The following is a 60,948-nucleotide window of genomic DNA, read 5'->3' as shown; positions in this document are numbered from 1 at the left end:
ATGCTCAAAGTGCATAGCTCTGCACGTCCATCGTGCAACGTCTGCGTAAAAAAGAAGGCAAAAGTATTATTCCTATAACTCTCACTGGCAACAAATATGCTGAATTCAAATGTGCACTGTTTTTAAGACAGGAAGTACCTTCCCTGTTGTTCATATCTCAAGCATGTGCTCACAGTGTCACAAAAAAAATCTTGACTATCTGGCGTTTACAAAAAAGGCATGTCGTTTTACGCAGAAAAAGTGTTGGCCAATGGCCCTTGGAGGGTGTTTTTGGAAGCAGTGATCGCGCGCAACGCACAGCGCGAGCTGACACCACGCCTTTGTCGGCAACCACAAAAGAACGCGTATCTCGGTTTTCGACCTGTCAGCTTCGTGTCGATGATTTCGTGTGTAAGCTCCGTGGTCTCGTAAACACACTCTTATGAGGTTCACGAAAATTGTAGTGAAAGGAATGCTGACGAAAAGAACTCCTCTTCGAGGCAATATAGCAACATCACTGAAGCATGCCACAAGATGCACTTACCGTGTCATGTTGACTGAAGGAAACAAGTGGCAGAGCACACAACGTTGCCTCAATACACTCAAGTGAGGCAAGATCGGCCAAGAAAAGAATCCTAAAAAGTTACTATTAGGCTAATCGTTTTGAAGAGGTCTGTGCTAGGTAAATGGGCGGGAATTACTTGGTGACCATTGGGTTCTTCGGGGGCGTGAGGATGATAGTTGACGGGGTCATCATGGCTTGCGAAGGCGTGCTCATAGTCGTCTCTGCTGTGTTAAATTGCTCCTTCTGTATAAGAAGCGCAAATTGTCTCTGAAAAATCCCTTGTAGTTCTTTCTCAATGAAGGCTCAGAATTTTCTTTTAATGTTGCGTACTCAAAAGAAGCGACTATACAGAATATTGCAACTCATTCACACCAATGACACTCGGACTCCTTCAACAAACGTTGTAATTATTCTTCCCAGCTCAAGTATTGAGAAACCCATTCTCAAATGACCTTACGTGTTATTTTTCGTAATATTCGCCACTTCTGCCTCACTGTTGCAACTTGCAGTCACGCAACTTCAAACCTGGGCAAGGGAGTCCGACGCAGAATAGCCATTATTAGATTCATAAGTGGCTATTTCCGACTAATTGCAACCTCCTGCTTTGCTCGTGTAGAATGCTGGACTACACGGGACGACCAATATTTCAGGGAAGCTCAAAATCCGCTGGTATCTAGGGGCCCTAAACTCAAACTCTGACCACACATGCCACCAACTCCAAAATCAACGATTCACAAGTGGCTTGCTTTGAAAGCAACCGAAACGCCGTTTCTGCAGTTGCTCTTCGTGTGTTTCCGGTCATGCCACTGATAACGACGGCATCGGCCAAGACGTGCGCTTTTCTTTCGGCCGTGCACAAAGGTAGATGTTTATCAGTGCTGCCTACCGATGCCAGCGAGTTCGCAGGTGTTATAAGGTGCGACTTTTGGGATGGTCGCGCGTGTCACCCTTGGACGTCCGTGACGGCACCATGAAGACGTTCGTGTTCTTGGCCCTCTTCGGTGCGGCTGTCGGTGAGTTTCATGAGTGTCACCGCGGCGGCGAGCACATTCAGGCTTCCTACTCTAGCCCAGCTTTACTAGCCTATAGAGTACCCTTTATATGCTGCCCTTAGGTAGCAGAGTAGCGCAATTGTTTTCCAACGCCGCTAGCAACCATGCACTGCAGAGAAGCTGGCGCACGGGCCGCACCACTGAAAATTGTTGCCGTCCACCTGGAGTCTATCAAGTGACCGTCGTGCGCTCCATAGCTCGTTGGCTAGGAACCGGTGCTCTTCTTTGCTGTACATTGATATCCTCAAGCTTCGACAGCAGAGTATTTGCGTGGATTTCCACCATTCTCGAAAAACACACTAAAGTAATCCATGGTGTCGACTTAGCGGGGCACTCCTTAAATCTCAAAGGGCCTATATTTGTGTTTGGGAAATGTTGCAAAGCTTTCATAGATGGCGCCACATGACCATGCCGCAGGGGCAGTGAATGTTATTCGACATTATGCTAGGCCTTAGCGCTTTGCGTTACCAAACAAACTAAAGAATGGTTTTGAACTCCCGTCACACAGTTCCGAATGTAGGTGTTCCTTCCTTCTTCGCTTGTCGTTGACATGCCAGGCACGTCGGCTGGCGATCTGTGACACAGTTCGCCAACCGGCGACAGGCTTGGGGAAATCACCTGCAAAAACAGAGCACGGTTTCACCGCGTAACGTTGATTGCTTGTCAGGCAAAGTGGCAAACCTATGCGCTACTCTTCTCGCGTAAGTAGCATTTACGGAGACTCTACCAGCCCCTACTGGATCGATGGATCGATGGATATGGATGTACCCTGTAAATCGGGCGGTGGCTAGCGCCACCAAGCCGTAATACTTGATGAACGAAAAACTAGATTTATTTTTTTTCCTTTAAATTGTGAGGTTGAGGATTCGTACTTTGCAGTGAAGGGTTTAATTTTCACTCGTGCCTTGTCTTTAGCCACCAATCAGATAACCTCCTTCTACTCAATTCTACCTGCTTAAGGTCTATTTTGCCCTGCCTGTCCCTAAGCCCCAGTGCTTTGAAAAACTCTGTGCCATCATCCTGAACTATAGGGTGAAGCCCTTTACAGAACATTATCAAGTGTTCGGCAGTTTCTTTCTCCTCTCCACACGCCCTGCATACCGTGTCTCCCCCTTCGTATTTGGACCGATATGTCTTGGTTCGCAATACTCCTGTCCTGATTTCAAACAGTAGAGAACTACCCCGAATATTATCATAGATCCTTTCCTTGGCAATTTCCTGCTTGAAAGTTTGATAGATCTCTAGTGCGGACCAATGTCGTAGCGCGGCCGTGCATTCACGGCCTGGGTATGTACTATAGATGACCGGCTGCACACGTAGCGTCCGTAACGGTGCTGTGTACGTCAGAACAACATCGAGGCAACTGCAACGTTCGCCGCAAGTAGCGTTTTTCGGTCGCGTAAAAACGTGCTTAGTGTTTCCAGCTTTAGTTACTAACGTACACGGTACTTTAAAAAAGTGTAAGGACAAAAAAATATTGGCAGATCCCGCGTACTGTGGGAATCGATGATATGCGAAGCATGAATAAGAAAGGTAGATATGTCACTTTAAAATCGGCACAACATTATGAGGTGGAAGTAAATAATGCCGCACATGACTTCCGGGTCATGACTTTCATTTTAGCATGTGTTCTTCACCTTTGTCATCTATTAACGTCACGTGATACCAAATTTAGTATACGTGGAGCTATCGGAACGACTGCAAGCACGCTATTAGCGTGGCATGTTGTCATGTTCTTACATGACACACGTGTCAGGATTATTATGTTTGCACCAGTCATATATTTAGTCATCCTTTGACGTCACGTAGCACCAAATTCGGTATATGTGGAGCTAAGAAAACGGCCGCGAGCGCATCATGAAGGGCCCAATATACTCCAATGTAGCGTTGACGCACGCGCATGCTGGGCACCCGACGCTAGAAGTTATCAAAACGCCAGAACTCTATAGTCTCACGCCCGGCGCGACCAGCGTCCATCAGCGCGGCCCGATGGCAACCGGCGCGAAATGCTGATTGATTGATTTGATTGATTTTTGGGGTTTAACGTCCCAAAACCACCATATGATTATGAGAGACGCCGTAGTGGAGGGCTCCGGAAATTTTGACCACCTGGGGTTCTTTAACGTGCACCCAAATCTGAGTACACGGGCCTACAACCTTTCCGCCTCCGTCGTAAATGCAGCTGCCGCAGCCGCGAATTGAACCCGCGACCTGCGGGCCGGCGCGAAATGCAACATGCTGCATTTGGCGTCGACGACGTTACTTAGACAGCACCGCGTCTGCCTCTCTTCGTGACAGAGGGACGCTGGACGCGCCGAAACGCGCATGCGTCAAAGCAACGCAACGCGGCGCGCGCCTGCGAGTAAATGGCTAGGACTGGCGCCTTTCATGGCCACGCCGGCGTGACGCGACAAAACGAACGCCGGTGCGCCCGCGCGCCGTGTCACGTCGAAGTGTACTGGCGGATGGACTATGGCATGTAGTCATGTTGTCACATGACACGCATCTAATGATTATTATGTTTGCGCCAGTCACATACCTCCGTCATCCATTGACGTCACAAAATACCAAATTTGGCATATGCCAAGCTAGCGAAATGGCCGCGAGCGCATCATGAGTGTGGCATGTAGTTACATGACACGCATGTCACAATTATCATGTTTGGATGTGTCATCTACCTATGTCGCCCGTTCGCGTCACGTAATACCAAATTTGGTACATGGGAAGCTAGCGAAACGGCCGCGAGCGCATCATGAGCGTAGCATGTAGTCATGTTATTACATGACACGCATGTCGTAATTTTAATGTTACAGTCTGTAGCTTGTGTTTGCCATGCAATCAGGTCATACCATACCACTTTTGCAAGATGTAATGTGAACGAAACCACCGCAAGGCCAGCAAGACAATGAAATGTAAATCATGACAATAATGACATACGTGTCATGATTTTCATGTTATTACTAATCGAGTATGCCATCATGCAGTCATGTTATGCCATACCAAGTTTGGTGTCGGTACCTTTACCCAAACGGCCAGGAGAGCTAAGAGTCGTAGGCGGCTAGATAGATAGATAGATAGATAGATAGATAGATAGATAGATAGATAGATAGATAGATAGATAGATAGATAGATAGATAGATAGATAGATAGATAGATAGATAGATAGATAGATAGATAGATAGATAGATAGATAGATAGATAGATAGATAGATGGATAGATAGATAGATAGATAGATAGATAGATAGATAGATAGATAGATAGATAGATAGATAGATAGATAGATAGATAGATAGATAGATAGATAGATAGATAGATACGCTTGATGTCGCCGAAGTTCGCTGAGAAATGCTTCACATTTAATATAATTTCGAGGTACTTGTGCATTAAATGTCTTCGCCATGACATTTGCGGTCGATTCGTAAAGTTCAGAGCTCTCTACAGGCAGCAGCAATTCATTAAAAAGAAGAGAAAAACCCTCGCTCCCACAGCAGACGACTATTTATGGCAGTGGCTTCCCGGACACCAACGCCGTCTTTCGGTGGCTTCAACCGTGCGCTCAATGCGCCATCCAGCTCCCCTAGTGAAGATCAGTGGCGTGAGCCAGTCGGTCTGCGCCAAACCAGAACGTTTCGATTAAAAGCTACCACACACCGCACTCCTAAGTGTCACGAAGCTTATTTGCTGGCGTGATGTTGCGCAAAAGATCACGTGTTGAACCAACAGTGCTGCCTTCAAAACGACGTGGCTTGCCAAGACCGTCCTCGTGACGTCACGCTCCATTCTTTCTTTCTTTTTTCCTCCATACTCGGACCACTAAGTGTGATTTTCTTCCACGTTGATTTTGTATTGCTCTAAGCTCTCTTTGAAGTTAATACCGTTAGTACTAATGGCAACTTCATTTGATTTAACAAAACGTACGTGCTCGAAAACAAATGTAATAATACCGAGCCATGTGAGACAGCAAAAACGAGCGAACAACGCACAGCTTAAGAAAACTGTTACGCTCACTTTTAGATATGCCTTGCTCCGTCAAACGCATCTGACAAAAGCTTCATAATGCATTCGAGCATATTTAGTGTCATGAGGAATCGCGCATTGTTGAAGAAAAGTGTGTTGGAAGGTAACAAAGAGGTGATGCATCTCGTTGCAGCCGCCGTCGATTTCGACAAGCAATGCGTGCCCACAGCTGATCCCGGGCCATGCAAGGGTTTCATGCCTATGTGGTGGTACAACATATTCACGAGCCGGTGCGAGGAGTTCATCTACGGCGGTTGCCAAGGGAACGACAACAGATACCCGACCAAGGAAGAATGCGAGAAGACCTGCGCCGAAGCATCAGGTAAGTCGTCCACTAGGCAATGTGTGGCCACTATCGCGTCTTTCACCACCGCCTCGAGGCGCAACTGACGATGTGCGTCGCTTTTGCATTCACTGATATCCTCTGCTACACGAAATAAACCCTTATTGGTAACATTAATTGCTGCAGTATTACGTTCCGAAATGACAATAATAGGGAGTTTTAGAATAGCGCACGGCGAGCCCTTGCGGTGCGGTCGCTGCCACTGCGCATGCGTCGTAACGCGAGTCGGCGTTCGCGTTTGCGGACCGCACGCAGAAAATCCGAAATTGCGTGCGGTGATAGCGGCCCACATGTGGCCCGCAAGCGCTGGTTTCAAGTGTCACGGTGACCGTGCGTTGCGGTTTGCAGCAGGGCAAACGCTATTCTAAAACTCATACGGCGCCCGCTACGCCCGCAACGCCCGCAGCGCTTGCAAACGGTATTCTAAAACTCCCTAATATGGGGCACTGCGTAGTGGTAAACTTCGATTAATATTGACCGTCTGGAGTTGCTTGCCCTGCACAAGAATTTAAGTGATTTTTCTTAACATTACGGTCCCGCAGAAATGCCACCTCCGTCACTGGCAGTTGAACCCGTGTCCTGAAGTTTAGCTGCGAGACGTATATTACACCCTAAGCCACGCTGTAGGGTTGCGCTACACCCTTACGTTGTGATATGCGGCGCCGACAAGGCGTAATGTGCAACAATGAGACTCCCGAAATCCGAATAAATTCTGCAGAGGCCTTTCAGATGGAGGTATGTAACTGATAAAAATCATTCATCTGCGCTACCAGCACAAGTTTTGATATGTCTGCGCATAGATGAAGCTACAGTCGAAAGAAGAAAACCAGTTGTTCATCAATTATATATGCTCCCTCGCCGGTCAAACCGCGTGGATTTAGTGCGTGGTGCCTTAGAGTGCTATGGTGGCAGATGGATTCTCCTTTCTGTTCATCGATGTTGTTCTTTGGCGAAGACAGTATGCTTTGCAGTTGTCTACACGACAAGTCATTGTTAACCCCTCGGAGCCACCTATAAATGCCTGCACATAAGGTGCGCTTTTCGTTTTGTGGTTGTTGTGGTGAAAAAATATTTGGCACATAAGTGTGGCTTAGGGTATTACTCTTCTTTCACATGACGATTTTCACTGCAAAGTTGTCTATATTGACAAAAGAATACAAACTACCACATGAGTGGACGCTAACATACCTAGTCTGTGTTCTACTACCTAATTCACCGAGAGCAACTCTAAAGTTCGCACATCTTAAAAGTTTACACATGCGAAACGTCCATACGAGACAAAAGAGTGCATCAAAATGACATACAAGAGTGACCAGGCATTTGCTCAGGTTTGAAAACGCGACCGTTGTGTTCACAGAAAACAAATTCCGCATAGGATAAAACGAAAAACAAAAAGCAATATACTTACGAATTGTGAACTGAGTTTCGTCCTGCTTTTGTAATTCCATCGTATTTTGCCTTGACACGTAATTATAAGCCAATGAAATAACTTATATCTCAACTATGTCACCACGCATGCCTTAACAAGAGACAATAAAGCAACTTTTATTGAGTCTGCATAACGAAAAAACAGCGTTTGGTCTGAGGTACCTTTCTTACTTTATTTTCAGCGACGTGGGACGTGAACGCTGGGCGTAGGCTCCTTGAAGGTGAGACACCAATGCGTTTTTATTCAATCTTTTCAGACGGAAGTGAATTCGTGATTGAGCCTCAAATTGCGTGCGACAGTGCAACATTCAGGGCGTCGACGGAGCTTGAAATTTGGTCTTGTACTCAGAAAAATAGATAAACTGTGCAGCTTTTTCATTTTAGGTACCGGTTTGAGAGAGGTTTCTGCGACCGATCATCTCCTGTGTGAGCCTAATCAGCCATAATATGATCTAGAGGCTGCACATCTGGGCGAGCTTGAGGGGGAGGGGGCGCGCGTCAAGAAAAAGCATGGATAGAAAACGAGGGCAAGATTGTGAGAACACGTATGATAAGCGTGCTCGAGGCCACCTAGTTTTCTTAATATTGCCTAGAGCGAACTCTGGCGCTAGTGTCTATGAGAGCTGCAACGCATGGCGCTTTGGCGGGCATGGGAATTATGGGTAGTACACAGATTTGTCTAATCTTCTTACTTCTGGCTGTAGGTTAATTCGTGTGGCGTGAAGCCATTTTCTCAAGACACAAAAATCAGTGAACGTTCAGCGGTAGCGCATCACTACCTTATTCTTTTAGGCTTATAATTTTTAACCTGGTCGCGAAGTTCAAAAGGGTTCGTTCTTTCCTTCAAAACAAAACCGAAACGCAGCAATAAACGAAGCCACAAGTGCGAATCGCTGCCCGCAAGTACGAAGACTATATAGGCAAAGTCCTTCATTCTCATGGTCGCTGAACGACCACAGCGCCAGAGTCCCCTGTAGTTAATTTTAGGAAACTCTATGCCTGAGGGTAACCCAATCTACGGGCTAACTGCATGAAACGCTTCTTATTTGGTCACATTTTTGAAACGCCAAGGGGTGTAAATGAATCGATACTACTCAAAGAGCGAAGTATCGCCCACTGAAATATATATTACTATCATCAATGTCGTAACTAGGGAGGCGGGGACACTTCCCCCGAATTTTTTTTTACTTTCGTATCCCAATATATACACCCACGAACGTACATGTAAAGGGTGCTTGCCTTCCCTCCCCGGCTTCCCCAACAAAAAGAACTTCTAGGTGTGCCCCTCACTATCGCTACTTCATATTGTATTTATTACCACCCACATATTCAGGCCAAAGATTGTTTTATTTTGTTGTAATTTTGTCACCTGAATTTAGCATTAATATTCGTAACATTTTCATCTCACCGCACAGAATACCCCAGCACCTTTGTAATTGCGAAACATTTCTTATTGAACCAAAGGCACTTTGAGCATTTCTATCAACGCATTTGTCAGTCTAGATATCTAGGCGACTACGTCTCACTGCGCTGGTGATCGCAGCCTTGACTTGAAGAACACAAACATGGGAAGTACATGGCAAGTGGATTTGCTCAATACGACTATACCTCAACCATGACATGAATAACCTAAAAATCTTGTCGCGTACTTCGTGAAACGCTTTTTTCCAGAGACGTGTTGCACATAACCATGTACTAAGGGCCGCGATATGCGGGCATGCGCCACTGGAGAACCGCAGTTTATGTGTGCCCATGAATATCGAACACAGACGTTGGTCAATCAAATGACAGAGCCTTAATACATTTTCGCATCGGCAGCGTTGACCCGAAAAATGCAAATACAAAAATGAGAATCCCTACAGGAATGAAAACTAAGTGTTCTTCGAGGTGGTCAGGCATTCTATACCACTAAACATGCCTCGTTTTTAAACAGCTCTGTAAAAAGAGCCTATGCAACGGTAATGTCGGTGCAACGTCGATTGTGGTTGCAGTGTAGACTATTTATTTTATAAGAAAGCAATAAACATTATATATGTACTCATGTGACACAGGCCTCAAAACGGGTTAACGTGAATGGTGGCTCCAGTTCTGGCTCCGCTTGTCTAGCGGTCTGCTAAACATTACATTTCAATATTTATGATTCCGCAAGCTTGAGTCAAGCGTTGTTCGACTGCGGTGGAATGCGCTAATAAAATTGAAATGAAATGAACAGATTTCATTTCTGTAGAGAATACAGAATTACGTATCAACATTACGCGATCGCGCCTCGAAGTGCACTTAATTTAGATAATACTGGTGTCTGTACAGCAACGTGAGTGCCTAGGTTACGTCAGGCGCCTCACCGCAGTGGTCCAATGGCTAAGGTACTCGGGTGCCGATCTGCAGGTCGCGGGATCGATTCCCGGTTCTGGTGGCTGCATTAGAAGAGAAAATGCTGTAGGCCCGTGAGTGCATATTTGGATGCAATATAAAGAACTCCAAGTTGGTCGAAATTTCCAGAGCCCTCCACTACGGCGTCTCTCATAATCATATGGTGGTTTTAGACAGTTAAACCCCACCTATTTTTTGAGGTTACGTCAGGCACATTTTACCTCTAAAAACGCTATCCTAGTCACCGTTCCAGGTGGGGCCATGATTTACACACCACTACTACGCTCACAAAAACACATCTACTTACCTCAAAACGCTTTTCTCACTGCAAAAAAAAAAAAAAAAGAATACGGCATTGGCAATTGTTCGACCACTGCTTGGCATGAAGCCGATTCCCACAAGACATGGGATCTGCCGAATTTTTTTGCCTTCTCGGCGGTACTATAGCACGTGACAAGCTCTTTTTCGTTCAACGCAGTGCACAACTTCGCCTGCCTCGGGAAGCCTGACCCCGGACCATGCCATGCATCCATTACGCGCTACTACTACGACAACGTTACCAGTACCTGCAAGGAGTTCACCTACGGAGGCTGCCAGGGCAACTACAACAACTACGAGACGGTCGAACAATGCAAGGCCAGCTGCAATCGTGAGTATAGCGAAGTGTCACATCTCAGCAAGCCACAATTGGTGTCACAGTTTCTCGATGCGCTCGTGCAGTGCTTTCTTGACTAACAGGCACAGACCCTGCTTGCGCGAAGTAAGTGGCCAGTGCGGCTGTCTCAACACATAATTAGCCCAGCCACGTCTTCTTCGCGATCAAAGTCCCAGCAAACAATGCTAACTCCCGTCTTGTTCCACCTTATTTGAACTTCATTCCCGCAAGTGTTCCCAATTTCGTCGAACTAGTTAACACTGTGGTGTATTCGGAAACGGTGTCATTTTGACTGCAATTCATCATCTTGTTGTACCTATAATCTTCATCTTCGTATTCTCTATCATCACCTTACTTCCCCTTTGAAGGCTTCTATGGGAGTATTCCTCATGGGTAGGGAAACTAGAAAAAGCAGCTTAAGAGCATGGCTAAAAGTATGCTTTGCACTATGTAGATGTAGGGCTATACCAGGAAGCGCGTAAGACACTGCGCTAGACTGCGACTCAAGTTTGCCTTTGTGAAGGCATAGCAATTGTGGGAAGCGGAGTACCATACTTACAAAAATAAATGATGCCACTGAATATAAAGCAAGTGCATGCGCACCCGCTTTATGTTCTCACTTGAAGGAGAGAAGTCTAGAGGAGCAGAATAGCCCGTGCGCCGCGAGAGCAGAGGCGAGAACGCAGGAGTAGAGTACTGTATGGTACTTTATATGCTAGAGTTACTGTATTTACATATACGGTAACTCTACGCAGGAGAGGCGTAAGCAGGTGGTAGGAGAGACGTGGACAAAGTATTGCGCAGCTGTTCGAGAGAGGGAAGGAGGAGAGTTGCGCATGCGTAGTGTGAGTGCGGACGCCGACGCCGCGAGACATACACCCGAGCAAAAGAGGCTCCGCATCTAAAACTTCGATCGTCCAGTTTATAAAAGGCATAGCAAAGCACCTGTTTCTGTAAACAGTATTGTGGGTACTAAGACTGATTGCTCGTATGTTGAATAGTTTCAACGCTGCCGCAGCGGCCACACGCAGCGGTGTCGGCCATTCCTCAGTGTAGTGCATACGCGCGCGTAAATGCGACACCCAACCATGACCTACACAAGAGGGTAGTGTCACTTCGGCGAAGTCCTGGAGGAATTCGAAGGCTGGAAGTTGAGACCGGTGAATAGAACTGTTCGTGCTTGAAATGCGGCTCGTTCAATGGCGACCTGGCACACTGGCGACCAAGCACGTGGAGCTTCCATGTAGCGTTAAGTCCTATAGAGAGTGGCATTAATATCAGGCTGCTTTCTGTATAGGCTGATTTGCTGATTTTGTTTTTCAAACAGCCTTTGTGGCAGTGCAGGTGGAAGGAGGAATGATGAGTGGTAAATGTATGACGAGATAATTTAAGATATTCTAAACGACATTCTAGTTTTGTAAGCTCTCTCGTTCCGCCAGAGTTCTGCGCATCCCACGAGCTATTCATTTGACGTATGAAATATTCAGCTGAAGATTCTTGCTGCGTCAGCACGAGTGATACTCGTGCAAGAAATCGCCATCATCACATGACGTGAAAGATTATTAACGTTGAGACATCATGGCGTTACCATAACGTCGTGTTGCCGTCGCACGATGACGTCATCAACCACATAATAAGTCGGACGAAGGTGGGCTGATGAAGCAGGCATTGTTAGACCACGCGAGGTGCAGAAAGCTTGCAATGCACCCGATCTCGGAGGCATTGTGAAACTACGCAACGCGGAGAAAGCTTTAGGAAAAGGGTGTAAAAGACAAATATATTAAATGAGAAAAAAAATAAGAAGGAAGGAGTTGACTTTCATTTTCCAGTCGTCTCCAGTGAATTCATGAGGAACCCTGTGAGTTTTCTGTGACTGTAGTCTCGTGCGGCGCTCGCTTTGACTAAGTTGCCTATAAAACGTACCATAGGGCCGAGATTTCTTCCTAAAGCGTTTACATAACCCTGAAGGTTTTTTAAATAGGTTGCGATGTGCCATCTCTAAAAACTTGGATGCACAAAATCTACAAGCACAGGAAAAAACACAGAAGCACAGGACAGGCCGCTTCATTGTTGCTTCCTGTCCTCATCAGTTTTGCGCATCGAAGTTTCAATATTACGAACTAACTAGCCTAGCAACGCATTCTTTTGTTTCGTTTCTTACCCGTCATACTCGCGAAACAACCTGCCAAGCTTCATTTCTCCTGTAATTATATAATAACGCCAAAGAGTGCACTTACCTACCCTCCCGCTTCTGAATTCTGCTGGTGCTATAAAATCAACACGCCCGCAAGCGTTCAGCGGAAAATAGAAAAGACTTCGAGTGACGAGAAATCGTTAAAAATCAAGATAAGTCCCCTAATCAAAACGTCAGCGCCAGCATCAGTTCTTGTTCTACCGCTTCTCACTGGGGCAGTACGTACAGTATCGTGGCTTAGAATATGTAACTGTCACTCTAAGTACAGTTGAACAATGCTCACTCGATCACTTTTAATTGACCCCCAAAACATCAGCGAAGTGAGCGTAGCTCGAGGATGTCACGACAAAGCACGTTAATGCAATGCAGCTTGCCACGCACGTTTACCTAGTGCAGCATATGCATTGATGCAATTGTGGGAACCAATTGAATTGGGCTCAAACGCTGCAAAAGCTCCCTAATTTTTAAATTTATTTGTTCATTGCACTACAGTTCATTTACCCCGACAATCCAATTACATAACTGCGTTTTATTGTACGGACGCTGTTATACACACGAAAACGAGAAACTCCACATAGACAAGCCACTGACACTACAACAGCGTACACTGACCAGCCGGTATACACAGCCACAATACCTTCATTTTCTGTTCCATGCTAGTAAATTTAATACTGGTATTTGTATCAAACAAACAACAAACGGTACCCAAAATACATTTTTGTGGCACGCGTTTAGGTGGCACGAAAAAGCGAACCTGTCAATCTGAAGCGCCTAATATGCAACGCTTTTAGAAGCCAAATGTTGATCAGCCGGCACTCCTGTCATACGAGCAACAGGTGCTTTCACAAGATATAACTACCTGAGAGCCTAGAAAAAGTCAAACATTACTTCTTACGCAGATAAAAGGACGTCTGGGGAGGTGAAAAAACCTTCATGCCTCATTCTAACTGATAAATATTTGAACAACGACGCTTGGGGCGCTTTGCAAACGATGCTGTAGCCCTTTACAAAATGTTTTCAGCGTATAAGGCGTCATCTCAAGCCTGGGAAAAAAAGACAAGCAAGGGAAGGGCACGGAAGTCAAAAATATTGTACCTGATTTGCTGCCCTACACGGGGCAGGTGAGAAAAGAGAGAAAAAAATAAATAAAGCAAGGAGAAAAGCGAAAACAAGCGATACGCGCACATGCGTGCGAGCGTTGACCACGCAGACTTCCGACATAGTCACACTTGGGAAGTCTAGGAGAACAATTCCTGCGCAATTGCCTGAAAGTACAGTGGAATCCGAGATTCAGTTCACGATTCTTTTCTTAAGCGACAGCTACCGCCGCTGCCACCACCACCACCATCCCATGCATCACAGTCAGAGAGCCAGAATGATGCGGAGGCTGCGAAAGTGGTGGTGTATGTCGTGTGGCTCTAACTGCCACCAATGTGCCACCAGAGCCACTGGTGGCATAACTCTGGTGGCGCAATGGCTCTGGTGGCATAACTTCCACCAGAGCCGGGGCAGAATGCCCCGAAGTGTTCATTATCGTACACAGAGGACTTCCACGCGAAAACCGACAAGTCCTCGATTTGTTGAGGTCTCTCATGGCCATGATGCTCGCTTCCTTAATGCAATCGGCACTCCATCAGCGGAATGCGCACGGCAAGTTCTGGATTCGTTGAAGCCAGTCCTTCAAGCCTTTGTTGAACGTCTCACTAAGACGGAAAATGATAAGCAACCAGTAGGCGATGGCAGCACGGGAATGCAGTGATGTTTCAAACCTATTAGCAGAAGATTAAGTATGGCAAGTAGCAGCCTTTTCCCTGTATTTTATTGGTAGCCGCCTAAACGCAGAAAAAAAAAATCAGCAGAGCTCGCGTGCCTTGGGAATCAGTGTTTTGCGAACCACGCGAAGAAAAGGTGATTGTGTTGTAATTTTGTATTGAGCGAAACGTTACGAAATGACCATAAATATGCGCAAATCTTGTACGCTCAGGCATATATTAAAGAGACTCATGCTTAGTCTTGTGTACCTATGCCAACAGTAACCTAGGTGTAAGCAACACCAGAAGTGGTAGGCTGATGCGTAGCTATGTAGCGCTTGTGCCAGCGAAGATAGCGGCTCTCGACACTGCTAGATAAGCGAGCTTAAGTGGATGGCGCATCACTACAATTGTCGTTAACACGACGTGACGGATGCATGATAGCAGTGCGTATGTCCTCTTTATAAGATTAGATAGCCAGAACTGCAACCACAAATTACGTTTAACGAACATTACGGTCTACTTGAAAAGTAGTTCTGATACTTGTGGTGGTGTGGTAGAATACTTTATTACCATACAGAATGCTGAGGTTGAATTCCTGCTGGGACCATGACATATCTTCGATGTGTTCGTTCAGTGAAAGCTGCCGATGCCATCCTTAAGGGGCGAAGCGCCTTAGGGCTGACCTAGTTTGCAACCATCACGCCCCACAAAACGTAAACTGAAACTGAACACCTGCATAAAAAAAAACAATATCTCTTAACAACCGACTGTATGTGTAATCAACTATAAGGCAGCCCGATGCATGCTCACCCGCGCCCGTCTGTCCATCCATCCATGTATCCATCCACGCGTCCATCCATCCATCCGTACATCCATCCGTTCGTGCGTCCGTCCGTCCATGCGTCCTACTGTTCATACATCGGTGAACGTCGACCTTTCCGTCTGCGCGGGCATGTGTCCACATGTCTGTCCAAGCGTCCGTCCGTATATCTGTGCATCTTTTACACTAGTCGGCCACTTCAACATTGACATTATGCGCCTTAAGACTTATAGCTCCACACACTCATCACCATTCACTTCGTGAGATGCCCTGTTTTTTTTTCTTAGAGCTCTCGAACTAAAATTATCAATGTCTGTTTGCACCCTGCCTTAACTGGTTAAATTGCCAGTCGCCTTCAGTACACTGTGCTTGATTACTGTTGATCTTCACCCGACGGGGCGATTGTATCATAGGAGTACATATGAAACGTTTATAAAATTGGACAACCATTACTGCATCCCCAGTCGACGCTTCACGAACACAACAGTTCATTTAAAAAACAATTGCAGGACCTGGCGTGGCTGCATGGTAGAATACTTGCTTGCACGCAGAATGCTGGGGTTCGATTCCTGCTGGGACATGTCGATTTCGCTTTAAATTCGTCGGGACAACGCAGCCAATGTCCGCTTTGTCTCAACATTCACGCGTTAAAATTATACATGTATGTTCTCATCATTCGTGGGTATATATGAAGTGTCAATCACCTGTCGCACATACCCGCTTATCAGTAGCTAGTTTCTGGCGAAAAACCTTTCGCGACATACGGGACGGGGTTGTGACATTGTGCACGTCATGACCAGCGAGTGGTATTCAAGTCATGTTACCTCACCATACTAGTTTAGATTTACCCAAAGTAAAGTGGGTGATCACGAGGTCACTCAGCCGTACACGGCTAGATAGATAGATAGATATATAGATAGATAGATAGATAGATAGATAGATAGATAGATAGATAGATAGATAGATAGATAGATAGATAGATAGATAGATAGATAGATAGATAGATAGATAGATAGATAGATAGATAGATAGATGCCAAAAGTGCTTGCAGTACGCAAATTTAAAAAGGGCTGCATATTGCACTTTTGGCGACTCCGCAATGAAACAAATTACACCTCCCGTTAAATGGAACCATGTTGGGATCTGAACCAGCACTGTTGATCACTTCTGTTCCCATTAGTTTCCATTTGTATACTTCCGTGTATGTTTCATACCACTGTAGAGTTGCGTATATGTTGTTGACCGCTTCTGTTAACCCCCCCCCCCCTCCTATCATTGTGTGTAACAATGGTGTTGCCGCTAAGCGAACACTCAGCGCTGCTAGGAGAGCACACCGGCGCGAGCGAGCGCAGAATTATATACTAGCGCACAGCTGTGGCGGAGAGATAAACGGGGGAGGGAAAACGAAGCGGGGGTGGCGCTCTGCCACCTCCTCCAACCTCCTCGCGTTCACGCGAGAAGAGAAGGGTGAGTTGACGCATGCGCCGTGAGGGTGGTGATGCCGCACACCGGAATCAACTACACCATAAGTTGCTTCGCTTGTAAAAGGCGCTGAGCCACGTAAAAGTTGGTGCACATTCATAATGGTTTATTGTGAGTACACGAGCATTGAAGCATGGCTCATATGCAATGCGTAGCTTGGACCTTTTTGGCGCGTTCACGGTGTTTTAACGTAGGTGATTTTTTTTTCTCAGCTGCAACTGAGTACGAAGCCAAGTGCCTCGCCAGGGCTGAGACCGGGCCATGCAGGGCACACGCAATCCTCTGGGCCTACGACCCCAAGGTTGGCGAGTGCAAGACATTCACGTACGGTGGCTGTGACGGCAATGACAACAAGTACCTCACCAAGAAAGACTGCGAAGAGACTTGCAAGCGCGTACGAGCAGGTAATGTGTTCGCACCAGATTACCATGAGGCTGTTTTAATGATAACGTAAGTGACAGGTGGGCTAATTCGTCTTGATTAATCTAGAACTGACTTCTCTATAGGGGAAACTGACTTGTACAAGGCGAAGACTAACACAAGGCACGCTCTATGGACATGTGCTTCATAATTCCGAAGAGTCCACTTTCTATGAAGGCTTTGTGAATGGGCTTATGACATATACAATTGTAAAACAGTGCACACATACGGCGCCTTGAAGTGCGGAGCAATTAAGTAGTCTGGGCTGTCGTATTGTGTCTGATGTCATCTGCTATCATCTGGTATTGGATGCCGTCGCTTGGCGACACGCAAGCAAAATATTGCGTACGATTACCTTGCATAGGATAGTATAGTAAGGGGGCGGAAAAGGGAAGTGAGGCTGAGGAAAAGGAAAAGAATGGCAAGAGATGGTAAAGGATGTAAAGTAGAACCTTGTACGGCATCACGCAGGCAGAAGCATGCATAGCACAGCCATGTATGTATTTATTTATTTATTTATTCAAAATACCTTACAGACCCAACAGGGCATTGTGTAAGGGGAGTATAAAAGGAATACAAACATCAATTGGTACAACTTCCATACTAACAATAACATGCACTAAATGTCAATTATTATACAAGTCCTAGCAGGAACAACAATGAGAAAATATTAATAATAATTTTAATAGGAATAGAACGGCAACGAACATCATATGAGTATACGCGTGAGATAATGACGTAAAACAAGCTAAAATAACAAGCACAAATTGTGAAAAGACTTTCCATTATTCAAAAGAAAACATCACTGAATAAAACACAACAGAACTGAATGGCATGTTAGTATTCAAACCATCAAACAAAATAAGATTAAAGTAATAGCCTATAACAGGTGACATGAATGAAAAGAAGGACGAGGAGGGAGAGGATGGTGAGAAGGAGAGAAAAAAGGAAGGAAAAGGGTAAACATCAGCATAGCATAGCCTGATATAGTATGACGTATCCATAGGTAGTAATGTATAGCAAGGACTGACTAGGAGAGATGTAAAATGAGGAGGAGGGGAAATTGAAGCATAGCATATGCGTGTAAACTACGGTAGTACAAAGCGAGGGGGGAGATGGATAGCCATAGTGAGAAGAAGACACGTGATTATGAGGAGGAGAGGAAAAGGAGGGCGAGGGTAAATCGAGGTATAGCCATGTCTTGCACAGTACAGCAAGGATTGGGAAAAGGAGTAAGAGCCTCTGTCAGGCCATATGGCCTTTATCTTTTGCTCTTGTTTCTGTAAAACGAAATAAATAATAAACGAAAGAAAGAAAGGAGTGAAGGAGAACAGATACGAAGAGGATTGGGCAAAACGCACCATAGCAGTGTGGGAAAGGAAGGTGAGGGTGGGGAAGGCGAGTAAGTAGGAAGAAAAAGAGTGGAAAGACTGACACTGCCCCCCCCCCTCCAAGGAGCAAGAAAATACTTCTGTCTCCGTGGCCCCCTCACACGTCGGTTTCCATTTCTGCCATGGAAACCGAGGAGGTTGTAGGTTTGTAACGCCAGCCCGCACTTGCCATGAATGCCAGCGTCGCCGAATGACAGGCTAATCGCCGCTGCGCGCTTCCTACAGCTTTCTGGTTGAGTGCAACTGCCTGGGCTGCATTTATTGCAAGTAAGACAGCTACTCTACAGAACGTAGCATTGTACATGCAGCGAAGGACAATGGGGCAGTTAATAAGTGAGTGGTAATAAAGACAGAGTTGATAATTAAGAGAACTGGGACAGCAGAGAAATTAAGCTTTTTGTAGGTTTATGACACATTCTCTAAATCATGGACATTAAGGGGAATCAAAGCAACCCTCACCTCAAGGCTCGTATTTTGTTTTAATAAATGAATTTATTTTTACGCAGAGCGTGTGGAAGAGTACGCTGTGGCATCCCAAGAGCTGGACTGGAAGAGTAAGTTGAATACTATTTTTATTGTATTCGAATAGTTGCAACTGGGTACAAATGACATACTGTTGTTATAAGCACGTCATCTTATCATTTTTCTTTTTGAATTTTCTGCGGGGCTTGTTTTAAGGGCGAAGCACCTTAAGGGAGGGTCTTGTACAATTTTCGCAGCTATATTAGACGGGACAACGTCCGATTTCCGCAGCTATATTAGATGGGACAACGTTCGAGTGGCTAACGGTGTATGATAGGTACAAAAAAATTACACCATCTTCCACTAAAGGCAACCATGCATAAATGCGAATCAGCGGGTGCTAACGCTTACAGGAAGGCGCAAAGCACGCACTGATGGACAGGTGTTTCCTATTGGAACATGCCAATCACTGCTAGTGGCAATGAGAGACGGAGGACTTCTATTGCACACAGAGACCGCAGACGGTTTTAGGTTTACGCCACCGGGTGACCAGTGAACGATTGTGTAGCGCGAGCGGCCTGTTTTTTTTTTCTTCAATAAAGAAACACGCTAGCAGATGCTGTCTGTGTCGGAGTTGAGAGGTGAGAGAAGGGAAGGGTAGAATGGGAGAGGAGTGGGCGCGCATGTGCAATATGGGTGTAAACGCCACCGGGAAGGAGGTCTAGAAGAGAGAGAGAAGACGAGCGTAGACTAGCAGACGCTGCCATCGTGGTCGTTGCGAGGCGAGAGAGGGGAAGCGTTGGGGAGGAGAGAGAGCGGACGCGCATGCGCAATGGGGTATAAACAGCGCAGGGACGTATGCCTTGCTCCCTAACGGGCTGCAGAAATTAGGCGTCTTTTCCTTCTTCTAATGACAACCACCACCACCACCACCACCACGTATGCCTAGAGGAAATAGAGGGGTGCGAGCACTGACTAGCAAGCGCTGCCTGCGTCAGCGTAGCGAGGTGGGAGAGGAGGAGCGTAAGAAAGTAGAGGGAGCGGGCGCGCATTCGCAACAGGGATGTGAACGACGCAGGAAGGCCTAGAGGAGAGAGGGGAAGCGAGCGTAGGAGAGGAGAGAGAGAGGTGTTGGGGACACGCATCCGCAGAAATGGTGGTGACGCCGCACACCAGATTGAGTTCGACCATAAGAAGCTTCGCATCTAAAAAGGTGCAATGGTAGACCAATAGCAATAGTAAGTGTGACAACGCAATATAAAGCACGTACAAACACCCTTAATACTAGTCGGAGACTTCAACGTAGAGGTTACGGACCTTACGAGCTAGATATGCCGTCGACTCTGCATGTCACTTTATGCCACCTAACTTACATTACATGGGGCAGCACTAGGGTAACATAAGTAAGACAAAAAAAGGCCTAACAATACACAAATATCAATCCTAACTGTAACAGAACAACACAAAGCGCCTATACCTGTACAAGCTCTTTAGTTTATTCGACGACTTCAACGTAGACATTACGGACCTGAAGACATAGCTTCGCCTACTCGTCATCATTCTTTTCATGAAGATGTGCATATTTCTTTCCTATACACTGGACCAGGGGGGGGGGGGGGGGGAATGGAAGGAGACTCACTTAAATCAGACCAGCTTACGGCTTGGCGTTCCAATCCATTCATGCACCTTATGTGCGTGTCAATACATTATCTCAGCTCATAGAATTGACAGTGAATAAGTAGTCAATGATTAGGAATATGATTAGGATAAAACACATGATTAATAAATGAATAAAGGGACACTAATGGCAAGTATTACGTCAACGTCGATTGTTGAAATAGTGGTTTGGAAACCTCGTAGTGTTAATTGTGTGTGAGGAAAGTGCTTATTAAAGAAAAAAAAACTACAGGCCTGCGTGGAGCACGCCGCACTCTTACAGCGAAAGCCCGAAGAGCGGACTTCGCTGTGATGCTACCGCTGTGATGCTGCCCTTAGTGGTAGCATACCCAGTATGCTACCACTAAGGTACACCTGTGCTTGTAACTTGTTTTCAAATATGCCTTAGGCAGGCTTGATGTCGGGAAAGCAATCGCGTTAATACGACTTATAAAGCGTTTTACAACAGCGAAAGAACAAGCAGTCGTCGCACAATGCCAATAGCGTAACGAGTGGGCCGTCTAATGCTCCAACCCAATTACAAAGGCTTGTTGTTGTTGCCCGATTAACTGTGGCGCATACCCACTTCAGCCATAGCTCCTCATCGTCGTCAGCCACTGCATGGACAATTGGCACAAAATTCCTTGCAAGTGTTTAGCGGATACCACGCTTCTCAGAAGAATGACGAAAAGTAGCATAGCGAATGCCGGCCTACTAACCAAAAGTTCATTATTAATGCCCTAGTGGGTACCAAGCAAGTGGGCGTTTTGAGAAGGCTCTGAAAGTTTTCTAGCTTTCGTTGTGACTGTGCTGCGCGTACCGCGCAGGCCTGGCGTATTTAGCTAACTTTTTTTTTTCTTTTTTATTGCGATATCGGTTGCGGGCACTGACGGCATCGACCGCAGACGATTGCGGTGCCGCGCGTGTGTTCTGATCTCATAACAGCTTTCGCTGTAATAAAAAAAATTACAATGCAGTGGCCCGAATGGAGATGGCGCATTTCAAATTACCCCCATCACGCAGAACGTCTTACCTCACTGTTGCCGTGCAAAACGTCGCCCGGCTTTACTACGCGGCCGCCGACACTAGTAGAAGCAGAACGAAAGCAGCGGGAGCAACAGTAGCAACAACGGCCATTCAACAATTTCCTGCCATTGGCTCTCTGATGGCAAACGGACTTGGTTCAACTGGACCCAGTTAGATGGCACCATCTGTCCAGTTTAACTAGAAGAAAATTAGACTTTTGAACCACTCGCGTCAGTCCCTATAATGACGTTCGATGGTTTTTCTTTTCCATGACTTTAACAAAAAACAAACAAGCAGCATTTTATTACGTCTCTTGATGTACGGAAGGTTCTTCATTTAGGGCAGCTAGTTTGATTACTAGTAATAAATTTTAGGCTGTAACTTTGACATCGTCAGTATAATTTTGCGGATGTTTTACTGCGGCGCATGTCTTCTCGTGCCTTAATTCCTCTGTAAGTAAGGCACTGCTGTTGATAATATCGTAGTTTTAGACGTTGTCATACACTGAGCTTTCACTCTCACGTAATTTTTTATTTGACTTTAGTGTCCTTTATTAAGTCAAGTTGATGTAGTGTTGGAGAATAATCCAGTGACTCGAGGCAACCTAAATATTCATTCGCGCCTGTTATTTTGATTCTACTAGGGCTACTACAAGTACTTCTTCTCTAGGGACTATTGCGGACTGAATTCCATGCCAACAAGTGCTTTTAAGCATGACAGTATTAGAAAATATCTAGACACTCTTTTTAGGGGTGAAGTTCCTTATGGCGTGGCTCGTGCGTCCCTCGTTGTAGTGCGTAACCACGGTTAGCACATACACGAAAGAGCGATCCTTAGAATGTCCGCTGGATGGCGGTACTTGTATATGATGAATGAAAATGTGAGATGTGAGATGAAAATGAAAAATGAAGATAAAAATGGAAAAGATGTGAAATGGCAGTACCTGGAATGTCCGCTAGATAGACGGATGGACGGACGGACTGACGGACGCACGGGCTGACAGACAGACAGAGTGGCGGATGCACGGATGGACGGATGGACAGACAGAGGAACGGACGGACAGACGAAGAAAAGGACGAATGCATGGACGGACGCACGGACGCACTGACGGTCACACGGATGAACGGACACACGGACGGATGCATGGATGGACGGAAGCAATAACAAATGGACGGACGCAAGCACGGACGAACTGACGAACGCTTCGCCCCACGAATCATCTTCCCTCTGTGGATATGCTGTGATTTGATGTTCAGTATTGTAGGACGTATCTTCATGGCATGTATTGGCAGCACCTGAATGAAATGTTTGTATGCTTCCGCTGATTATGGGTGTTTTTATTCACTTATTATGTGCCGTAACATTGTGCATTAAGTGCTCTTGTAATTATGTGGTCTAGTGTCGTGGCATTGTATCAGTGTACTTTTTTCATTGCCCCTTCTGCTTGGCCCTATATATATGGGTCTCCAGAACTAGTACCTAAATAGGAGAAATGCACTAAGGAATCACTGTTCAAGTTGGCTGGTTTCAGTTATTATCCTCGTGTTTTACAATACGACGTGAACAGGATTTGGGGACACGTGCATGGAGCGCCACCTCTCGTTGGCGACGCCAGCGGCCTGCCGTGTGAAGAAAAGAAAGAAAAAAATCTTATCTGGCCAAAAAAAGTAGTTTTCAAAAAACGATTCCGAGTTTTATGCAACAGAAACTTATTTGAACTGCCTGGAAACGTTACAATGTCGCACAATAAACTGCCTGGCTTCCCAAAGCGTTTAATATTTACCAATTTAATGCCATGTGCTTCCATGGTCGGTGTTCAATTGTCCTGGGAAGCCTCACACTTTGTAGTGCAATACTGTACTTTTAACACTATGTACCAGTGGGTCTCTTCTACATACAACCTGGAGTCGTTTTGGATAACCATCTTTTCTAAGTAGATATAATTTTTCTCACCTATTTCCCATTTAGTTATGACAGGTCACCGTTCCTGCTGCCGAGAGATGGCGCCTCGTCGAGGTGTCCCAAATACCTGAGAATAAAAGTGGACAACACTCCGCCAGCTTTTGGCTAATGGCCCAGTATTAATGAAGTCAAGATGCATGGTTGCAGGTGGAAAATTCTAAAGGTGTTTTAGTGCGCCTCACAAAATGCGCCCGCGGTCTAGAAAAGGGTGTGCGGGTTCGGCACCGACTGTGGGCCCGGAGTTTGTATCCCTTTGTCGGAACATTAAAACTGTTAGGCTTCTTTATATTTATGTACATTGCGTATAGACTGCACAGACATAATCCAGCTGTTCATGCGCGTAACGTCACTGGGTCAGCCTTATCGTCCACCCAGCTGGAATCTGCCGCGTTATCTAAAGAAATGCTCTACGGGTTTTAAAATAGGAAAACTCTAATAAAATCTCTTTCTCTCTCTCTCTCGCCGCAGCCCCCGTGAATCCCGTGTGCCATCTGCCCCAGGAGCGTGGGCAATGCCTCGCCTACATGCCACGCTACTACTACAACAACGAGACGAAGCAGTGCGAGCAGTTCATCTACGGTGGTTGCCAAGGCAACGCCAACAACTTCGTGACTTTGGCCGAGTGCAGCCGGACGTGCCGTGAGTCGACACCGAGACATCTTCTCGTTCACTGCACGAAAAAACCCCTTAAAACCCTGCAATTATAGAGTTCTGTTGCCACTGTGATAGCATAACTTAGTAACAAGGCTACACACAGCCTCAGTGGAACACTGGATAGAGTGCTCGGCTGCTGGTGCGAAGACCGCAGGTTCGATGACAGCCGCGGCGGTAACATTTTGAAGGATACAAATGTGTTAGCACACCGTCGATAGTGTTGTCACAGAAAGAAATGGCGTTCTTGAAATCATCAATGCACTGAGATTTTTACGTGTCTAAAAAAAAGGGGGGGGGGGGTGGATGTACATATTAAAGGTGTATTTTCAATAGAAAACTTGCTGCTAGAAGCGCTTTCGTCTGAGTGTTAGTGTGCCTCACTTTCGTCTGTGTCTATTGGCGCTACTTTACAGCTAAGACAAAGCTCGCTGTACTTTGGGGAGTCAGTGAAGTAAACTGCATTTGTCTGATCATATCGGTCCTGCGCATATTGAAACGTACAATACAAGCCGAAAATTGAAAATTCATTCAGCTGATACTTTGAGATCTGTAGCGTTTCGCACGCTTGAATTATTGTACCAAGTTACACACTTGATACACAAAATCTATGCTGACCGGCAAACGATCCTTAAGACTTGCTTCACGGGTTCAATACTATTTGTACAAAATCGTCGATGTCATTTTAGTTTGTGCTGGTGATGACGTTGCCACAGGCGGGGTTAGCCTGCCAGACCTGGCCTGCCATTCCTCCGCCTGAGCAACTTCTTCCATGTACTTCTGCTCATCATACATCACTTGATCCTGTCTCTCATAGAAAATGCAAAAGTATGTTAGTGATTACTTGCTTTCGCCTCAACAACGTACCTGCCAGCAACACGTCTTCGCAGCATTCATAGGGAAACCCTCATTTCTTCACACAGCCCAATGATGTCTATCAGAACCAAAAACGCTTGCAGGATCAGAGGCATCCTGAATATCCGCAACTTCATTGCATTCAATGCACAGCGGTTACCCCGCCGCGGTGGTCTAGTGGCTAAGGTACTCGGCTGCTGACCCGCAGGGCGCGGGTTCGAATCCCGGCTGCGGCGGCTGCATTTCCGATGGAGGCGGAAATGTTGTAGGCCCGTGTGCTCAAATTTGGGTGCACGTTAAAGAACCCCAGGTGGTCTAAATTTCCGGAGCCCTCCACTACGGCGTCTCTCATAATCATATAGTGGTTTTGGGACGTTAAACCTCACATATCAATCAATGCACAGCGGTCAGGGAGCGTTCTTGACTTTAAATAACCCTGCGGAAGGGCAGGCCGATCAAGTTTTTAACATAGCAGGATTCATTCGGCTCGAATAAGTCCTCTTGTGACAAAGTACGGACGGGACAAATTTCATAAAGATCGAAAAGGGCTTCGAATGGTCTGTTTGGGTAGTTGGTAGTTTACAGGAGCTCTGATTGTTGGTTGTTTGATCTTGAAATTGCCCCGTTGGCTATGACATCCGGTCCTTGTCTTTCTAAGCTGCTAAGCGCCAACTCCTATTCCCGAAACGTAGAAGTGCCATCGATCAGAAAACACGAGAGATGTGGCATGTGAACCATGACTTCTGATCAGCTGCAGGACGAAAAGACATCCTCAAATCAGGAAAGCCCTATTAACACCAGTGACAACCACTGCAGGACAGTTAGAAAGCTCTCGTAGAGACAATGTCTTGAGGCTAGGATTGCCAAGCTTCATTCATGGTTGACCACACCATGGTCTTCTCATTTATCAGCCGAATAGGTTTGTGACCTGCGGGCTTTTTCCCGCTGACTTATGATCATATATGCCCGTACGCTTTACTGCATCGCTCCTGTTTTACAAGCTGAGTACAACTAACACTATGTCGACAACGAGGCGGCGCTTCAAGCAAGAAGTTGTGGGTTCATAATGCATAATATTTACCCAGTTCATGAGCTGCGTGAAAGTATGTGATACATATACTTTACAGATGCTCATCATCAGAAGTCCGGAAAAGGAACAAGGGGATCAAAAGCGGATAGCATATATTACTAACTGATTCAGCTCACATTTATGTGACCTAAGCAAGATTGTCGTCTTTAAGCATTCGTACTCGGAACATTACAAAAAGAGAAACTATCGTGAATCTATAAAGTGCTATTATACTTGCAATCTGTTAATCGTAACTAACCGGAAAACTGCTTTATTTTTGCAGATGTGAGGCACAGCGTTGGCATACCACTCCTTGAGTCGGAACCTGGTACGTATGAATGCATTACTGTGCGCTTCTTTGGTAGGTGACCTGGCAGCAATACAGGGAAACATGTTCGATACAAAGCTGTAGACGGGTTCCCAGTTAAAGGGAACACTCTCATGTGCGTCATGTCTGCATTTCACCTCCTCGCAAAAGTATAGTGGCTTAGACATGCATACCACAACGGCTCGTTGATAGTCCTGACTCTTTTTGATAGACTAGTGGCATGCACGAACAATATTTCTACGTCTACTTGCAATTATAAGCCGGCACCATGACAGGTGCTCTTTATTTAGAGTGTTCCCTTCAACCGCGAACGGTACTGTACGATTGAAGAAATGTTTTTGTCCACAAAGGTGGACAAAATAGGCACCAGACCGTTTCAATACCATCAATCAATTCAATTGCTAAACAAAACAAACACTGTTCTGACTAAGATTATGCAAAATCAGCCCATGCTTTTTAATCACGCTGTGAATCACGGCAACGAGGCTCTCCTCTGACAAGTGCACAGTAACAGATTGCACTGCGACGTCCTCATTAATTTTTTTACTAAATTATGCAACCTTTATCTGCTACGTGCGATGTGGCATTGCAACAATCTATGCACACGAATGATTTGTAAACTGTTTCGTCAAATTACAAGGAACGAACGCGCGCCGCGTTATAGCAGAAATCTTGGTAATACGAATGCTTTGGCATCCGAAGAAGTTTTATCTCATTACATACCCTTTTGCAATGTCCCTAAATTATGCTAAAATGAAATAAAAAGTAGATGATGGTGATGACGATTAGGGCTTGATTTTGGTTCAGAGAAGACGCAGTATGTCTGAACTTACGATACACGAGAGTTCGTTCTACTTCCAATGTGCCATGCGCAGAGCCCACAAACCCCGTGTGCTACGAGCCCAAGAAAGTGGGACCATGCAGGGCCTACGTTCCTCGCTACTTCTACAACACGACCACCAAGTACTGCGAACGCTTCATCTATGGTGGCTGCCAAGGAAACCGCAACAACTTCCCCGAACTGGAAGTGTGCCTAAAGACCTGCAGTAAGTGGTATACAATACATTCGGTCTCTATAGAAGGTGTTAGATTCAGGTTTCAGTTGTTTGACACTTGACTGTGTGGTGAAGAAACTGCGCACTAGCCACTCAATTTCTATAGTTTTGGCCCAGCAGTGTTGCAATAGGCTGTGTTGAAGCAGAGAAATGTCTGTTTTTGAAGAAGAGTTACCATTCTTCGTGGTTGATGTTTATCCGCGTCATTGCGAAATGCCCGGATCAAGTCGCCACTTCTTTTCCCGCTTGAACCTGCCATCAAGAGTGTGTGCCTTCGATCGCTTTCTTCGAATGCTGCCATCGCATGTTCCTCGTTTTAAGCGGCGATGGGTAGATGATCATACAGTATACCCACAAGACGGCCGAAATGTGACGTCATACGAGAATTATCTGTCTTTCGTTACTCTTTTTTCAACCTACTCTATATCACTCTTCCGGGCAAGGAATCATACAAGCAATGCTGAACTGAATAACTTTCCTGCCTTTTCTCTCCTTCCTCTTTCTTTAGTTACTCCCTATCGCCTGTTCCTAAGCAAGAGTCAAGTTAACCACGTGCTACCTACGTGTCACTTTTTACTCTTGACAGATAGTTTTGCTATTTGGTAAGTATCCTTGTTAAAGAGACAAGACGTTTAAGCGCGGAGGAATGACGAAAGTCAAGACACCACAAACGCCGTTCCGGGTCTCATCCATGTCTTCTCTCTATATTTGCACGCCCTGTCTCTTTAGCATGAAGCAAGTTTAATAATATTCGCCCGGTAAACTGAATCAGCAGTTGCGTGTTCTTACTTCATACAATTTCAATCTAGATTTTGGGATAGGAGAAATTGTATCATTCTACACGTCCGTTCGGTTTCTACGAACGCAAGCATGTAACAAATTGCTACTGGCCTAATTTCGCGGTACGGTTTTGTTTTTTACCAGATTTATTCGTGCCATACTTTAAAGCATTGTTACTTTCATTTGAACACATATTCTTGTCGACAACAGCCTATATAGGCCGTAACACGGCCACCCAATAATTTACGGTTTTATGCGAAAAGTAGGGGAGGAGGGTCCTTCGTGCCTATACACATACGAAAATCGGGCTGCCGGAGAATATCTCACTGCCCACGAACAATTCGGTCCACTGCAGTGGTGTACGGTAAACGGGATTGATTTGCGTTTTGCAAATTGTCCACGACACCGCACAAATATGTAGCCGCGCGTTGTATTCAGAATTCGGGCAGCCACGGAAGATTTCTTTTGCTGACGAATGACTTCGCTGTCCTGGTAGTGACAACGATCTCGATGCGAACAGCCTCGAAGAATACGCGGAACAGACACGCCGTAAAAACGTGCCAACCAAGTCGACTCCTCGGATGCTGTGGAACGCGCAGCTGACCACGGAACGAAATTGTTCCCTGGAACGGAGCCGCAGAAATCAGCTTGTAGCGAAACGGCCGCCACAGAGCGCACACCGCGGCTATCCAAACCTGCGGAGCAGCACTTGAAGCAACGTGCTGCTCTCCTCTCTGTTTCTCCTTCGTCTCTTTCACTCTTGCCACTTCCAGTGCACTGCATGCACCCGCTCTACTTTCGATTCTCTGGTTATGACAATGAAGTAGGCGTTGTTACTGAAAAGACGAGTCCGTCTCGTACGACCTGGCTCTACAAGCTCGTTACATCACTACTCGCAAGTTCTCCTCTATGCCCTGATTCTCAGGCTGCTCGCGTTTGTATTGAAGTATTTTTAGTATACATTAAGTTTGCAAATAAACTACTCAGTCTTTGCCATGTTGTTTTTGTGAGCCTATAAAAAAACTATCCCAGGCAATTGGCCTCAATATTCAAAATTCGGTGTCATGGCCTCTTAGAGGCGCGTCTTCTCATTCATTCTTATTCACCAGCTTTTCTTTATTTGCAGAGGTTGGATATCAAAACGTCACGGAGAGGCTCCTGAAGCTGAGAACTCGTAAGTCGATAACACAGCTTTTTTTTTCTGAAAAACAATTCTGCATGTTGGCAACTTCCTCCTTTTTTTTTTTTGCTTGTCGCTGTCTAAGTGAGCTAGAAAAGAAACATACATTGCAAGTTTCAAATTCCTTCACTTTTTACCTTATTTAATACTACTGAAGTGTGCTTGCTGTTGATTTGTTCGAGACAGCTACTGAAAGAATGTCGTTCAAGAACCATTGCTCCAGAATAATTAAGATTAGCAGCGAACCAAGTCTAGTAGAACATTTAGCTCTTCCTTCCATACTGCATGCACATTCACGCATTCGATTGGGTCATTATTTATATGATTTTGTCAAAGCTTGACACTTATTTGAGCTGACCTGAGCGTAGAGGTAGTTTATATAGAGTGTGCTTATGAAGAGCCTCTGTCGCAGCGTTGCACGCTTCACGAAATTTTGATAAGTCTCTTGGTAAGCCATTGTAATAATAATAATAATAATAATAACAATAATAATAATAATAATAATAATAATAATAATAATAATAATAATAATAATAATAATAATAATAATAATAATAATAATAATAATAATAATAATAATAATAATAATAATATAATATAACCGAGGTTGAACGTTCCCAAACAAGCATATGATTATGAGAAACGCCATAGTGGAGGGCTCAGGAAATTTCGACCGCCTGGTGGTGTTTAACGTGCACCCAAATCAGAGCACACGGGCCTACAACATTTTCGCCTTCTAGGTAAGAAAATATACGCGTTTGATGACCCAGTGAGGCGTGTGTATCTCGTCTCAATGTAAATGCCGAGATGCTACGGCAAACATAATGCGAATATTCGGAGCATGAAAACAAAGTTGTTCCTCTGCAAGGTATCGATGCTTATCCAGTAACCTATCATATGTATTCTTTCTGTGATGGTTCCTGTTCATGACGGTTCCTGTTCTGGGATGGTTCCTGTTGTCCGGTCACCAAACTTGTTCGTGTCGTTCATTTTTTTCTTTTTTTTAATCAGTTGCATACTACAAATGTGTTCCTTTTTTTTTCTTCTCTATTTCTCTGTAAACCATTCTAAATTCACTGAAACCTCCACTCTGTGGGGGAACATGATTCCGACCGTAGTAGTTGCATTTCGACGGATGTGAGGTGGCACACACCCGTGCAATGTGCGATGTCGGGGCACGTAGAAGTGCGCGAAATGGTCCAAATTTTCGGAGCCCTCCACTATAGGGTGTCTCTTATATTTATACCGTCGTTCTGGTACGGCAAACATTACATAATAATGTTATCTGTGAGGGATCACAAAATGTGGACTCATATCAACTCTATCGACGTATACTTGCCTTTTTTGACGTGAGGGCGCGCAAGTAAAATGCAAGATATATAGAAATCGAGACAAGCAGTGTTTTACGCTGTGCCTCGCAAGAAAGTGATTGGGGAAGAAGGAGGGCAGGGTCAAAGTGTTGAAGTGCTATTGCACTCTTATCGAGGGCACTCGAGGAAACGATGAAGAGGTACGACGCTGTTTTCTAATCGCGAAGAAAACGGACACCTTTAGCCCATATGCGCAAACAGAACGTGAGTTCCCACGAAAAATTGATTGCAAATTCTACACAGAAGAACGTTGCGCTAATACTTATAACTTACTGTGAAAAACGAGCGTCAAAACTACACCTAAAATAGCTTAGTTGAGGTGTTGGTTAATGATCGCGCCAGTGCAGAATTATCCCATGGCATCTGCACGTTGTATTGACTGCTCAGGCAGGTATGCATGTATGCAGCATTCGGGTTTTTTTTTTTGCGATGACCCTTTTTTATGCAAGAAAACGAAACTAATATAGTCGGAGTCAGGGCATTAGAAAAAGGCTTATCCTGTGATCATTGTTCGTATTAACTGCGCGTACAACCCGACAACAGGGAAAGAAAGAAAGTGCAGACTTTTACGTAGGGTACACACTCGTAGTGACATCTGAAGCTTGAACGCAGGAAAGTGAGTTTCTCATCAAGACTATGCAGGCGATACCCTCAAATGCCTCATCAAACGCGGTAAGTGACTGTCGGCAGCGTAGGCATCGACACGAATGTTGAATAAAACCACGTGAATGAAGATAGCGTCATCACGAAATCACAGACAAATTTGCGACGTCATAACGTGACGTTATCACCAGGACGATAGAAAGCCCGCCGGGAAAGCGCACGATTTTCGTAGCATGATAATACGTACGAAAAGGAAATGATTTCAGTCATGAATGATGCCTGGGGCGATTACGGTGAACGAAGTGCGATCTCGAATTTGTCATTTTGAAAGGAGTATCACCATCGTGTCTTCTGTTTTTTCTATAATTTTAGCGCTGCTGAGAAATGATGGAAGACGACGCTGTGCTAAGAACTGTTCATAACGCATTAGTTTGGCTAATATGGGCTAATCGACTCAATCACTCAATATATAAAGTTCCGTTTTCCATACTGAGTGACATAAAAGGTATTTTTATACATATTTAGCTAACCGATACGGTTATATATTGTGTGGGTGTAATAATTGCGCAGGAATATTTGCCTAATAGGAGGAAGTTTCTGAAGCGCCACCTGCTCGCTGCAAAAGCAGTTCCTTGCGTTTTATTCTAGTATGTAAGTAAACCTCAACCTTCTACCCACTCCCTCTGTTCCCTCGAGCAGAGCTCTCCCAGCTGCCTAGCGGCTGTTGCTACAGAAGGGAGTGGGAGGTTGGTTGCTGTTCGGTGTCCGTCCTGTTTTGTCGTGGCTGCTGCTGCTTGTTCGGGGATGGAGGCCAGCACATTTCAAACTTTAAAACAACTCGACTTTATATACAGAAACTTATGTACATATTTACAAGACTTCACCATCGGAACCGTCGCATGTTGCCTCGGCAGAGCCGATAGTACAGAGCACTCTTTGTTGCGACCAGCCTGGCGCCCAACGTTGAGTTTTACTATGTAGTTTGAGGCAATAAATGTTTTTCATATAACAAAAAACAGCAATAGCTGCCGCATGTGATGTTCTTTCTTTCGGTTAATTATGTCATGGGCTACAGGTCTCCTACGCACACACGCCCTTACAGCGGTAACTCTGAGTAATTCTATAGTGACCTTTCCTGTTCATTTCGCACCCAACGCGGCGATCCGCCTGGGCCACATTACACTGCTTCGTCCACTTGGTGTCGGTTTAGTCAACGCTTTTTGGCTTTCCTTCACTCCCTCAGCGCTCAAGAATTCCACGTGCTACCTGCCGAAGGAGACGGGACCCTGCTACGGCTACTTCCCCCGCTACTACTACAACACGACGACCAACACCTGCGAGCAGTTCATTTACGGAGGATGCCGCGGTAACGCCAACAACTTCGAAACGCTGCGCCAGTGCCAGACCAAGTGCGGAAGTGAGTACAAACGTGCCTACGAAGAATCACCTCGAATCTTCGTGGTCATCGGGGGCGCATTGAGTGTTAATATTTGGCTAAGGTGAGCTGTTGGTATGAGAAAATGCGAGAATGCAGAAAATTAGAAAATTTTCATATATATATATATACATATATATATATATATATATATATATATATATATATATATATATATATATATATATATATATATATATATGTATATATAAACTGTGCAGTGGCTGTGTATCAGAAATAAACTAGTGCAACGCAACAATCACACAATGAAGAGGTGCTTATTAAGATGTAGCAGTCTAGTTACGACCGGCCAGCTGAGTTGCTGCGCTAAACAACTGGGTTCTTACATTCCAACTAAAAAGGCCATTCTAACTGAGCAAGCTTAGTTCTGAGACGATCTTATGCGCCCCAACCTGCATGCACTAAATGATGGAAGTGGTGATACATTTAGACATGTATATGTAGTTTTGTTTTGCTCAAACAAGACATAATGCATTTGTGGCGTTTAGGATACACTACGTCCCGCCCGTTTGAGCGTTCTCAATTGTGTCGTAAGTTTAGTGCCAACTCGCCCAGCTATCATTATTGTCTCAGTGCATGTACACCGCGCCGAAGCGTCAATTTATAGTTTCGCATCTACTGCGTAACCAATATCTAGTGGTGTCATGGAAGTATAGCTTGACGACGGAACTATGAATACTTCCGAAAATTGAAATGAGGGAATTTATGGTTTTCTGCATACAGTTTCATACAACAATGTCTTGAGGGAAATCTGGAGCTAGTGTCTACGAGGGCTTCTTCTGTGGCGCGTGTACCATTATGCGAATTGTGGGAAGTACTGGCTTCGGATCTGCTTCAGATGAATTACGTCCTTGAGATTCGCAACAATTATTTGCCGAGAGGGGGGGAAAAGTGATAGGAGGGTATATACAATTGAAACTTGTTCCAATTTTTTTTACGTAAACTTTATCGCAAAAAGTTTGCTGTAATCATGAGGTAAAAGTGGAGACTAGACGAACTTAACCACTTTGAGGTGCATCACTCTGCCATTTCACTACAGATTTGGTGTCAAGATATAATGAAATATTTTTGAAGAACTTCACAACAAACGTGCTTGTTTTTCGCTAAAAAGTAGCAATATCTATGGAAATAACAGTACACTGTCATGTGAGGAACACAACGTTTCGTCTGCTGCGATGCCAGGCGCGTCTGTCCAAGTGGTCTGCCCTAAGCGCACCTCTAGTTTTAATGTAAAGTCAAATGAGAGGAGCGTAATGGTGGATCTGCTTAGCTTCGCCGTCGTTTTGCAGTCGATTCGAAGGAGTTTAGTCAAGACGCGCTCCTGAAAAAACATGAACTCGATGCGATATCCTGCACTGGCAGGAGACGCTACATCTATTCGCTGTGGTGAGTAGACGACGCTTTATTTAAGCTGTCAAATACGACTCGTAAAGCTCCAACGTCACAACAAATGAAAAAAAAAACCGGTGGTCTTCAGCCTCTTGAAACAACACAGGCACTGCTTCAGCGTTTCATACTGAACCCCACAACTCGCGCCGCGTGAAGAACGAAACTGGCACTGCAGAAAAAGATCTATAGGCAGTGCAGTAGACAATACTATCAAATCCGAAGGCTGTATTTCCCATAATTCTCATGGGCTACACAATCGCAGCGTCAGATTCCTTTCTAGGTATTATTGTATAGAACTCTATGGTTTTCTGGGACTGTTTATTGCCTATGTGTGTTTGTTTAGAGAGGTTGCGGTTGTAGCAACATCCCTGCTTCTTTTCCCATTTCAGACGTTTCACTCACCGATGAGCTGATCAGATCCAGGCTTATCACCAAACTGGGTAGGTCCAAACTGCCACCTTCAATATTGCGAATGATAGTTGATTACCTATGCGGCTTGCGTTTCAGCAGTCTTTCAATAATTTACCATGGTGTAAAATTATTTCAGCAATGTGGTATGTTAAATGCCCCTTAGAGACAATTATGGAATAGATGTAAAAATTCAAGCAAATGGTATATCTTCGCTGCTTTTGGCTAAATACTAGCCAATCATTGGCAAGGTCACCAGGCTAATTAGAAAAAAAGCCAAGCAATTTAAAAAAAACTGCCAAAAAGTGGCCAAGTTATGCAAACGGCAGTAAATGTAGTCAAAAGTGGCCTCGCGTGTTTTGGAATCACTAGCCAGGTCGTGTTTTTAAATGACTGAATGCAATAACTTTTAGCAACATGAAGTGCTGATCACGTTTCTGCTGACCGATTTTCGCAGTGACCCTTGGCCCAGTCTGTGAGCTGCCCAAGGAGGTTGGCCCGTGCCGTGGTCACATCCCCCGTTACTACTACAACACGACCACCGACACTTGCGAGAAGTTCATCTACGGAGGTTGCCAGGGCAACGCCAACAACTTCCCAACGCTAACAAAGTGTGAGATCAAGTGTGGTGGTGAGTGCCCTCTGTTAATCATTTCACTAGAGTCTTGTGCCTAAAGACAGGCTCTTTTTATACCTGCCGTGTAGTAGCTAGAACTCTATTGTTATTGAGAGCACTAAGGTCACTTCACTCGCAGCCGTGCTTGCTCTGGAGGCGTGCTGCTCCCACACAAAGAACTAACAACTGCGGCCCTTGTTAGCTCTAGCTCGTCCTGTGTGTTCGTTGTGTGGATCCTTCTTTGTGTTTGAGCCGCGCATTTCGAATTTCAAGCTGCTCGTCGTTCTTCTCATATGACAATTCGTTGCTGAAGCATTTATGTTCTCGCTTTTCGGTGGAACAGTGAACGCCAATGTACCTCTGTGGAGACTCATTTCACTTTCTTGTTATACCGACTCCTATGACAAAGGGTCCCGCCAGGTTTTTTTTTTTTAATTGATTGCACTGCGGATGTATCATAGCAACGAATATTGGGTGTAGCGAGCCTACGAAATTGTAAGAACAAGTAATTCACGGAAAGGAGGTGCACTCGCAACTAAACACTGTTTTGCCCTGGTTGCACATACAAAGCCATTCATATAAAGCCGTTCATTGCACATATAAGCTTTATTTTGTATGGGGCGATACACCTGAAATCCTGGAATGAAATACCAACTAGCCTGCATGGACACCCTTGTTCGGTATTACACCACGTGAGCAACTAGAAAAAATTGAGCTAATTATGAACCTTCCAGTAGCTATATCGCCATTTAGTTCTTTTAGCCTGATAAACCATAAATTAACACGCCACACAAGAACCACACATAAATTTTTCAATTCGTGTCTAGACACCTAGCAATGGCGAATATTGGCACGAATGAATTCTGCGTATAAATATATACATATGCAGTTATGTACATCACTTACAATGTACTTGAGTCACATGTCGCTGTGAACTGCCCACGGCTACCAGTGTTTGCGAGCTACGTTGTCTAAAAGACTAAACGAAAGGTAATGGGTTTTGTGACAATGCGTCATAGAATCACCAGTTGATCTCTCACCAATATGCCTGTCAGCCACTTCAGCTGCAGAATGTAAATAAATTCCTTTATCTGCTTTTCCCGACGGATGTGTGGCGCCTATGAGCAGTTTGGGTTGTCGCTCTCCAAACTTTTCCCTTTGTTAGGACAGACCAGTCCGAGTGTAGCACATAGGAAATGTTTAGCTTGAATTTTGTAACGCTTAGTTTAATTTTCAGTGTTATCCCACTCATTCAGGCCACGCTGATAGAGCTATCTGTGGAGAGTGTGATTCTTTCCATTTTTGAGTTCTCAGCAGCCTCAACGGCACGTCATAGAATCGTTGACAAGTGTCACAGGTCGGTGAACTAACTCATGATTCGACTCACTCGGACTCACTCAGACTCCGACCAAGCCGGTAGTCTGCGTCTGAGTGAGAGTCTGAGTCTGAGTCTGAGTCCAGGTGAGTAAAACTTTGGCGAGTCTAAGTCTGAATGAGTCGAAAGCACAAAATATATTTATTGAGTGAGTCTGAGCGGGTGTCACTTTCTTTGCCGACCCATTCTCTTATCTACTCATTTTCAGCATTACTATCAGCCTTACTTAGATTAACAATTACAATCACGTCAATTTCTACGTGTTCCGAAGCAATATATTGTTCAAGTACCCAATTAATATTTATTCACAAGAGGCGTAGATTACGCAGGCGGTGCCCTGACGTTCCCCTCCCCACCAACTCTTTCGAAAAGTTCTTGACAAACACGTCTTATGTTGTCATCTATCTGAAGACAAATTACCTAAGTGGTTTTCGAGCACTCATATCTCGCATTCGAAGGTACTATCAAACGGTGCCAAGAAGAGCATAGATGATCTGAGGTATTGGTGTTAAAAAGCATTCACACCTTGGTCGAGAAAGCTAGACCTATGTTGACGGGCTCATGAGTCGACTTATATATGACTCCCTCAGAACCACGATTATGAGTCTGAGTGAGTCCGGGTAAGTGGTACTTTGGTTAGTTAGAGTCCGAGTGAGTTCGGTTAAAGTAACTTTTCGTGAGTGACTCCGAGTGTGTCCGGCTCAGAAAATAATTCGGTGAGTCTGAGTCCGAGTGAGTCCACAGAGAAATGTAGTTCACGAGTGAGTGGCAGTGAGCTCTACAAGTTTTTTTCGACCTATGTAATACGTTACAGAAATTTATCTAGTGAAAGTTACTCAGTCCCAGCGGTGATGTCTAGCTTTCTATTGGTAACCGCGTGTAAGACTACGAAGTTTCCTCTGGTGGCATGGCAAAAAAAAAAGATCTCACTTTTGAAATCTTCCCAGGTACATTAAGTTTCCCATATCTCGTTCAGCGTTGACGTGATTGACAGATTTAATTGACAACACAAGCGAAGACTTTCGTTAACTAATCAGGCCGCACTGATCTGCAGTGTAAACGTGTTCCGAGAACTTGACACGAAATAACTGTTCCCTTTTTGAAGTTTAATTTATAACTTACTGATTACTATCGAAGGCAAAGTCATTTTTTTAGAACGTTGTATTTCGCTTCTGACCATCTACGATCGTCATCCGATATAAACGCATTGAAGCCTCTGAAACTCAGTTTGAGAAAGAGAAATACTCATATATGAAATCCACAATCTAAACGTTAATATAGTTCAATTGCCTCTAGAAAAAAGCTTTTTTACATTTTGTTTAGGCATCAGACAACAAAGATAATTCTAGCATACACTCATTACTGTGCAGGCTATTTAACCTCCGATGACCAGGCCTGGAAGAAGCACATCAAGAAGCCCTGTAAGTGGAGAACTTTTTTAAAGACGACAGTCTTTCTTGGGGACCTTTGATGAAAAAATTTTGATCTGTCTGTCTGTCTGTCTGTCTGTCTGTCTGTCTCTCTGTCTGTCTGTACATTTGTCTGTTTGTCCGCCTTAACGATACTTCAAACGGCATCAAACGGACAACCCCGTCCGCAGCGCCCATCAATATTGCTCAAGGTTTAGCGTTCATAGTTGTGCGATTGTCAATTAAAAAAGCAAATATTGCGCATACCTGAGGCGCCATAACAACATGTCTATGTTTTTTATGTCTGCCTTTATACTAGAAGAGGCACACACAAGTAACTCTAGGGCTGTAGCGTTTAACTCACTGCGCTGACAGTGCAACCCGATGCTCAAGAAGGTGTTTCCAACGCTTTGCTGTGACGGCATTGTGGTGGCACCTGCCCGTCGCTTTGCATTCTACCCCTTATCACCACCGTGACCGGCGCGCATCTTGCTCCGTGGTCGCGCACGCCTTCGTTTTCGAAGATAACTGCCAGATGGCGCTCTCGTCTAACGTGCCTAGATGCGTCTGTTCGCTTCCGTTACACGCTCGAGGCACTCTAACGCAGCGCCTTCAAAATACCATTCACCGATTTTCTTGCGCAGAACATCAAATAAACGTTTTGTTCACTCTCTCCAGACACAAGACTATCGTCTTTCGACGACATTTATAGTGTAACGTGTAGATTCGGGCCATTTTTTTTCTCTGAAATACAGTGAGCGCAATGACAGAATGTTGTTTTAAGTAAAATAGGAGAATATGCGTATCACATTTGACAGAAAGCAAAAGCTCAATTATTGAGCTGGATCAGTACAATGGTTTAGTCCAAGCAGAATCTTATTTCCCTGCGATTATCACGGGATACCGAAACGCGTATCTGAATATTTGACCATGTTCAAGTTGGAATAACGTAATTTTTAGGTGAAGCATTGCACGTATGTCATAGAGGTCACAGATTTATAAAAACGCATGACCTTGTCATGTACTTTTAAACTAGCTCATGTTCTGGGAAGAGTGTCACCAAATTATTTAAAATCTCATCATGCCGTTCCTCGGGCATTACTTCTTGATTTACGACTGCTTGCCGCGCCGCGGTGGTCTAGTGGATAAGGGACCCGGCTGCTGACCCGCAGGTCGCGGGTTCGAATCCCGGCTGCAGCGTCTGCATTTTCGGTGTAGGTGAAAATGATGTAGGCCCGTGCGCTCACATTTTGGTGCAGGTCATAGAACCCCAGGTAGTCAAAATTTCCACAGCCCTCCACTACGGCGTCTCTCATAATTATACGGTAGTTTTGGGACGTTAAACCCCACATAATATTATTATGATATACGACTGCTTATGCAGCCACCTCGACTTCAGTGAAACCAATTTTGTTGCGTTGTGTGTTCGAGCACATAGCCTGGGGCCGGTATACTTATTCTGAGACAGTTGACCACTAATGCGACACGACAACGAAAAAAAAAGGGGGGGGGGATCGGTGTGGAAGGAGCATGCGATTGGAGAGATCCAATTGTCGTAGGCAATAAATATGACCAGAGAAACAGGGGAAATTTCGACCACATGCGGTTCTTTAACGTGCAACCGAATCTGAGCACACGGGTCTGCAGCATTTTCACCTCCATCGAAAATGCAGCCCCTGTAGCCGGGATTTGATCTCGCGACCTGCGGATCAGCATACCAAGTACCTTAGCCACTAAACCACCACGGCGGGGTAATTTACACACACTCATAAACTCTCTCGCCTCATACGGGTCTTATATTCTGCCCACCTTTACGTTAACTCATATCAAAGTTCATTGCAAGCAGAGCTTTTTCTCAAAACCTGATATTTTTATTGTTGCAGTTGCCCTGGAAGACATCATTCGTGCTAACCCAATCCTCTCCAGGGAAACCGGTACGTAAAATGCACTTCGTTTCGTTTCGCCAGCCGGCACTGGCGGGTGATTTTGCGTAGACACCCTTATCCTATCTATATCTCGCGACAATTTTGTCAACAATATTTTCACGATGCAATATTTTTATTTATGGCACATGAGACCCTTATTTATTAAGTGCGAAGCATCTCTGCGCTAAGCCACGTTATGATTGCGAGGAAAGCCAAACGTGGGACTTAGCATTCATTTCAAATGAATGAGGCTTTTTTATGGTGCACCTACATTTAAGTGCACGGATGTACAAGGGGCGTCTAATATTCCCTCGCAACGCTATCATATGAATACATGGAATAGAGAACTGGGTACTTTTGATGGCTCCTGTACATGCATCTTTCTTCCCACTCAAATGTGGCCACCCGGAATCAAATCCGTGTCCCCAAGAGACTACCGTTCTTTTGCATTGTTCCTATGCTTGGTGTCAGAACATCTTCAGAAACAGGGGGCAAACAACCTATCATTACCATATATTCATTTTGTTACGCTACCACCTTTGTAAGTGCGCATTTATTTCTTCTTTAGATCATCAACCTATACATACTTTATTGTGTGAGGAATATATGATTCAAGAATTCGCCGGGGATAGCTTGTACCAGCATGACCGTTCGACGTAGAAATGCAGCAGGTGTTCGATCTTTCGTGGGCATTTCTTTATTAGTCTTTATGCTACTATGGTTCACAAGCTTGTCAATTTCTCTTTTTTTGCACACTGCAAAACGAAAACCAGCCATACAGGTCACCGTCGTCTCTTCTTCATCGTACTCTCAGAAATTCGTGCACGCGCGTGATGAAGGTTGAGCAGCCCTCGCATGTAGACGCAGATCACGTAATTCGCAGCCATACGCTGAAAAGCTTTCAAAATGAATGCACACCAACAAGCTCGGTATTCGTTTTTTTTTTGTACAAAAGGTTGGCCGAGATCCCTGGGACTGAACCCGGTTTGCAACGAGACCAAGCAACCCGGTATGTGTGCCGGCTACTTCCCTCGCTACTACTATGACAACGTGACCAAGAGTTGCCAGAGGTTCATCTACGGAGGTTGCCAGGGCAACGGCAACAACTTCGTGACCCTCAAGGAGTGCAAAGAGACTTGCTGGGGTGAGTGAGTGGGAGACAGGAAATATGAATGACGAACACAACCCTTAGGAACCACCTCATCAACCTGTTTTTTATGCTAAATTCGTGAGGTAATCACACGTCGACAGGCAGTAGGCATGAGGAAACTGATTGGACTTTCTCACGTCACATGTCTCATGTAAACAACGAGCAAATTCAAGGGCTTCGGACATCACGTTGTTATTCTTTTGTGTTTTCATGCGTCACAGGAAACTCCTAGGCTGGATAAACAATCGTTGATAGTCCCGAATTCTTTAATCCTTTGATGTTGCCTCTGTGTCCCACATCACTGAGACTCGTTTTCAGAGGTGTGGCTGGCGGCATTCAACGTACCCGATATGTCCCAATATGGTAGCTCCTTCAGGTGCAGTGTCCATTCATGTGAACACAACTACTTTGGCCAGTTTTTTCTTTCAAATTGTTGCAAAAGAAGAGTCAAATAGCTCGCGTGTTGGTCAATTAAACCTCCAGCATAGCCAGAGCTTGTTCACAAAACCTAACTGAGTGTGATGTATACGTCTGCGGCGCATTACTGGAAGCGGCACCCCAACGGTAAGCAGGTTGTTTAACATGCCGTCTTCCGGGAGGAAAGTCCAAAGTGCCATTTTTCTTTCCTCAAAAGGCCCAGAACAAAAAAAGAACTAGCGCGCGCGGCTTGAGCTTAATATCTGGGTCTTCTTCTGGACTAATCGAATATGAGTGATGGCATAATAAATAAATACTTAATTAGGGGCACGTTGCGATTGTTTACTAAGAGTTGCAAAAACACATATTAACCATTTTAATTTCTTGTAACATATTTTTCAGCGACATAAAATGCGATAGTTTGGCGCGTTTGCGAAAAGTTTATTTTATTTGCACCTGAACATGATGTAGTGGTACTCAAGAAATAGTATGAATAAGAGTGGCTACAACGAGAAATGGCAGAACTAATGTTACGCGCCCTCAATCAACTGCCACACTGTGGTGCCTGAAATGGGGGCGCTTTAGTCGCAGTATGATGTTAAACCGCTTATGCATTGTTCGCGAGAGCAAGGGCCGCGAATCATACTGCAATTGAAGTTGACGTCGTCGCTGTGCGGTTCACTTAATAGAGGCATTGCTTAAGACTGTTCTTACTTCGCCCACGCAGCATCCCTGGATCAGCATTCTCTGGAGATGGTTGATGCCTTCGAAGCTCCATTCTGGCCCTGTAAGTACCTGTTTTGCTAAGAACGTATGTAATATGGCTGGTTTAGTTCTTTTGAACCTTCACCTGTATCTAGGTCTTAGCACATCACATTGGCCTACCTAGATGCACTGGTGCGTATGTCACCGCATAAGTCCGTTTTCAGGTCTGAAGTGACTTACTTGATTAAGACTTCTTTTCTCAAGTAGGTTTTAATAATTTCGAATAATTTCCCCAAATCAAATTACGCAGTGATTTCTAGTCACTCTGCAAAATCAAAACGACGCTAAAACTAAACCTAAATAAGGTGTTGTGCATAAGAAAGCTGCCCATATGGTTACAACAAGTGCCATGCCTATAGCCTAATTATAACCCAAATGTTTCCACTGAATTTCCACTGCATAAATTAATATTACAATATTGTTGCAAATGAGATGGGTTTATGTAAATGAGTGGTGAGCATTCGCGTAAGAAAAAAAATTATTCCGAATCTACATGTTACACCGTAAATGTTGTCGAAAGACGATAGTCTTACGTCTGGAGAGAACGAACAAAGCGTTTATTTGGTGTTCTGCGCAAGAAAATCGGTGAATGGTAAGTTGCAGGTGCTGCGTTAGAGTTCCTAGAGCGTGTGGCGGAGGCGAACGAGCGCATCTAGGCGCGTTAGACACAAGTTCCATCTGGCAGTTATCTTCGAAAACGAAGGCGTGCGGCCCGCGGAGAAAGATGCGCGCCAGTCTCGGAGTTGATAAGGTATAGAACGCAAAGCGACGGGCAGGTGCCACCACCGTGACGTCGTGGCAAAGCGTTGGAAACACCTTTTTGAGCATCGCGTTGCACTGTCAGCGCAGCGCGATTAAACGCTGCATTCCTTAGAGTCACTTGTGTGTGCCTCTTCTAGTATAAAGGCAGACATAGAAAACATCGAAGCGTTGTTGTGGCGCCTCAGATATGCGCAATAATTGATTTTTAATTGAAAATTGCACAACTAGGAACGCTAAACCTTGAGCAATATTGGTGGGCGCTGCGGTTGGGGTTGGCCATTTGGTGCCGTTTGAGGTATCGTTAGGGCGGACAAACAGAGAAATGTACAGACAGACAGACAGACAGACAGACAGACAGACAGACAGACAGACAGACAGACCAAAATATTTGCGTCGAAGGTCCCCAAGAAAGACTATGGTCTTTAAGAAACAAAAGTGATCATCGGAAGCCGTCAATCAGAGACCCCTCGCGCCAGTTCTTTCTCTTCCTCCTTCTTACGCACTCTTTGAAAGCCACGTTGCGTTTTCCCCCGAGGCCAGACGAAGCTCACCGAGCAAGTCAGAGTGAGCCGTTCTTGTAAGGTTTCAACTGTGCAATATGCACAAATCTCAGATCTCTGTTTCTGAGTGGTCGCTTTCGCAATGATGTAAGTGACGTCACTCAAGCGTTGGGTGACGTCAAGTGGGCCAAAATACTTCGAAAAGAGCTTCTGGCAAAGCCCCTTCTTTCGCAAAGGCATCCACAATCAGGCGAGCTCACATTTGGCGAAGGCCACTGGCAGGTGTCTTGCGTCGTAATGGTCTTTCGCACGAGCATAAGAGCAGATAGTTCTGGGCCGAGCAAGTCGAACTTGCTGCACATAGCAAAGGCCTTCTCACTCCAGGCCAGGCCGAGTGGAGAATACCAGCCCTCTTAAACTGCAGCTGCATTTTTCGCTGCGCTTGTGCTCGTGCCCCGCTACCTCCTGGCTACACAGCCTTACTGTCCCCATTGTGAAGGTGGCAGTGTATTTTGCATATCTTCAGTCATTTCTCCAACGTCCCATGCGTGGAGTGTGATAGAATCTTACCATACTCGAGCTTTCTACGGGCTGTCAGGTCGGCACCAACTGAAATATTTCTCTTGGAGTGTTCGAATAATTGTTATCGCAATCAAACCACCACAGTAAGTCGCGCCTGCACCAGTACATGTCCTTGACTATACGGTCTGTGTTCACTAGCAGGGCCCATATGTTCGACAAACAGGTACATGTTCCGTGCTTTGACTACGTGGTTTTCGCGTCGAACTCCATCCGACGTAAACAGATGGCGTCACAGTGTTAAGTACTGTAGTGTACAGAGCTGTAACGTGAGTGCCCGAAACATGGAGCGGCCGCTGATGCGGATTCGTCAAGCATCCGATTGAAAGACCAAGGCTGTTGTACGGTGCAAACCGGCTGCGCATTTGTTGTTATGGTCTTGTTTCTTGTGATTACATCGCATACAATTCGTTTGAAGAACTTATATCCCATTTTATGCTCATAAAGACCGACGCGGCTGCAAGGCTAGATTGGTTACATTAGACGCATTGCAACTTGTTAACAACCAATGTAACCGCTAAATTTCCTTACAGATAAAGTGAAAGTATTAGAAGTAATAAGTTTTTGGCTTTATTATCTTCAGTCTAAATTCTCTGTAGCAATAAATCTCTGAAATGCAGGTATGCAATGCGGTTTGCCACGTTTGTGCATTTTTCCTCTAATTTTTTTTCAAGAAGTAAGAAATATTTGCCCAACAATATTGAATACTTCTGCTTTAGGGGTAACTACTACTGTGATTGGAAAGCGCATGATGTTTTACTTCTGTGTGCGAAAAATTTCTACAATCTCGAACTCTTTGGACAAGTATTTTTTACCACCAAAAGTTATACTTTGTTGGGTAAACCAATTTTTTTCGAAAAACAAAATTCAAAATTTTTGTACTGGCGCTGATGCCAAGATTCCGAAATATCACAAAAATATCACCAAAATCGCAAATGGTGACCAGGACCGTGTGTTCGATCATATGTATACACACCCAACAGTCCTCTTACACACAGGATGAAAGAAAAGAGACAGACATGGCACTAAACTTGCAACTGTTTCAATGAAAAAACGACACGTACTTTTTCAAGGCGAGCGCGAATGCTCATATTCAAAGCTGATTGACTTGTCAACCCGTAAGGCACCGCTTCGTGTGAGCTCCCTAGTCATTCCTATCCTTCGCCCTGCGTGTTAAAGTAATGTTTTATAGTTTTATCGTGTTGCGCATGCCCTGCTTCAAAAGCTCAATTTCAATGTTTGAAATGCTAACCGTTCATTCACATAGAATAAAACTCCTTATAAAGTACCTAGTATCTTCACACTATTCATTGCCCTACTCATGCTGCCAAGAGGATAACAAAACAACAGAAAATAAACAGAATCCTATACGGAATGCTGAACAAGGAGAACTATTTGAGTAGAAATATGTGAGAAAGTTATCGATTTTCACCTGTTTTCGATCAATCTATCGCCTTTGTCGCAACATCAATTTCGGGTTATCTTGCTAACACTGTCGTGCCATCTTGCAAAGTGTTGTCCTCTTTTCTCCTTTACCACTCTCTTACTGTGTTAAGCGCGTTAAGCACCAGTCACGTTAGGTACCCATCTGCAAAACTACAATCACGCTACGCACCAATCAACGCACGTCGCCTGTGCTGCAGATCTAGCTCAAAACACCAGCGCAAGCACATCACTCTCTTGCTCATCCTAGGCCACCACAGTCGATTTAGGATCAATAGACGCGCTATTTATTTTACAAACACGACGCGATACTAATGCGGCGATCATCTTCTTCCACAGTCGCGCCACCTGAGGAGTGCACTTACTCGGTCGACGCTGGACCCTGCGAAGCGTACATGCCTCGCTTCTTCTACAACACGCTGACCAAGACTTGCGAGCAGTTCATCTACGGAGGGTGCGGAGGAAACGCCAACAACTTCCTCACCTTCGACGCGTGCGAGAAGAAGTGCAAGAAGGTCTTCGGCGTCGTTCCCCGTGCCTAAGAAAACAAGTGGAGCAACTCTACAATAACGTACTATCGCTGGTGCGATTCACAATATAAATACAACTCATGGTACTGGGTGAAGCAACGCAACAATAAAAGAGTGCATGCTGTGAGGGACAGTGAAAAAAAAAATGGCCACGTATCTCCAGGCTTCACTGCAAACGACGTGGAAACACACTGCTTAGAGGCGCTGCGTGATTTATGGCGCAATTTGGCAGTAATGTGAAGAAATTGAGCTTTTCAGAACGCAATGCCACCAATAGGTAGCAGCACCGGGTCGAGTGGAACGGGAAAGTACAGCATTCGTGATCGGTTCGCCGTCTAGCACTCTCGGTGGGCTTCGCCAAAGAAACTATCTAGTCCACTGGCATGGGTTAAGTTTAGGGGAGCTCACGGCAGTTTCATTGAATTAATATACCCCAAAAAATAAATGCGAAGCATTTCCTAGGAAACTTCGGAGGCTGTGAGCGTATATATATATAAATATATATATATATATATATATATATATATATATATATATATATATATATATATATATATATATATATATATATATATATATATACATATATATATATATATATATATATAATAACCAGCCGTGAATTTTTCATCCACTTTTCTTTCTTCTTATTTACAATCCATTGGTTCTAATAACTTCCCCTGTACATTCCTTGGCATTACTGTCTGTTATATCTCATATATATATATATATATATATATATATATATATATATATATATATATATATATATATATATATCCGCCTACGATGTTAATATCTCTAGACTATATGGTTGTGGTTCTTATAATATCAAAATAAATGTCACAAGTCATAATTGTACGAAAAACATATCCGACTAATCATATGAAAATCATGTCTACCTTGTCATGAACGATACAGTTTACACGCTACGAGTGTGGTGCTCCTACAGCTGTTTCCTTAAATTTCTACACAAAATTTGTTATTGTGTGACGCAACTGTATGACGAATGTAAAACACTATAGTAGTAAGACGGTAATCATAACAGTCATGTGCGACATGATTTCCATGCCTTGCTGATGGCACACTTGCAGCCGTTTCGCTGGCTTGAGAGAGAGAGAGAGAGAGAAAGATGCAAGGAAAGGCAGGGAGGTTAACCAGACACACATCCGGTTTGCTACCCTGCACTGGAGAAGGGATGAAGGGGAGAAAAGAGGTTGCAGAGAGATGAGAAGGTACACATAATCACGAGCACACTCGGGGAGCAGACACAGTCTACAGGTGGTCGCTCAGGTTTGTTGACTTTACTTAAGTAGCAGTGCTTTAGTCGATTTCTGCGCAACTGAGGCAGATGCCCAAGGTCCTAGTATCTTCTGCACACAAAATGGTCCGGGGTCAAGTTGATTTAAAACCATCCGGAGCTGGCATCGCTGTGTGTCGTAGCAAGCGCAGCTGCACAGGACGTATTCGATGGTCTCTTCAGCTTCGCAGTAGTCGCATGTAGAGGTGTCTGCCATTCCAATCCGAAAGGAGTATACCTTTGTAAATGCAACACGCAACCAAAGGCGGCATAACAGTGTCGCATCGGAGCGGGAAAGTTGTGATGGTAGCTTTATCTTGAGCGAAGGATCCAGTTCATAAAATTGACACCTTTGGAAGCTGGTAGACGACCAGAACGTGCGTGTGAGATCTCGAGCCAGCAGGTACAGTTGTCTTGCTGCATCATTCCTTGATAAAGGAATCGGGACTACATGGGTTCCTTCATGGGCTGAGCGGGCTGCATCATCGGCTAATTGATTTCCGGTAATACCGATATGTCCAGGCAGCCATTGATATATAATATCATGCCCTCGTGCTAGAGCTTCATGATGGCAATGTCTTATTTCTTGTACCAATTGTTAATGACTCCTCCTACGCATGGCAGACTGCAAACTCTGAAGCGCTGCCTTCGAATCACAGAATATGACCCATTTTCCTGGACGTTCTTGAACGAGATATTGTAAAGCAGCCCTTATAGCAGCAAGCTCTGATGCCGTAGATGTAGTCATATGCGACAAGTTAAACTTGATTGTTATTGCTGCAGCCGGCATTACAGCGGCACCTGATGAGCTGCTGGACGAGACGGACCCATCAGTGTATATCTGCGTTTGGTCCAAGTACAACTCATGTAATAATAACAGTGTTGCTTGCTTCAATGCTACTCTGGAGTGATTGCTTTTCTTTTTGATACCCGGAATTTCTAGACGTACTTGCAGCTGGCCGAGGCACCACAAAGGACATGCCATTCTCGCAGCTGGCGTATATCCTAATGGATTGCTGTTTAGGTGCTTGACTATGACGTCTGAAAACGCAGCACGTGGTCTTCCGGAGGGTAGAAGGGCCAAGTGGTGGTCAAGGACACGGCTAGCATGCTGAATATGCGCTCTGAGGCAATCCACAACTCTATATGTCCTGACCGGATGGTCTTTGGCAAGCATGTGTGTGGCATAAGTAGAAGCGCATCGGGGCAGTCCTAGGCAGATACGCAGAGCCTGACCCTGCAAACTCTTCAATGAATGAGTATTGGATTTGCAAGTGTTAGTCAGTACCGGCAAGCTGTAGCGCAATAGACCCAGAAATAGGGCCCTGTACAGCTGTAACATGGAGTCCACAGAAGTTCCCCCTGCTTTCCCGCACAGGAATTTCATTATATGCACAATTGATAGCAGTCTCTTCTTCAAGTACGCACAATGCTGGCTCCACGAAAGACTTCTGTCGATTATTATGCCCAGGAAACGATGCGTCCGTGCATATTTGACACTCTGCTCATTGATGTAAACAGGGTATGGCGTCATTGGTTTGCGTGTAAACGCCATCAACGTGCACTTCACAGTTGATATAGTTAGGCCTTGTTTCTGAAGGTAGGCTGTTGTGAGGGTTGCTGCCCGCTGTATTCGTGCACGCACCTGAGGGCGACTAACTGCAGCACTCCAGAGGCAAATATCATCGGCGTATATAGATAGGCACACCGACTTTGGCAGAATCTTCACCAGATCAATGAGGGCAACATTGAACAATGTGGGGCTAAAAACACCTCCCTGAGGTACTCCGCAGTAGGTGTAATGTTCAGAAGTTGTACCCTCATATGTTTGCACAAAGAAACCCCTACCAGTTATATAATCTTTTATCCATTGAAACATTCGTCCACCAACGCCCATTGCTGCGAGAGAAGTGAGGATGGCATCGTGAGCTACATTATCATATACACCCTTCACGTCAAGAAAAAGTGCCACTGATATGCGCTTGCGACTTTTTTCTTGCTGAACAAATATCGATAAGTCAAGGACACAGTCGATGGAGGAGCGGCCCTGACGAAAGCCTGCCATGCAAGAAGGGTATTTGGTCTATCGTTCCAAGTACCACTCGAGACAAAATAGAACCATTCTTTCCATTCCTTTTCCGATGCAGCTTGCGAGGGCAATAGCGCGATACGCTGTCAAGTCCAATGGTGATTTTCCCGATTTAAAAAGTGGTATTAATCGACTTATTTTCCATTCTCGGGGAACATTGCCGCTGAGCCAGGAGTTGTTGAAGCATGTTAAAAGTTCTTTTCTGGCTTTTTGTCCAAGGTGTCCCAACGCACTATAAGTAATACCATCAGGACCTGGCGATGACATGCGCTTAGAAGCGACTAACGCACCTTCCAGTTCTTCCATGGTGAATGGAATGTCAATTTTTGGTAATCGCGTCTCAGGAACGATCACGGCGTCGATTCTCTCGTTCATAATATTCCCGGCAACTCTCGTGCAAAATTCTTCAGCCACCTCGAGTTCTGTCTTTCCATGATGGAGTGCCAAAGCTTTAAAAGGGTACCGTTCTTGCGGAGAGGAGCGAAGACCACGAACTGTTCTCCAAATATATGACAGCGGTTTATGAGGGTCTAGAGATTCGCAGAAAGCTTTCCAGCGTTCGCTCTCCAGCTTGTAAATGCGTCGTTGAATCTTTTTTTGGAGCCGTCTTGCTTCCCTCAGATCGTAAATTGACCTTGTGCGTCTGTATCGTCGTTCAGCACGCCTTCGTATAGCTCGCAATCTTTCCAGTTCGATATCAAACTGTGTTATTTTAGACGAAAATGGTAATTTACACTTGGACGCTTGCATATCTTGCGCTATGGTATTTTCCAGGCTGCAGGCGAGGCCTTCTTGGCAAGCGTCCTCAACACGCGATGTAAACATCGACCAGTCAGTGCCAATTACAACACCGGAAGAGAAATTTTTTATGATACCATCGATCGTCACGTAGGTGGGTATGTGATCACTCCAATGAGTCTCAATATCGCAAAACCATTTAACTGTGTGAGAGAAACACCATGACACCAATGTCAGGTCAAGGCAACTGCCATACGTGAGACCCCGCAGATATGTTGGAGTACCATCGTTCATGATAGAAAGGTCGTAATCGGAAGCGAATGTAACAATGTTCCGGCCCCTGGCATTCATCTTAGAGCTCCCCCAAAACATGTGATGGGCGTTGAAGTCACCGGTGATGATCCAAGGCCCATCGGTCCTCATTACGATGTCTTTTAATCTGTTGCAGTCAAATCGCGATGACGGAGATATATATCCACCAATAAGCGTGAAAGAACCTGCATTTTTCTTCACAAGAAGACACACGTACTAATTGTCGTCATTTGAACTTGTTGGGTGCAAAAGATAAGTCAAGTCTGTGCGAATGTAAACAAATACTTTGCTTCGTTCTTCGCAAGCGGCTGAACGAAAAGCTTCATAACCGGACAATCTATAAGGCGTTGATACGTTTGGTTCACATATGACAAGTATAGAGAATTGATTAGCCCGAACAAATTGGCGAAAGTCCGAGATACGGGACTTCATGCCTCTGGCATTCCACTGAAAAATCGACGCACTTTTAACTTTAGTGCGGAAGATGAGATTTTGTTGAGCCATTCTGCTTATACGACGTTAGCAAGAACTGGATTCAGTGCATCCAGTATTTGCAGTGCACTCTTAGCAGACGGAGATTGTATGCTGCTCAGTAGCGTGCGAATCGTGGCAATTGATGATAGCACGATTGCAGTCACTTGCCTGTCTTGGTTGGAAAAATCTCGAACTGGGATCGCGGACTGGCCGTCATGAAACTCCTTCGATTCGCTTGATTCTGCTTCCCTTTGAAGTGCAGGCCACTCTGTCGCAGTTAGGGTATGCTTACTGGCTTTGTCCTGTACAGATTTTCCCACGGCATGTGGCCTGGGAGGCAAAGGAGGTGGTACTGATGAGAGATCTGGCAAACGTGTCGAGGAGGTAGCGGGCATCCTTGAAAACCGACGTCGACGTGAACGACGCCTTCTGACTTTAGCTGCGGCTTCTCGATGAGATGAGTGATCGCGCACCATCTCCTTGAAGATGGCAATTTCCTTCTGTATCCGCGGGCAGCCCTTCGATGTGGCTTCATAGGATCCTTTGCAATTAGAGCATTTCTTGATAGTTGCGGCGCACTTATCCGCTTCATGGGGCTCGGCGCAGTGGTGGCATACCACCGAATTCTCGCAGACGCTGCTCACATGTCCAAGTTTCATGCATTTACGGCACTGGAGAGGCTTCGGAATGAAAAGCCACACAGCATGTCTGAAGTACCCCACCTTCACATGAGAGGGGAGTGATGTGCTCTTAAACGCAATCTTCACACAGCGAGACTTGCCTAGCCGGGTGACATCAACAATTGGAGTATCAGTTGTTGACTTGACAAGAAATTGTAAGTCATCATTGGAAATAGCCACATCTATGTCATAGATCGCGCCGGTTACTACATCACATCCCAAGAGAACATGAGAGTGCACCTGGTTGCCATCCAAGTCAGTTACACTGCGCAGAACGCCCAACGCACTTGCGTGCAAAACGTCAACAGCCAGTATATTCTTTCTGGCGTTCACTCTTATGTCCGTGATCTCATTTGGCACGAGCGGTTCCAGAGACCTCGACACAGACTGTCTATTAAGGCGTTTCTTGCTGACGGTAGGAAGTGCTGGCAGAAACAGGATGGTATAAGTGTTCGATTTTGGCGCTTCACTTACAGTTTGAATAGTTGAGGATGAGGATGTCCTCATGTTCCTCCTCTTCGTTTTGCGGTTTAGCACAGGTTGGAAACCGTCATCTGAAATGTCCTCACTGCTGAGATAGTAAGCATGAGTATCTTCACAGTCGCTGTCACTCGCTTGTCCCATCCGCTTTCTGGAGGCGGCCGCCGCTGACGCCGCTGATGCCGGCAGGCGCCCGGGGTGGTCTACATCCATTCCCTTCAAGGGAGCAGCGAAAACCGATCAACAGACCTAAATTACCACTGAAATACGCCGGAGTCAGCAGAAGTAGCTCCTATTCAAAACACACTTCTTCGTCTTCCCCTCCTGGCGAACGCAAACGCCTCAGGCTTGATATACACAAAATATGGTATAGCGTGGCGTGGCTGTATGACGAACATAAATGGCAAGTGGTAATGGCAAGTGGTAATGGCAAGTGGTAATATTAAAAGCAAGGCCCCTCTTGTGCAACATGTATTTCATTCCATGTTCAAGTCCCTCCCCCGGTCAGTTCGCTAGCTTGGTATACAGCAAAATGAGGTATTGCGAGTCGCGTCTGTTTTATAAACACAAGAGCCAGATTGTAAAATTAAAATCATGCATTACTTGGCATGTAAAAGAAGATATACATGCCACTCTCATATTGTACTCATGGCCGTCTCACTGCTTTAATATACAACAAGTTCGATATTGCATGACGTGACCATATGACGAGCACAGGTAGCAGGTTGTAACTTACAAATCATGACATGCACGTCAAGTACAACACCATTTATACGCCACACTCATGATGCGTTTGTGGCCATTCCGCTGCTATTGCAAGATGTGACTCTGTGACGATCATGGCAGGTCCTAAAATGTACATGATGGCATACATGTTATGTACAGCGTGACTTGCTTCTTGCAGCCTCTTCGCATTACAATCATTTCCGGAAAGCATTGGATCTGCCAGATTTATTTACGTGATATACCGATCATGAATGACGCGCATGAATGACAAGTAGTAATATGAAACTCAAGACATGCATTTCATGTAGAGCTTGATGTCTATGCCACGCTCATGGTGCACTCGTGGCCGTTTGGCTAGCTGGATATTCACCAAAATTGGTAATGTGTAGGGTGCGTTAAACCCCAATTATTATTATTATTATTAATGTGAACTAACGCACTTATCAGGCGATTTCGCAACAACGTCGGCCTCAGTGACCAAGTGAATCAGCTGCGATCTGCGACGGGGCACAAATGTGCAAACATTAAATGAAGGTAGACAGACAGAACCATGACAATGAATAGTAAAAATTCCGTGGCAACTGAGCGTCTAAATTCGTGTGTTATGCCTCTTATAGCCACCATGGTTCTTGCTTATATAGTTTTCATGATGTGGTTCTTTCCGCCGGTGTTGTGTGCACCTCAATGGGCCTCTCAAACAAACAGTTCATTAGGCTGCTTCTAATATCCGTGTAACGCAACCATTTGAAATCGCATAAATGACAGGGCGACCACAAAGCATCGTGAAGAATAGAAACGTAGGCAGAATTCATCCATATGGCGAAGACAAGGATTGCTAGGCGTGCCGATGTTATTTAGGCTTGTGGCGGCAGAAACAAACGTCTTGGTTACTTAGCCTTATGAAAACCTCAGCATCACGTAAAAGCTCAGAAATTACTATTCCTTGAACTACTCGGAATTTCTCTTCAAGTTACATCCTACGCATGTGCCTTGACTTAATGTTACCCATAGTAGTACCACTCAATGAGATAGCAGTTAATAGCGATACTTTTGTACTTTGCTTTCCGGCTACAAGGGCGGCATGAATTGATTTTATATCACAAGAAGACTATTTGCTATTATTGATCACTACCGCGTATTTGTAGTTTTTCAGTAATTGAACTCATTCTAGGCAACCGATCAAAAGAGAGTGAGAAGCGGATAATATACATAGAGTGGCCAAACAGTACTTCGAGATAGGAGGAGTTGCGAGGGAAAGCTGGCTGTCTCGGTTAAATCTGTGCAAAAATGATGCGTAGATTCGTGTGTCGGTGAACAGGGCATACGGACAGATCACTCAGACAGGTCCACCGGTAGATGTCGTTCAAAATTGTCACCACACGATAAAATTATTAGATCAACGTAAAAAAAGAAAAAAAATGTTTTGTTTTGGTCAAGCATGATATCACACATTTCACAGCCCCGTTATAAAGGGTACACTCATATCATTCATCCATCCATTCATCTTAGCACAGGCGTACGCGACGATACATTTCGGTACATTTGTCTTTTCGCATAACGTCTGCCGAGCACCACTATTTTTCTAAGCCTGGCTGGTCAATGGTCATGCGAAAGTTGAAAAGCTAGCAGAAAGCCACAATTGGATGAGCGATTGAAACAAGCGGTGTGGAGCAATACGCTGGAGAAGTATTCAGCTAATCGTATACGAGGACTGTCAGTAGAAGACGGAAGAACCGAAGCTAAACCAATTTCCCCAATAAAACTCCTTCATTCTTTATAAGAGTTATGTTATCCACGGTCTCATCATTATTGAGCTTGTCTTTTTAGGCCGAGTGTATTCATTCAAGCTAGGAAATGTTGTAATGGGAAGGGAAATACAGCATTCTTCAAACCAGGTCTCACGAAAATTCTTTACCCGTTCGTATTTTCTTCTCTTTTTGTAAGTCACTGGTAAGACTCGGGCAACAAACATCACTGCAGTTTTACCACTCTCAGAAGGTCTCAAACTGCACGGACTAGCAAGACCATCATGAAAACCGATATATGAAGGTGAAAATAAAAACGCTTTTTATCGAAATCTCTGAATGGCATTAACAGACCTACATCCGTTGGCAATGCAAGGTCGAGCTCAATAAGACTCAGTCAAGAAATATATCTTGCTCTTAGGGCTCACTCCGACGCAAACCCACCAATATTTGGCATCGTTGGTCTCAAACTTACGCAAGTTTTTCTCAAGCGGACTCACTCGGGTTCAGAGTCATGACTCATGGGTGAGCTCACCGACTTACATCCAACATTGAAGTTAACACGTTTGTTAAGACTGGGTTGATATTATCTGAAGTTTAAATAGTCAATCACCTGCTCACTATGCCAGAATAGAGCTAAACTTTCTTGTATTTGCTAAAACGCACGTTTTTCTTCATTTTTTTTTATTAAAACAATGTCTTGGTCAGGTCAACGACCTTTGGAGGGCTTTGCTGCAAGCTGCGACGACACGCGAGTTGACATCGCTTGCGAGGGAAAAAAAGCCCATGCATCTTATCGACCTCTGAGCACCGTCGCATCAACACGTATCCGACAACCCTCGTTATACAGAAATATCGTGTAATTCAGGAAAATCGGATTTAAAACGGCAATAACAAGAATACATTTACCGAGCATCATAGTAATTGTAATAATCCCTGTCAACATATCAAAGACATTAAGGAAGTCATCATGTTTACTTACGGCATCGTGTTGCACTGAAAGAAAACAAAAATGTGCTCGCGAGCACCACATGCCCTTGGGGCGAAGCACATTACCACCAAGCCTCCTCTGCCCACGGTGTCAGTCACAGGAAAATTAATGAATGTGATACTCGGGAAAAAAATTTAATACACTATTATTGATATTGATTGTGACAGAACGAAAAAAACAACCTTGAAGCACAAACCATTAATACTAGCCGACGACTTCAATGTACGCATTACAGACCTTAGCATCTAGCTTTTTCATCAACACTCACTATTTGCTATCATGGTTGTTACAAAAACCGTTGCTGTAGTCGAAACATGTGAGTGTATATGAATAAAAAGGTGTAAAATAGAGGAACAACTATCGTATTTATGACAAAACTGCGTAAAGCACCTACAAGCACAAGCCGTTCATTCTAGTTGGCGCGGTCAGCGTCAACATTAAGACCTCGGGACCTAGCATTGTCGTAGTCTATGTCAGTTTATGCCACTCAACTTATATGGTACAACGCTCGGGCACAGCCGCCTCAATAGGGCGCGCGTGCCCGATCCAGGCCGGAAAATATCGAACACCAACATGCCCCAACTTTTCATGCTAGTCGGTGGGTTCAACGTAGGCATTATAGACCTTAGCACCTAGCTTTGCGCACTTGTCATCAGTAGTTTCGTAGAGATGCGCGTTTTATTGCGATAGCACTTATATGGACATTCTCGGCTGGATTTCGCCACCGGCGTTGGCACCGACGTTAACATCAGCGTCGTCGTCACTCACTCTGTATATATATATATATATATATATATATATATATATATATATATATATATATATATATATATATATATATAATCGCAAAAACGAAAATTATTCCAGAAAAAGAGTCCGGCGCGCAGAGTCGAACGTGGGACCTCTGAAGTGTGAGCGCGAGGTTTTAACTACTGAGGAAGGAGCACCTCCTTTAACGTTAGAACGGCAAGCTAACGGCAGGCTATTTATATTGATACATAACAGCCGCTAAACATGGCTGCATGAAAGAGGAGGACGAAGTGAGTTTTCGTTTGATGCTAGTCTGGCGCCATCTTGCTCGTCGAGTTCTGTGCGCTGTAAATAGGTCATTCAACAAGTTACTCGTAACATTAATGGTGGAGGTGGACGAGCCCCGTACCTCGATGGAGACGCGCAGTGGTCGCACCATCGGCGACCTTTCGACTGCTTCGACAGCTGCTACTTCCTTTACGCTGCCCTCATCAGTCCAAGCCACCACTTACCTCACACTCCCGCACCTCCGGGATCCCGGCACTTTCTCCGGTGATGGTACGATCGATCTTGACACTTGGCTGAAGCAGTACGAGCGCGTCAGTCCTACTCACCGCTGGGATCCCACGCTCATGCTCGCCAACGTGCTTTTCTACCTAGACGGCACTTCCCGAACATGGTTTAAAAGCCACGAAGCCGACATAACGAGCTGGGATCTCTTCAAAGAAAAGATACGTGACCTGTTTGTCGATTCATCTGGTCGTCAGCTCACTGCGAAGAAGACTCTTGCCACACGGGGCCAGTCTTTTACCGAATCGTACGTCTCCTACATTCTTGACGTCTTGGCCCTTTGTTCCAAGGCCGACCAGTGCATGTCGGAAGATGAAAAGGTTAACCACGTCTTGAAAGGCATTGCTGACGATGCTTTCAACCTGCTGGTTTTTAACAACGTCTCGAGCATCGACACAATCCTTAAAGAATGCCGACGTCTCGAACAAGCTAAAGCCCACCGCGTAGCCCAAAGCATCGTGTGCCTTCCGAACACAGCGGCCACTTCTTCGTGTGACGACGCCTTCCAACAGGCCCCTCTATGCGACAACCTTACACGCATCATTCGTCCAGAGGTCGAGGCAGCTCAACCGGTAGCCACGCCACTACCGACGCCTGCGCCTGAATTCCCCGACCACGATCTCTTTAATACAAGTGGTCGTTCGTCAAGAGCTATCGAATGTCGGCCTACATCCTGTTCCTACCGTATACTCTGCTGAGCCTTCTTATCGTACCCCTTCTGCGCCTCGCATACAACGCAATCCGTCCGAATGGCGTACTCTTGATGACAGGCCCATATGTTTTAACTGTCGACGCGTTGGTCATATTGCTCGTCACTGCCGCAGCCGCTGGGCTCCACCATCCAATTATACACCTCAGTTTCACGCCACTTCTGCTCGCCAGCCGTCCCCATCACTTTCTCCATCAACGCCGACCACATTTTCCGCTCCTACAGCACCTCTGAGCAGACCTCGCTACGACCGGTCACCGTCTCCTGCTCGTCGTCAGTCCCGGTCGCCCCCACAACGCCGTGCTGCCTCCCCGACCTATTCGCAGCACCTCCGACTGGAAAACTAGGCCGTGCAGCTTCTGGAGGTGGAACTGCGTTGACGACCTTCGTAAAAAATCCTCGATTACCGTTAACAACGAACCGGAACTTTTTGTACGTTACTGTCGACAATGTTCCTGTCAGTGCATTGATAGATACTGGCGCACATGTGTCCATTATGAGTGCTAACCTTTGCCGCCGACTTAGAAAAGTTGTCACGCCCGCCTTCAACCGAGCTGTACGAGTCGCCGATGGAGGAACTGCCGCAATTCTTGGCATGTGCTCTGCGCGAGTGTCTATTGGGAAGAGAAGCACTGTCATTCTTTTCGCCGTTATTGAACATTGCCCTCATGAACTCATTCTCGGTATGGATTTTCTAGCCACGCACTCTGCCCTCATAGACTGTTCAGCTGGCTCTCTCCATCTCGATTTACCCCTCTTTTCCGACCCGCCTAGCCCACCGCAAACCAGCCTCTGCTGCATTGATTTCATGCGCCTCCCTCCTAACTCTGTCACACATGTCGACTTATCCTGCACGCCGCCAGTACCTGATGGTGATGACATGGCCGCCCCGATTCCTGCCGGGATGCTTACGCATGGGGTTGGTGTGCCGCATATGATTCTGACGATTCAAAGAAACCGCACCTTCATTCCACTGGTCAACTTTTCACTCACCACCCAAGTTCTGCCACAGGGTATCTCCCTGGCCAAAATTACCGCTCTCAAAGATGACCATGTCGAGCCCTTCAGAGTTGACTATTGCTGCAGCTCAGTCAGTGGTTCCAATCCATCACGTTCTTGGGGCGCCGACATCGAACGAATGGTGTCATCGGACCTCACGTCTGAGCAAGCTGCAGCGCTTTGCCACGTTCTTTAGGGCTATCGTAGCACTTTCGACTTTGCCAGCAACTCTTTAGGCCAAACGACCATTGTCACCCATTGCATAAATACTGGCCATGCAACTCCCGTTCATTGACGCCCCTACCGTGTGTCTGCGTCGGAGCGTGCAATATTACAACATGAAGTCAGCAAAATGCTTGCGAAAAACATTATCGAGCCTTCGTGCATCCCCTGGGCTTCTCCAGTCGTCCTTGTTAAAAAGAAAGATGGAACATGGCGCTTTTGTGTCGATTACCGTCACCTTAACCAAATTACCAAAAAAGACGTTTATCCTTTACCTCGCATCGACGACGCCGTCGACTGCCTGTACGGTGCCACTTATTTTTCAACTATAGACCTTCGGTCGGGGTACTGGCAGATAGCCGTCGACGAGATGGACCGCGAGAAGACCGCATTCATCACTCCTGATGGTCTTTATCAGTTTAAGGTGATGCCCTTTGGTCTCTGCAATGCACCAGCCACATTTTAAAGAATGATGGACTCATTGTTCCAAGGGTTGAAATGGTCCACCTGCTTGTGTTACCTTGACGATGTTATTGTCTTTTCGCCCACATTCGACTTGCATCTTGATCGTTTGTCAGCTATTCTGGACGTTTTTCGTCGAGCCGGACTCCAGCTTAAGGCCTCCAAGTGCCGCTTCGCTCATCGTCAAATTTCCGTGCTCGGTCACCTTGTCGATGCCCGAGGCGTGCGTCCAGACCCAGAGAAAATTTGTGTAGTCACTAACTTTCCCGTTCCGAGGACCACAAAGGATGTCCGCAGTTTTGTGGGGTTGTGCTCGTATATCAACCGCTTTGTTAAGGACTTTGCGACCATTGCACACCCACTCACAGACCTCTTGAAGAAAGATGCCTCGTTTACCTGGGGCCATGATCAAGCGTCATCGTTTTCGCAACTTACGACACTGCTTACAACGCCACCAATCTCGGCTCACTTTGATCCATTAGCCCCAATCGAGGCTCACACGAACGCCAGTGGACACGGCATAGGAGCTGTGCTATTGCAGCAACAACGGGGACACGACCGTGTTATAGCCTACACAAGTCGACTGCTATCTCCAGCCGAGCGCAACTATTCCATCACGGAGCGCGAGTGCCTCGCCCTTGTATGGGAAGTCGCCAAGTTTCGTCCATACCTGTACGAGCGCTCATTCCGTGTTGTCACGGGTCATCACGCGCTCTGCTGGCTAGCCTCCCTGAAGGACCCCACGGGACGTCTCGCTCGTTGGGCTCTACGCCTTCAAGAGTACACGTTCTCTGTAATGTACAAAACAGGGCGATTACATCAGGATGCGGATTGTTTATCCCGCTACCCTGTTGACGAAACAACCGATACTGACGATATCACGGACGTTTTTTCCGTGTCGCAGCTGTTGAACATTGGCGGAGAGCAACGTCGGGATGATTCTTTCGAGCCATCAATAACAAACTGGAGTCAACGCCTCGTGACCCGTCCCTACGAATGTTTTTGGTGAAAGACGGGATCCTATATATATCACCGTAACCTTGATTCCTTCAGATCAGACTTACTTCCTGTCATCCCAGCGCACCTGCGTTCCACTGTCCTGCATCAACTTCATGACGCTCCCATGATGGGCCATTCGGGCGTGTCTCGCACATACGATCGGGTACGACGTCGGTTTTTTTGGCCTGGACTTACTCGCTCTGTTCGATGCTATGTCGCCACTTGTGAGCCCTGTCAGCGTCGTAAAACGCCGTCTGCCCTCCCGGCCGGCTACCTTCAGCCGATCGACGTTCCCAACGAGCCTTTCTTTCGAGTTGGTCTCGACCTGTTGGGTCCTTTTCCACTCTCCTCAACCAGAAATAAATGGATTGCTGTAGCCACAGACTACGCGACGCGGTACGCAATCACACGAGCACTCCCGACTAGCTGCGCTACCGACGTTGCGGACTTTCTGCTGTACGACACAACATTAGTGCACGGTGCTCCCCGTCAACTTCTCACCGACTGTGG

The 60,948-nt window shown here is 45.3% G+C and overlaps 1 protein-coding gene across 1 annotated transcript; it reads left to right on the top strand.

Annotated features, from left to right (window-relative positions):
• Window positions 1-1,375: 1,375 nt before the first annotated feature.
• LOC119167313 (papilin) lies at window positions 1,376-48,387 on the top strand. The gene is made up of 18 exons (XM_075866716.1): window positions 1,376-1,557; window positions 5,748-5,936; window positions 7,568-7,606; window positions 10,234-10,404; window positions 16,873-17,064; window positions 18,978-19,025; window positions 24,046-24,216; window positions 26,436-26,480; window positions 27,356-27,526; window positions 29,442-29,489; window positions 32,712-32,885; window positions 34,703-34,753; window positions 35,179-35,352; window positions 38,083-38,133; window positions 40,005-40,055; window positions 41,002-41,190; window positions 42,341-42,400; window positions 46,002-48,387. The coding sequence occupies exons 1-18, from the start codon at window positions 1,410-1,412 to the stop codon at window positions 46,202-46,204; spliced, it is 2,175 nt and encodes a 724-aa protein (XP_075722831.1). The 5' UTR covers window positions 1,376-1,409; the 3' UTR covers window positions 46,205-48,387.
• The last annotated feature ends 12,561 nt before the right edge of the window (window positions 48,388-60,948 follow it).

Source organism: Rhipicephalus microplus, chromosome 6 (assembly GCF_043290135.1).
Source record: "Rhipicephalus microplus isolate Deutch F79 chromosome 6, USDA_Rmic, whole genome shotgun sequence".
In the NCBI taxonomy this organism is placed as follows: Eukaryota; Metazoa; Arthropoda; class Arachnida; order Ixodida; family Ixodidae; genus Rhipicephalus; species Rhipicephalus microplus.
This window is presented reverse-complemented; position numbering and strand designations above follow the sequence as displayed.

Bases quoted from the DNA above. Each gene is read 5' to 3' on its own strand.
- LOC119167313 (XM_075866716.1), top strand. From the start codon at position 1,410: ATGTTTATCAGTGCTGCCTACCGATGCCAGCGAGTTCGCAGGTGTTAT. The intron at 10,405-16,872 runs GTGAGTATAGCG...TTTTTTTCTCAG, and splicing joins ATGCAAGGCCAGCTGCAATC to CTGCAACTGAGTACGAAGCC. The intron at 38,134-40,004 runs GTAAGTGGAGAA...TTATTGTTGCAG, and splicing joins GAAGCACATCAAGAAGCCCT to TTGCCCTGGAAGACATCATT.